Source organism: Acartia tonsa, chromosome 12, assembly GCF_053477335.1.
Source record: "Acartia tonsa isolate MP-2025a chromosome 12, ASM5347733v1, whole genome shotgun sequence".
In the NCBI taxonomy this organism is placed as follows: Eukaryota; Metazoa; Arthropoda; class Copepoda; order Calanoida; family Acartiidae; genus Acartia; species Acartia tonsa.
In genome coordinates this window covers 33,509,627-33,563,303 of record NC_137271.1, presented here as the reverse complement: position 1 = coordinate 33,563,303, position 53,677 = coordinate 33,509,627, and the positions used below count along the sequence as shown (strand labels likewise).

General features: G+C 31.8%; 2 protein-coding genes across 2 annotated transcripts; both read left to right on the top strand.

Moving 5' to 3' along the window:
- Positions 1–396: 396 nt before the first annotated feature.
- LOC145333750 (esterase/beta-lactamase LipL-like) lies at positions 397–13,952 on the top strand. Its single transcript, XM_080178974.1, has 23 exons — positions 397–463; positions 813–846; positions 1,456–1,539; positions 1,945–2,030; positions 2,505–2,526; positions 2,706–2,753; positions 3,100–3,171; positions 3,435–3,523; positions 4,036–4,088; positions 4,331–4,399; positions 5,607–5,668; positions 5,999–6,026; positions 6,172–6,247; positions 6,682–6,761; positions 7,409–7,488; positions 8,704–8,759; positions 9,263–9,336; positions 9,686–9,715; positions 11,794–11,856; positions 12,315–12,384; positions 12,787–12,844; positions 13,351–13,388; positions 13,544–13,952. The coding sequence occupies exons 1-23, from the start codon at positions 416–418 to the stop codon at positions 13,604–13,606; spliced, it is 1,383 nt and encodes a 460-aa protein (XP_080035100.1). The 5' UTR covers positions 397–415; the 3' UTR covers positions 13,607–13,952.
- Positions 13,953–17,143: 3,191 nt separating this feature from the next.
- On the top strand, positions 17,144–32,173 carry LOC145334792 (C-type mannose receptor 2-like). The gene is made up of 23 exons (XM_080180397.1): positions 17,144–17,189; positions 17,680–17,818; positions 19,066–19,155; positions 19,836–19,888; positions 20,117–20,168; positions 23,854–23,895; positions 24,009–24,047; positions 24,743–24,862; positions 25,293–25,388; positions 25,871–25,932; positions 26,066–26,147; positions 26,415–26,480; positions 26,691–26,810; positions 26,927–27,025; positions 27,514–27,578; positions 27,813–27,885; positions 28,254–28,535; positions 28,828–28,899; positions 29,143–29,262; positions 29,686–29,781; positions 30,207–30,271; positions 31,123–31,198; positions 31,914–32,173. Exons 2-23 carry the CDS (start codon positions 17,680–17,682, stop codon positions 31,985–31,987), a joined length of 1,983 nt encoding a protein of 660 aa, XP_080036523.1. The 5' UTR covers positions 17,144–17,189; the 3' UTR covers positions 31,988–32,173.
- The last annotated feature ends 21,504 nt before the right edge of the window (positions 32,174–53,677 follow it).

The window sequence follows — 53,677 nt, the reverse complement described above, 5'->3', positions numbered from 1 at the left end:
GATGATTTCTCATTCAATCACTTTAAAGACATTTATTCATGAACTCAACAAGCTTCTTCGACATTAACAAGCATACTAAGGCATATCTGTTAACGAGATTTTAAGTTACAAAGAGAGATGGACAGACATTGTTCAACTTTTAGTACATGTCAGGCATCTAAAGGGATATAACAATGCCCGATAAATAACGATACTCAAAATTTTCCCTTCTGTAGATACCAATTAGTGGTTAAAACGTTTTGCCATTCAACTTAGTAAACCAACCAATCAAAATAATAAAATAATATAATAAAATTCCCCAAAGTTATTTAGTCAACGAAAAAAAAACGTTATTATTAAACTTTAGGGGCTAGTAAACATTGTTTAACTTTGTGTTTTATGTGCCTGATAATTTTCAGATTAAAATAAACTTAAAATGGGGAACTATGTTTCTACCCTACAGACAAGATACTGTTCTGAACAGGAATAAAAAATATATAAATATCTTTTCCATCGCGGATTAAAACCGGTACTTAGCCATACTAAAAAATTATTTAGGCGACAAAATTGTAATTTTGAGTTGTTTAATTCGTCTCTCCTTATATTTGGACTGATTTAAAATCTATATAAAATATTATATCAACAAAAACAGGGTGTGAGCGTTGGCAAGTATATCATAATAGTCCCCAAAGTTTTATAAAACGCTCCTTTATTTTCAGCAACCAAACTTTCCCGCAAATAAATTAATCTACGCAAATGGTACTTTTGTTAATAATAGTTTTAAATCAACAGGATTATTCTATCTGATGAAAATATATTTTTATCTTTTGTAGAAGTCTTCAGAAGTTTTTGGTCATGTTCAATTAGGTAAACTTAGAGAAATTTTTCAAAAGATCTGATTAAAATTATCTTTTGAAAGTTTATTATATTTTTTCAATATGTGTGTGAATCGGTTGTAATTTTACGAAAATAAATTGATTTCAGAACAATACCGAATATTGTATTCTTATGTATAGGTTTCGTGATTTTTGAATATTGAATAATCTATAATACAAAGTAGAACGATGTCTGTCTGTCCGTCTGTCTGTCTGTCTGTCTGAAGCTTAAGATTTCAATAACCACTGAACCGATTGGGCTATACTCTTCAGAGAATATACCAACTGGATCTGAGATGGTTTTAAGCTATTTTCTTGGGATATGGGACACCCCTAACCCCCCCAAAAATTAAAAATCCCCCCCAAATTTTTTTTTTACTTTCTCTTTTTAAATCTAAATAACACAAAATTAGGTTGATTAAACCTCTTGGAGCAGAGGCTAGGGGCGAAGCCGCTAGTAATTCATAATATAACTCAATTTACGCGCGAAGTAAAGGACGTAAAGGAGTTTATTATGTAGGGGGTTGACATTCCTAGGAAAATCCTGTGTACGGCACTGATGCTAATTTTTTACGCATACAAAATTTGTGATTTTTTTTAGGTTTTGAGCCAGTAAAAAAGTTATTTGAGGAAAACGTACAAAATGGAAAGGAAGAAAATGCCCAGCTTTGTGTTTTCTATCAAGGTTAGGCAAATTATTCAATTACTAGTAGCTAGTCTCTAGAGGCCGCATTCAATATTAGTTTTAAAAAGAAAAAGAAATTTGAGTGGGATAATTGTTTTCTAGGGGCAATTTACCTTCCCAAATTTATTTTTAACCTTATCCAGGAATTACCCAGAATTGGAGAACCATATCGGTTCAGTAGTTAACGAGATCCTTCAGTACACAGACAAAGAGACATCCAGACAGAGATCCTATAATTTTATTATAGGAATATGACTACTTTACTATCTATAATACAAAGTAGAATACTGTCTGTCTATCTATCTGTCTAAATCTTCAGATCTCGGAAGCTGCTCTGTCGATTTGCAGGAAATGGCCATAACATATTTAATGTTCTTGATGTATAATGGTTTATTGTTATTTTAGGCAAAAAAGTTGTTGATCTATGGTGTAAAGCGGAAGGGTCTAATTTTGGTCCTGATTCTTTGACTAGTATCTTTAGTAGTTCTAAGGTAAAAATGTTCGATCCTTATATAAAAGTAACAGGATGTCTGGCTATTTGTGAGTAGCAAAGGATCTCGCTAATTGCTGAACCGATATGGTTTTCCTTTACATTGTAGCTTCTAATAGGAAGATTTATATCTATTATTTTCTTTTTGAGACGAACCTCAAACTGTCCCACTTTGAGAAAGACGATTCCAGTGACGTCATATACGTTTTAGGAAAGAAAAAGGGAAGGGGGGAAGAAAATCTCTTCAAAAGAGATGGGAGAAAAGGGAAGATATTTTCTTTCCCCCTTCCTTAAACGTATATGACGTCTCTGGAATCGTCTTTTTCAAAGTGGGACAGTTTGGGGTTCGTCCTTTTTGAAACTAAAATTAAACTTGGGGGTCGAATTCAGCCCTTCTAGAGGCCTCAAGACGGCATTAAACGTGTTTTTTTTTAAATTACATTTGCTTTTATTATGTTTATTTTTATCATTATAGAGTGTTACAGCCATAGTCGTTGGTAAGTTTTTTTTCAATAGTTATTAAACTTGATGTAGGTATCAAAATTTATTTTTTGCCAACAGCATAAAACCTACTTCACATAAAATAGCAAATTGTACAGATTCTTTCTAATGAAAAAATTTAAAAAAAACATCAAAACATCCTTTCATTTTGTATATTTTTTACTTTTTCTCCAAGCCTGGTTGGTTGACAATAACTACCTCAGTTATGACCAGAAAATATCAGGTAAAAGAACATTTTTAGTAGCAAAGCATCTCTATAATTTAAAATGTCTGCCTGTCCGTCTGTCTGTTACAAACAGCATGGGGAAAATGTGATTTCTCGGCTCCTATCTAAGATAGACAACTGAAACTTCTTGTCAACATTCCCATTATTATGGAGCATAATAATCTATAAAACATTCATGGTTTTAAAATGTTAGGTACCAGTGTAATTTACTGTCTAATGTCCCCACCCTTAGCTTTAAGTGAATAAAGCATTTCTAAAGCTTTTTACACTGTAAGACCTTAACATTATTTTCACATAAATTGATTATGTTATTGTTGACTAAATAACATGCATTTTTATATAGAAATTTGGCCTGAGTTCACAGGACAAGGGAAAGAAACTGCCACAGTAGCGCAGCTTATGCGTCATGAATTAGGTAAAATAATTAGATATACAGAAAGATGAATAGATAGATATATATATTTGACAGAATACATGGGTTATGAATATGAAAGACAGTTATATAGAAATATAGATAGAAAATCAAGGAAAATTAACAATCAAATTGGCAAATCTTTAGTGTCTTTCTAGACCCGGACCAATTCTATCTATAAATCTATATCTAGGTATGCCAGGTCTCAGGGTCTCAGTGTATCTCTGGAACCGACCAATTAACTATATATATATATTTATATCTAGGTATGCCAGGTTTCAGTGTCTCCCTAGAACCGGACGAATTAACTCCAGAAAATATAAAGAAAAATTGCATAGGACAAATTATTGAAAAGGTAGGTATTTGCTTGTTGTTCAATCTTGATAGTTTTTGCAAATGTAGTGGGTTTGAGTCTAGGCATAATTATTAATGAGTAAATTCTTCATTGAGGTTGCGAGATTAATTTTTTTTTAAAGTTATTTTTCTCTCATAATTTGATTTATAATGATTTGAAATAAAAACCAAAAATTCATGAAATGCTTGATCATGATTCCATGAATAATCGAGTTTACTTTAGCCTAAGCTTCCTAAGAATGAATTGTTGGGTCATGATTTCTTGATTGTAAATGAAATTTCAACTTTTGCCCCATCTGAAGGTTCCTAGTTGATCAGAAAACCCTTTTTTTATTTTTGAAAAGATTTAAAACAAAAGGGGGCCAGTTTATCTGTGAACTTTTGGTCCGATTATGTTTATCAACTGTTTTTTTAGTATTATCTACTTGCTTGTAACTTTGAGGGAAAGCAACAATAAGCTTTTCCGTGAATTTTTAAATTAACCTACTTTTTGTAAAATATTTTTTCATTTAGGAAATGTTACATTATGACCCAGGATCGAAAAGGGATTATCACTTTTTTACCAGGTATGTTACAATACAAAACATTTTTGTATCTACAAACTTATTAAACATAGAGCATATGTTCAGTTGTCGTAAAAAATAACATTTTCCTAGAATTTGTAATCAGGAAGACTTTGAACTTGAAATATTGTATTGATATTTGTTGTGTTACCGACAGACTGACGGAATGAGTGTATCATATTCAAGAGTCTAGGTACGAAGAAGCTATAAGAATTTAAAGAAATTGTATAAATCTTTTTTATTAGAGGTTGGATTATAAATGAGATAGTAAGGCGCGCAGACCCCAGAGGTAGAACTGTCGGACAAATTCTCAGGTAGACACATAGATAGATAGATATCCTTTTATATAAAATAAAATTATGGGATGGTTTTAGGCCAATTCATATCTAGATTGAAACCTTGTGATCGTTTTAGGATATTTCTATGACCCCTTCTTAACCCTTAACGGTCGGGGGGGGGGGGCGTTGAACGCCCCCCCATCCGGTTTTTTCTATCTCATTTTCTGTGTGTGAAAGATAAAGAGCCCAAACTGCTTGACTTTTTAAGTATGGGTATGAGACATAACAGAGAGTTGAAATTTTTTGAATATCTCCATCCTGGCGGGCACAGGATGTCAGCAAACCTGGCAGGGTCATCCAGGTAAAGAGCAAAAATATTTTTTTGACTAAAACAAAGCATTTTATCTTACCAAAATACTAAAATATCCTCTAGTAGTACATCCTCATATTAAATACAGGTGTTCAAGTCAATTTTAGGTTCCAGGTATGATCCTGCAGGTCCTGATCCTCCAGGTCTCCAGAAATCTTTAAAAGGCTCCTGTGGCCGCAATTTTTGGCTTAGAGACTTCAAATTTCAAACTTAAGCTTTTCTTATATGTCTACATAACGTATTAAAATTTCATAAAGATCCGCCGCCGTTTTCCCGCCGACCGCCGACTTCGGCGGCTGGCAGCTGCAAAGTACAGCTGCGGCCGCTGAAATTTATATTTTGATATTTAAAATATAAAATTTACATAAAGATAAACATTTTCTGGAAAAAAATTTTTATTCTAGCTTCAAAAATAAAAAAATTACAGCCGTTTGAAATTTTTAAGTAAAAAAGGACCTAAAAACAAAGGTTGTTAAATAAAAGGGTGAAGGAAGCGAAAATTGACCTTGACTTACTTAAGGTCGGAAATTCATCATAACACAGGGGACTTGCACAAAAAATTTTAGCCCTCTAGCTCTAATAGGAACTGAGATAATAGGGGGGGGGGGGCGTTGAACGGCCCCCCCCCCCCCGACTGATTAGGGTGCGGCAAGGGGCCCGACTGTAAGGGGTTAATTACCCCTATGAATACAGAGCCCTTAGATACTAGGGTCGCAATTGCGAGTATAGATAGAAAGAAAAATGGGTAGATATATGTAGATAATTAGATAGAAATAGATAAACAATTGAAACATAGACAGACAGAAAAACATTGATTTCTTGAGCTTCGCTTCAATGTGGTTGCCATCCTTGTTAAAATACATATATATTTAGGGAAGAAATTTGTGAGCCGTTAGCTGCTGATGTATATATTGGTGTAAAGGATCTACCTAAAGGTTAATTATAGCGTAGTTACTATAAAACTAGGGTATGTCCGTCTCATAATAGCTGCTGGTGAACATTTGGGTGTTAAATATCTACTTAAAGGTTAATTATAGCGTAGCTACTCTATACTTAGGGTATATCCGCCCTATAATAGTTGTTGATGTAAATATTGGTGCGAAAGATCTTCCTAAAGGTTATTTATACTCAGATAACTTAGATTTGATAAAAGTAGCCGAAGTTTTAAGTCACCGAACGATAGAAGTATTAGAAAACATATTTAAACTTTTTTCAATATACAATTAGTCATATTCAAAAATTAACTTTATTATTTTGTTTTTTAGAAAGATTTGCAGATCTGACTATCAGAGGGTGAGCATAAAGTTTTTTTTTCTAAATAATATAATAAATTCTTAACTTAATATAACAGTTGAAGAATAGAATTATAATTAAATTTATTCACAATAATAAATGATCTAAAAAATCATTATATTGACATGAAAAGTAATATTTTTAGAGTATTCGATGTGCTACAAAAAAGCATTTTTCCTAAAACCGAAGACGATCTACCAATTTCAACATTTCTAAAAACAGTAAGATATTTACATTTTTAATTAGATATATAATTTTTTAAACTATTTCTAATGAAAAGCATAGTCTCTAAAAATCACTTGTGTCTGTCTGTTAATCTGTCTACTAAAGGTCGTTTGTATTTTTCTTTTTTTATAATTTTCAGACCCTCACTCTCAAAGTATTTTTTGGAAGCATCACTCATTTTTGCCTTGATGTAACATTGGGCCTTTAATTTTGCGGACCACCAACATGTTTTATACTTGAGTTCTCTCAATCATTGCCATAAAAACGTTTTTTGGGCCTATGTTGATTTATACGTACAAAGTAACCAAATTTTTCATCAATAATTCAAATCTATAAATGATAATTTTGTATAACATAAAAGGGTCACATTAATCACTTACAGTCATATAACTTAAAATAAATTTAAAACTTTACAATGTATTTTTTGCAGGTAGCTGGAATACTTATGGTTGGATTTAGATCTAACAAACCCTCCCAACCTGCCCCATTCAAGGGGATACCAATGTTCAGGTAATAAATAACAAGTAAGATCTCGTAAATGGCTGGACTGTACAGTCCACAATTTCCAGGCAAGTTTTGTATTGGGGATGGGTAAGTTTTAGTTTCAACAAAGATATGAACTACTCTACTGTAAGTAAAGATAATTATATTTTAATGATTTTTATAAAGTTTTCCCTGTTCAAGGAGTACCTAGTCCTCCATATATAATTTCTACCAACTGTAACTTACAGCTGAATAATCAGAAATAAAAACTTGTAAAGGTTTTGTGATTTCAGCCATTTTAGGGCAAAGCTTGGTAGTAATGACGACTTTTTTTATTACAAGTTATATTACTTCGCCCCTAGAGGCTTTTAGTCGCAGAGAACCCCTCTTTACCTTCAAACTTTCCCAAAACTGAAAAGTAGATCCATATCGGTTCAGCGGTTACAGAGATCCCTTGGTACAGACAGTATGCCACACACAGACACAGATCCTGTTACTTTTATATATCTAGTTGCTTCTTGATATTATGACGATTATGACGTCAAAAAATTAACCAATGAGAGGCCAATATACACTGTAATTAACCAATGGTAAAATTTATAGTGGCCTCTTATTGACGTCTTAATCTGAGTCAGCCACTTTTACTAGCTTCCGATATTATCCCCGTTTTTCAGAATAGATAAGCTGGTAGATCTGTTTAACACTCGAAGAGATATTGAGGTTCCTAGCGCTGGCTCTAATTCTTCTGCTAGGGGTAAGTGTTTGTCTGTCCGTCTGTCTGTATGTTTGTCTGTTTGTGCAAGTCTGTCTGTTGGCCATGTTGACCATCTGTCTGTCTATATCTGTCCGTCTGTCTGTCTATCTTTTTGTGTATATCAATTTAACATATTATTTGCTTGTTTATATACCATCTATGCTTCTTGGTTTGTCTGTCTATCATTTTGTGTATGTCGATTAAGAGATATAAGTTTTCCGGAATTTTAATGTAGGGAGGAGATTTGAAATCTGCATCAAATTTTAAGGATTTTTTTTTATAAAATTCGTTTTTTGTATAATTCTTTATCTAAAAGCGGAAATACATATTAAGTTAATTTATTTTGACCAATAGGATAGGTGGATTTTAAACTACCTGCGCTCTAATTGGTTGAATGATGTACGACATCCAATCAGAGCGCTGATTTTTTAAATCCACCAATCACGGATGCTAAAATTAATTAACTTAATTTGTATTTCCGCTTTTAGATCAAGAATTATTCAAAAAACGAATTTTATAAAAAATCCTTAAAATTTGATGCAGATTTCAAATCTCCTCCCTACATTAAAATTCCGGAAAACTTATATCTCTTAATGTCGATTTAGCATATTGTTTGCTTGCCTGTAAGCCTTCAATGCTTCAAATGACGTTAGGTGATTTGTGTATAGGGTGGTCTGTCTATCTTTAGGTCTGCCTCACTATGCCAATGTCTTTTTGAAATCTACCTGTCTGTCAGTCATTCTGATATTCTTTTTGTCTGTCTATTCTTCTGTCTATGTGTTTGTCCATTTTGCTTGTCAATACTTCTATGTCTGTTCGTCTGTCTGTCTGTATATCTTTTTAACGATTAGTATGTCTTAATATGTCTGTCTAAAATCTATCTGTAGTGTTTATTATTTGTATATCATTATCTATACTTCTGTCTATCTGTTTATCCTTTTCGTATGACGTATATTTTACTTCCTAACAGTTATCCTGCCCGTCTGTCTCATTTTCAACAGGTGTTTACCTCTCTTTCTGTTCATCTGTTTATATTTGTTGTTTGTCTGTTTGGTTGTAATTAACTATATTCATATTTCGATCTGTCTTTATGTCTGTATAACTTTTAATCTTTGTATTGGGTTAGAGGCATGTATAAAACCGTACAGACTAGTATTACACACAAACAGACAAATAGCAGAATGGTAACTAAAGTTTTTAATGTTATATATCTAGGTCTAGCTAAGTTAGGTGCTCTCATGGCTGGAAAAGGTACTCTAGACAGAAAGAAGGTATTCTTACTATCCTATAAAAGTAACAGAATGACTTTGTCTTTTTGCTTGTAAGACATTTATTTATGTTCACTAAGATCTCGTACACATTTGGACCGATTGTTTCACAATTTTCAGAAAAGTAACTAGTAATTTAAACAATAATTAAAATTTAACAAGAATGGAAACATTAAGTATTGCTGCCTGACAAACAAGTTATAATAGATCAGTCTTTGGCTTCAAATCAGAATCCTCATTAGTAGCTAAGAAAATAACATAATAACATAAACAACTAATTGCCATGAACTTCGTAAAATTCTTAGTTATTTATCTTTTATAGAAGCTGAGAAATGTATTTTTTCTTTAACTTAATTGACTTTTGGATTATTTCTAATTTTTCTCAAAAGCTTCTTTAAATGATATTGAAAGTTTACCAGATATGCAATAAAAATTTAAAAAAAATTAGTACATTACATTTTGTACCTGCGCTATTTATGGATTTAATAATCCTTGATATTATTAAGATTATTAGTGAGAATTCCTGGAACGAAATGCATAAAGATCCGACAGAAAGTATGTTATTCAGCTTTAACACTTCGTAAGTAAGACTTTTTCAGAAGTGAAGCTTTTCTATTATTTGGGTATGAACGACCGTCCGTACATAACAGTCAGCTCTTAAATCTAGTTAATCTAGGCATGTTACAATTGTCCTATCGATTTCAAACCTTGGATTGTCATTAAGTTTTGAAATTCTACTCTTTGTTTGTTCTACCGTTTGATATTAGAGATTTGTTTTATGGAAGTTGTCATCCGTGTTTGGGAATGATTAGCTACAATCTCTTGGACACTGCCAATCGGGATTTTACTCCCTTAAATCTTAGGACAACTAAGAACTATATTCAATAATTTTTGTTTGATCATAAAATATTTCAATCTTTTTTATTTAGGTTTAGTCAAGGTGGAGTTAACAATATAAGGTATATTGCTTTTTTGAAAACATATTTTTTAAATATATATAAATGTTGTGGAGGCGGGGGGGGGGGAAGTCGACCCTCCTCTTTTAATTTTAGTTTTAACAATTAAAAAAATATTGGTTTGGAGAAGTGTGTAATTTTTCTATAGGCGATTTTTGCTTGGGAGGGTTAAAGGTATCCTCCCTAGGGTTGGGCCGGATATTTTTTTGGCCGGATACCGATACCGGATATCCGGCGGATTTCAAATGCCGGATATCCGGTATCCGGCCGGATAACCGGCTAAATTACTGCATATTAAAGTATCAAAAAAGGATATTTTTGAAATTGCTTTTAATAGGTTATTTTAGGTTAGGCTAGGTTATATTTGGTTAGGTGATTGCCCCGCAGGGTTAGGCAATTGGCCCCGCAAGGTTAGAGCCCCCTGCAGGGGCTAGAAATAGGAGGAAAGCTACTGTAAAAAAACGAATAATCGCTCCTTAAGGGGCGTTGCCACGAAAGGACTATACCCGCAAAACAAATTTCTTAATAAACTGGTGTTTTATTATATAAAATTAAGGTTAAAACTTCAAAATTAAGTAACTATTAAATGATCTGTCTTTTTAGCAATTAATCTAATGAACTATTACTACCCTCAATCTGTAATATCAACCCCTAACGGTTGGAGGATGGGCGGGGAGGTGGTGTTAAATGCCCTCCCCCCTCTGTTTTTTTCTATCCCATTTTCTGTGTATAGAGGTAGAGGGCTATAACTGAGTGACTTTTGAAATATGGGATGATGTGAGTATTGGTGCAAAAAATTAGCCAATGAGAGGCCGTTATTGACCAATGGTAAAATTTAAAGTGGCCTCTCATTGGCTAATTTTTTTTGTTACGTCATATTTTTTGCACCAATACTCACAGCATCGAAATATGGGTATGACACATAACTGAGAGTTGAAATTTTTTAATACTCCCTTCTTGGAGGGCACAGGATGCCAGCAAACCTGGTAAGGTCATTCAGGTAAAAAGTAAAATTATTTCTTTTACTTAAACAAAGCATTTCATGTTATCTAATACTAAAATATCCTCATCCTCATATGAAATACTAGCGGCTTCGCCCCTAGCCTCTAGGGGCTTTGTCCCAAGAGGTGAAAAAATTAAGGTGAAATTCGTTAAAGGACCAAGGAAATCTTAAGCAAAAAAAAAAAAAAAATGGGGGGGAATTTTTTTGTTTTTGGGGGGTTGGGGGTGTCCCACCCCCCAAGAAAATAGCTTAAAACCACCACAGGACCAATAGGTATATACCCTGAAGAGTAGAATCCTATCGGTTCAGTGGTTACCGAGATCTTAAGGGACAGACAGACAGACAGACGGACAGACGGACAGACAGACATCGTTCTACTTTCCTCATATGAAATATAGGTGTTCAAGTCGATTTCAGGTTCTAGTTATAATCCTGCAAGCCCTTAACCTCCAGGTCTCCATAAATCTTTAAACGGTTCCCGTGACCGCAAATTTTTACTTGAAGATTTCAAATTTTAAACTTAGGTTTTTTTATATGTATATCTTCATGAAATATTACAATTTCATAAAATCCGTTGCTGTTTACCTGCCAACCATCGGTTTGCGGCTGGCAGCTGCCAAGTACTGCTGCCACTGCCAATATTTATGTTTTGAGATTTCTAATATAAAATTTACATAAAGATAAACATACTCAGAAAAAATTGTTCTTCTAGCTTCAATAACAAGAAAATTACAGCCATTTAAGATTAAAAAAAACAGAGTTTTTTGTTGTAAAATATAAAAGAGTATGTTGCCGGATATCCGGCCGGATAGTTTTAATATCCGGTATCCGGCCGGATATTGAAAATAGCCGGATAACCGGCCGGATATTCGGCCCAACCCTAATCCTCCCACAAAAAAATTCTTTACCAACCCTAGACTGTTAAGAAGCTTCAGTGTAAAGAAGAACCACATCGGTTTAGCAGTTAATCAGAACCTATATAGATATACATCTTTTTACTTCTACAAACTTTAATTATTGAAATGAACCATCTAACTCTATAATCAGTGATCTAAAAAAATAAAAAGAATAATTCAAGGGCTCCTTCTGATGATTCAACAGTGACTGATGAAAATACACTTAAAATGAGGGAGCTATTCAAGTAAGTCGTTGGACTTAAATCAATTTAGTTAGATATTAGTTATTTTTTGCAGCTGACTTAATTTTTAAAAAAGATAGTGAAGTTTTCAGGTTTGTAAAAATGATGACATTACCCCAAAATATTATGATAGATTATTTTTTGTTGGCTATACTTTATTCGTGAATTTCGAAGGTTGTTTGTTTAGGGCAATTTAATGAGCCTATTATCACTGACTGTTTTAGATATTTAGAAATTATTAGCAATATAATTTTACTGAAGTGAAAAATTTGTCATTACTTTACTTATTAGTGTATTCTGGTAAACATAACACCATCTTCAATCTGATGTAGTTTTCAGAGTTACAAAAATGACTTACTTCATGTTAACCTTAAGCATTTTTATCAATGCTTAATATAGATTTTCTATATTTAATAAGAATATATTACGAATGAAAAATAGTTTATCAATGTTATTTATAGAAATTTGGATGGTTTTGTTGGTTGGATGGGGCTTGGAGGGTCTATATTCCAATGGCATCCAGAACTAGAGGTAAGAACTTTATACCTATGTTCAGACAAGCACTAAGAACCCTTAATAGTCCTTATTTAAACTAACGGAATTTATATGTCTGTCTGTAGATTATGATCTCACCAACTGCTGGGCCTACATGGTTCTCCTTAACAGTAAAGTTACTTAAAGGTCCAAGGGTACACAAATCCCAACCCAAAAGAGATCACCCTGGAAAAAATAACGTCATAAAAATACTTTCTTAAATTCTTGATTTCAAAGTAAAATGGAAAGTTTAGAGTCTACTTATCCCATTAAGTGCATGCTTTTAGAGGAATCCTGGAGCGTAGACATGACACTAGTAAAAATATAGTGTAATTAACTATTTATTTTTTAAAAAAAAAATTTTATTGGACAAAATTGTTTTTCTTCGTATATATTTAGATTGGATTTGCATATGTGCCTACTCTAGTAGACTGGACAGATTTTGCCAATACTAAAGGTATTATTTTTCATAGTTCTTTTTAAAAACTTGCTTACTTTTTCTGTATACTGTGTGTCTTGTTATAGGGGCCAGATATAACTATAGGCTAGCTTCGCTTCCTCGACCTTTATATTCCTTGTTAACCATGAATAATATGCTAATGTTGATTGTGTAGAAAACAGATCTATAGTATAGATGTATATACAGACAACTACCTCCCTTCCTTTTCCAAAGACCTTTTATTTCTGCTTCTAAATTATTTTCTGCTACTAGGCTGTGTTAATATAAACAACACCCAATTTTCAATGACCCAATAGCACAAGGTGGTTACGATGGGGAGATACAGTTATTTAACCCTTTCTCCCTCTAGTGTTTTACTTTAATGTGTAGAAATGTAATATAGGATTTCTTTCGAAAATACAAAATGAACGGAATCTGCCAAGTTATCCTGTTTAACTTGTGTGATCACGTTTCTACATCACTTAATACGTCATGACTTAATTTTTTTGTTTTTTTATGTACAGGTTTGAAACTACAAGAGAAGACTGTTCAGTGCGTTAAGGTATAGTTATTTCTCGCATCGTATTATATACAGCTTTCCGCGGATATAGAATGTACAATTATAAGATTAAAACCAGTTTTTTTTAGCCACGAGGTACCCCCCCCCCTTGGACGTCTATGTCTCTATGTATATACTTATCCTTGTTAACATTACAGAAATTGAAGCGAGGATCAGTTCTGTGGATGAATGACCAAGATCAACCCTGCACTGACTTATAATCTTATACAAGGGCTCGGCAGCCGCGCCTCTGACGCTTGTTATCAGTTGAAAAATCAATCTTTTACAATTTAAAAAATCAAATCTAAACCTTAGCTATATATGGCAATCCTCTTTTTTTAAAATTTGCAAAGCATCTAAACTGGTTGAAATTTGAGGCTTTGGCGCGGCAGGCGAGCCCTGTCTTTTGTAGATCTAGATCAAAATGTATCAATTGTTTAAATGAAAAGATAAAATAAACTCTAATACAGTAAAAATATAAAAATCTGTTTAAGTAAAACAAATTTTTATCAGTATATAAAAATGTATTATTCATTAAAAAATATATTTATAAAGAAGAAAATAAATAATTTATAAAGAAAAAATTATGATGATAGCTTGTCTGTAACTAGCATCCATTGAATCTAAAACAAAAAATAACGTTAATAAGGACAATTATATCCATAAGTAGCGCAAAATTGAAATTCACAATTTAGACAAAGAAAGAAACGAGAATTCTATTTAAATTTTTACCCTTCAACTCCTCCCCTCCCCTAAAAAGAAAGATTGTACGTTTCGTCTTTAGACGCCACCATCTTACAAAAAAGTTTAAACAACTCATTAATTTCTAACGCCAATTTAAGATATAATTGTCCTTGTAAAACTTACATTTTGTATCGAAAACTTATAAGCTCGTTGTTTGTGCATCTATTTATAATTATTGCCAAATTTTAAATATGTATAAAATTGATAAAATTCACATGAAGCGCAGCTCAGAATAAATGGACGAACTGACAACCTGATGTGGATTTTGACAAGAAGTTTCAGCCGTCTTTCTTGAATAGGAGCTGAGAAAATCACCCTAAGCGTGTCTAACGTAGGGACAAATAGACATTTTGAATTATAGCTTCGCTACTAAAAATGAGACATTTTAACAAAATCACAAAAAATACGTATCAAAGTATTATAATTTTTTTGAAGCATGGCCTACATACTGACAAGTAAGTTGTATGCTAGATGTTATTTTCAATCAAGGAGTATCTAAACAAAAAATACAGAGTATCTTAAATATCAGCTGAGAAAGTCAACTTTTCCCCATACTAAAAACAGCAGTCATTCCCGTGTAAAAGTGTAAAAAATTTTGTTGTTGGTTTTAAGTCAATTGTTTTAAAGTCCATAGATTCAACTAAATTGTATCTATTTTTGTGAATTTCATCTTTTTTCAACCACGAAATTTTTATCTTATGCGCCCTTAACATCTAGGGGTGGAAGGACAATAAAAAGCCTAAAACCATCAAATTGCTTCAATAAAAACTAATTTTTGTGCACTTTATTTGTCAAGTACCTTTTTTTGTGTGGCATTTTTACCTATATTGGCCATTTTAATTATATCATTAATGATAGAAATAAAATGTTTATGATACTGTGCTACTCATGAAGGCATGAACATACAAATAGGATGGAGAGTGTGGGTTTGGGGATTACCCTAATTTTAGCCCTCCCCCTGACAACCTTAATTTTAATTACTTATACAAATTTTGCTTGGATTTTGCTAGACGTAAAATTAAAATTTGCGCTGTCAACTTGAGTCACTAATATGAGTTTTAATTTGTAGGTCAATGTCATTTGAATATGTGCAAAATGTTTATCGAGATGACATGTCCGGCTTTAACCACGTAGCAACCAGTGGACCACATTCCACCCCTCCCTCCCACCTCTTCCTATACTTTCATACTTAATGAGTAGCGTGCAGAGGGTTTTGCCAGAGGGGTGCGCGAAGTGCAACTAAAAATTTGATACCCCTTCCTAAACTAAAATAGGGGTGAAGGGGGTTGGTTTACAGACAACAATAGGAATAATTTCTAGTGCTAGTGGGTTGGCTTCACCCATCCAGGGTTCCACTGACTGACTCAACCTCAAGGTTGGTAGGGGGATGGGATGTCTTGGGGTTGCAAACTTGGGGCTAGAAAGAAAACTCCAGACTTGACTAATTTTATTTTATCTAAAATTCAGGAATAAGACAATGGACGATAAATTAATGTACATCCTCAATAATAATAGAGAAAAAAATCATTCTGTAAATCAAATTTTTATATGAAATATATGTTAGAATTGTCCCCTTTGATTTCAAACTTTGCATGATGATTGCTTTGACAGTTATTCATGTTGTCATTCTTGTTAACATTAGAACGAAAACCCCAACCCTCAAAAAGGTGTTTTGACTAATTAATTTTAGTTAAATATTGGAATCATCACAAAAAAATGTAATGGCCATTATTGGATACGTCAGAAGGATATAGAGATCAAAAGAAAAAAATAGCCTGATTGTGAAAAACTTATTAAAAACTAAAACATCTTAACTCTTTCTTATACTTGGAAAATATGTTTTAGATAGTGATTCTGTCAAACTGACCAACATAAAGGATGGATAAAAAACCTTAGTTGTATAAAATCTGCACTACCTTAGTATTTATACTAATTAAAATAGATATAGTATGTCTAGATGATTAAACTGGCCACATAATCCGTCAAACTAAATAAGTAGATTTTAGCAGACAAGCACCTTTGTATATTTTTTGTCATATTTGATTTATTCTATTAATATGCAGGGAGTAAGGGAGGGGGCAATGGGCAATTAATTCAATTTAAGAGGGTTCGCTGAAAAGCAATGAAAACCAGATTTATCAAGAAAATTTTACCAAAATTGTAAAGGGATCATGGTAACCAAAATTAGTTCTAAGAAAAAAATCATTTACTTGAAAATTAAATTATCAACACATCACAATGTAGTAAACATTCTGTAATTAATCACTAGAAAAATCTTGTTTAGAACTACCTCAACCCTTCTGATATATTTATAACTGACCCTAAAATTCAAGCGGTTCTTAGATTATTTAATACATAAATATCACAGTAGAGTTTCTATACATGAAAAGACATTTTCTTGGGAAAAAATATTTGTAAAAACCAGTGATAAATAACAAACTTTTCTGTCTGCATATTCAAAACTAGCTCAGCTAGTTAGCGGGGCATTGATGCGCAAGTCCCCAAAATCAGTAAGAATCTGCTGTATTCGTGCACATTCCCTTTAAGCCAGTCCCCAAAGTCTGAGACTCCTTAAAACTTGAATATTCGATCCATTGTCCCCTCCCTTACTCCCTGATTAATATGAGTGACCAAATTTTTGAATGATATAAGTTTTAAAAAGCTAACTTTTGGATAGCGTACTAATTTTATAAGCTTTAAACAATACGATATAATTTACCCAAGAAAAGCTTTATCAATGCGACTATTTATTGGTAACAAATTTTGCGATTAAAATAATAATTGAACTGTCTTTTTGTATGAAAAGTTTTACACCTTCTAACCAATGCTAAGGCAGGTTTGTTCCTCCACTCTTTTCCTATTGGCTGATTTAGAGAGTATATATCTATTGTAAATAGTAACTCAAATAATAAGGACCCTAGCTAGATGCTGCCACTAATAATTAGGCACTCATCACTGAATTTCTAAGCTAAATTTTATATAAATTTGCAACCAGACAAATAATAATTTAGTTTTGTTAGGTCCCTCCTGCTAACAGGATCAGGGATAGGACACAGAGAGGTAATCATTAATTTTATTGTACTAAATAAATAAATTAATACTTGGAGGAATACCCTGGCTCTGAAAAGGGAAAACAGTAAAAGTGTCTAACTATGACGTCAGAAAAAATTAACAATTAACCAATGATAAGCCAGTATTCACTGTGGTAAAATATATAGCGGCCTCTCATTGGTTAATTGTTAATTTTTTCTGACGTCATAGTTAGACACTTTTACTGTTTTCCTGAAAAGGCTAAGGTAATCAATACAATCAAAACATCAATACTTTTGAAATGCTTTTTTTAGTATTTTATAGTATTTTTTTGTCTTAATATTTTTTTTAACTATGTATTGACTTACTAATTTATTTTAAAAATGCTTCTAGTATTATAAAAGTTTTGAAACAACAATTTCAGTATGTTTCATTCTTCCGCCCAAAAAACATTTTTAGTATATCCACGTATATTGTATATCCATCCATTCAGCAATAGAATAAGTGATTTTGATTCTAGATGGGGATATTTATACTGTTTGTCCTCATTCTTGGTTTTGCTGCCACCCAGGCTAAAATACTTGGGTCCAGACACTCCCATCACTCCCATGGTCAGTTTCAGGTTTACCGCCCATGGCCAGGTCAACTCAACCTGACAGGTAATACATATTTCCAGTATGGCTTCGAAACCGATTAATATCCGCTGGATTAGAACCGGTTCTCAGCCATACTGAAAAATCATACATAGCACCGGAAAGCTGTCAATAATACGATGCGATAAATAACTATTATTGTATTGGATTTCTATAGAATTGATTGATTTTCATAGTATAGTAGTGAATTTTTAATCTATATTTATTGCATGGTATTACAGATAGTTTTACGTCGGACAGGAAAATATAGGCAGTAATCCTATAATTTTTACCCTGTATTGACAATTTCTATTAAAAAATATTAACAGTATAGAACTGTTTACATTCATTTTATATGAATGCGATTCCAAGGAAAACTGGAATATTCTTTTATAGCGATTTTTATAATTAATATTCTTTACATAAGCAGCAATCACAGAGCGTTTAAGGGGAAGAAAATGCCAATATGAGCTGCATCCACAAATGGCAATATTCAACCTTAGCAAAGTCGCGGCTGTTGTACCCTGATTGTCTCTCATTTATTTGCCAAGTCGCGTATCCATTCTGTTAATAAGCACCCTGTCATAAAAAAAAATCTTCTTGTTAGGTTGCGTGATTTATTATCATAGGATATAATATAAATTTTAAGGTACTTTTGTCTGATGAGAAAGATATTTAGGAAATCTTTATATGTGACTTGGGGTGGTTTTTGGCTATTTTTATACCTCTTTAGATCTCACTCCTAGTCATAGGGCAACCCAACTAGTTTTGCTATAAAGTAAAGCACTCTGTTAAAAAAAATATTTCCTTCTTGTAAGGTTGCGTGATTTATTATCAAAAATAAATAATTATTATATATCATTATCACTTAGGATTAATTCCCAGCTTTTCTCACTATAAATAGTGTGTAAAATTATTTAAAAATAACAATTTTTTGGAAACAACTGGAGATTTCTTAGTGTAATATATTGAAACTTTAATCTTAAATATAAATAATTTTAGTTAAAGAAAATATCAATAACAATACAAGAAGAAAATTTTAAAAATTTTCTTACAATCCAGGGATTTAAAGGGATAAGACAATGGACGATGTATATCCCCAATGATGATTCACAAAATTACCCCTTCTGGAGATTTTGGTTAGTCGATGAAACGTTTGGACACTTAACCTAATGTACCAACCAACCAATAAAACTATGGAATTAGTACAATAAGCAACCTAATCTCCCCTCTTTTTCTGCACAGATCACTTAATCAAAGTTTATTAAAAATAGGTTGGCACTTTTTCTTGGCTCGTAATCCGCCACAAGACCTTGATGACTGTGCTCACTACTTTTATTCCTGCACAGACTGGGAAGAGCCAGGTAAGCTCTAAGCTTCTCTTCAATATTGCTAACAACTTTTTCCCTCCTCCCTTCCTTGCAAAGAATGTACTCAATAATTCTAAATGTCCGTCCGTCTGTCCATCCCTAAGATGTGAAGTGATGCAAACTTATTTTCTCGGCCACTTTTCAAGATACACAATTGAAACTTCTTGACAACATTTCTGGCATTATGGAGCATAATTAACTATAATCCATAGCGGTCGGACTGTTTTTTGGTAGCTTTTTAGCTGATTTAATATTTTTAAACATATCCTCCCATATCTTTTTGGCTCGATTTTAAAATTACTAAAAGATATTTAAGAGAGGTTTTGTGATTTTTTCTCTTGATTTCAACAAATGCTCTTTGAATCTACTTGTCCATATTCTTATCTATGATTTTTTGTGCCTTGCTAATTATGTGTGTTGTCATCCGCAGGGATGTGGCATAGAGAAAAAACAACCCACTTATTTAAATCTATTTTAAAATAAGAGGATGGGGTATCAGTGCTTAACCAGCAACTTTTGAGAAAGCGCCAAACTTCGCTTAATTTACAAATGACCTCAATATATTTAGATAGACATTTTTTAAATGTAATCAAAAGTGTATCCAGATTTGGTATGGATAATAAATCACATAACCTACAATCTATTTTTGTTTCATGTGAAATTATTCATTTTAGGATGGCCAGAAAATAATGCCACTTGCCTAAGACTCTGGGAATACTGTGAAAAGGAATAGTTTTAAAAATTGTTAATTCTTCATGATTTTTTATCCATAAATTTGTAAATGATAAAGGAGCATTATATTTTAAAAATCTAAATAGTTCAAGATAAATAAAAATAGTACACACTGTGAAACAAAACACATTATGCCGGAGTTATTTTAATTACTTCTTACTTTATTTTATTATAGCATAAATAAATTTTTTTGCACAATAATTTGATAAAACTATTACTAAAGTTTTTCAAAGCTGGGTTAGGAGAAAGAAAACCTTTCTTGGTGTTGAATGAAAGTAAGTCTTTTTTTATGTATATACATTTTTTTAAAGGAATATCAATAAAGGTTTTGCTTAAATTAATCCACTTATTATTGACAGAAATTAATCATTATCTAATTTTCTTCATTGCACATAGGGGCAACAAGGGGATTCAATTCACCACCCCCAAATCAAGTTTTAATCATTCTATGAGTATTATCATACCCAATGTACATCAGATTTCAAAGGAATCGTAAAAATACGCTTTTTAAGTAAGCTTTCTAAAGTCTGAAAGTCAAGATATGCAAAAATTTTCTTACAGAAAAAGGCATATATTTTGTGTTTCACCAACAATTTTAAAAGTATTATAAAATCTCTTAGAATTAACGTAATTAGACAAAATAACTTCAGGTAAATCATGCACTACATGTATTTTGACAATATAAAAGAAAAAAACACAGATTAAAGATATAAGTCCTAAATAATTCTAGTTGAAGTTAAGATTTTAGTTTATTTTTGTTTGTTTTATAATCAACATTTAAGTAGACAGTAAGAGCAAACATGTTTTCACTGGTTGCCACCGACTAAAAATACGATATTTGATTACCCAAAGACATATTATAATCGCCTGTACTGGTCTCATTTACCCCCCCGCGCCCCCGTAGGGGTTTTTAGCGCGTTTTCTGAGGTTGGGTGCACGAAAAGTTTGTTAGGAAAATCTTTTAAATGCGCTTTTAAAGTCAAAATGTGAGATGTAATACATATAAATAAAAGACGCAAAAACATAGTTATGAGAAATATTTATTTGATCAAACTTTGAATTAAAGTTGATAATGAATATTTCAAGTTCTATTGCACTAAATGATTGAGAGGGGAGGAAGGGGGGGCTAAACCTAAATCTAAACCTCTTTATGTTTGATGTTTTAATGTAACTGAATAATCGTTTCTATGGATTATTACAAATATCAGGGATCTAAAGGGATAAGACAAAGGTCAATAAATTGATGTACATACCCAATGGTAATACACAAAATTACCCCTTGTGTAGATTAAAGTTAGTAGTTAAAACGTTTGAACACACAACTGTAAAACTTTGGGGACTAGTTTTATAAACAGCCCAATGTCCCCTCTCTCACTGCGGAAAGGTAAAGATAATATTCAAATAACGAAGTGTTCTAATAATCATTCTAAATTGGAATTAGCAAGTAGTCTATCTGTCTGTCTATTGGTAATGCTTTGTTTTTAAATTATGTAGTTACATGGTCTTCTTGTTTAGCATCAGCAGTTTTATTTAGAAAGGGAGAGAACATTACACTAGTCCCCAAACTTAAAAGTTTTATAATAACGTTTTTATATTCGTTGGCATAACAACTTTAGGAAATTTGATTGATGTTTTATTGGTTGGTTCATTAAGATGAGTATCAAAACTTTTCAACCACTAATTGTTATCTACAGACAATCAATTTTGTAATATAATTTATTATTTTATGTATCAATATTGGGGATGTACATACATTAATCGGTTATTGTTTTGTTCCTTAGATCCCTGGGCGTTAATCTATAATAAAAAGTATCTTAATGTCTGTCCGTCCGTCCCTTAAGATCTCGGTAACCACTAAACCGATTATATTCTACTCTTCAGGGAATATATCTACTGGTCCTGTGGTGGTTTAAAGCTATTTTACAAAAAAAAATCCTCAAAATTTTTTCATATTTCTATAATTAGGATCGGTCCGTCCGTACGTCTGTTACAGTTAGCTCTTTTAGTTAATTTATACAGGCTAGAATTGTCCTATCGATTTCAAACTTTTCATGCCGTTTTCTACAACAGTTAGGTACGACTTAGAAATTACAGCAACTCTATAATCGTTACCAGAAAGTCCATACATCCATTTATAACAAGCTGATTTTTTAATTTTATGACAACAAATAATGGTTTTGGATGTTAAAAATATCCTATTCATCTGATTTTTGAATACTGATTCCTAGTACAATAAGGTATAGTGTTATAAGCGAAGCATCTCTATAAAAAGTCCTAAAAACGTCAGTATGTCCTTAAACAGTAACATGTATTTAATCAGTTTTAATTACAATTTTGTATAGACATGCATTAATATTTAGTTCTGACACTTTACAAGTGTTAGTGTTCGTTTGTCCTTCCATTTCAGAGCTTGGCTTCTATGGATGTTGTCATCCTTGTTTAATTACCTCTTGGAGCAAAGCCCATAGAGGCTAGGGGCGAAACTGCTAGTATACATATAAACAGTAAACAAGAATCATAATATCATTATAAATATAGATATTAGCTAATAAAAATTTATGTCAATCATGCTCACATTTATAATGGATTTATTATTAAGTGAAACTTGTAGCTTGCTAAAATAAGAATCCCCCCCATCCACCCCATTTACACTATCCTCTCCCCTTCTATTGAAATGAATTAAATGACCCCAAATTTGACACTTTGAAAACTTTGATAGATAGATAGATGGATAGGTAGATGAATAGATATATGGATAGGTAGATGGATGAGTAAATGGATAGATAGATGGATGAGTAAATGGATAGACAGATGGATAGACAGATTGATAGACAGATGGATAGACGGATGGATAGATGGATGGATAGATAGATGGATAGATAGATGGATGGATAGATGGATAGTTGATGGATAGATAGATAAATAGTTGATGGATAGATAGATGGATCGATAGATGGATAGACAGATGGATAGATATTTGGATAGATAGATGGATAGATAGATGGATAGATATATGGATAGATAGATGGATAGATAGATGGATAGATAGATGGATAGATAGATGGATAGATAGATGGATAGATAGATGGATAGATAGATGGATAGATAGATGGATAGATAGATGGATAGATAGATGGATAGATAGATGGATAGATAGATGGATAGATAAATGGATAGATAGATGGATAGATAGATGGATAGATAGATCGATAGATAGATGGATAGATAGATGGATAGATAGATGGATAGATAGATGGATAGATAGATGGATAGATAGATGGATAGATAGATGGATAGATAGATGGATAGATAGATGGAAAGATAGATAGATGGAAAGATAGATAGATAGAAAGATAGATAGATAGAAAGATAGATAGATGGATAGATAGATAGATGGATGGATTGATAGATGTATAGATAGATGGATAGATAGACGGATGGATAGATATATTAATAAATAGATGGATAGGGTAAGGGGGGGCTATTTTCCAGGAGGGGTTAATCTAGTGATTTTCTATCTACCTTTATTAAATGACCTTTATCTCCATGTTCCTTTCAAATGACAGAAAAAAACATAAAAGCAAATTTGTTCGTTGTTAAATTGCCTACAAAAAAGTATAAAATGAAATTTTTGTGGGATGAATTTTAAGGGTACTAAATAATTAAATCCCCTTTTTGTTTGATTTGCCCCAATGTGCATTGGCTTGGGGCATGTTTATTAGAAAAAAATGTTATATAGTTTTTATAAATCATGTCTCAATTTTTTTTCCTATACAAAATGCCTCAAGCCAATGAAGAAAATGAGATATTGATAGTCTTTTTCAGTTAACGGTAAGTGGGTTAAATTAAGAAATATTATTTTTATCAATCATTATTCAAACTACTTTATTCGTATAAAAGATTTCACAAAATCAAAGTAAACAAAACAAAAATGTATTTTAATGTAATATAAATATTCAGATTATACAGAATATATTCCATCCGCAGCAATAAATGAAAAAGGTAATCAGATATCTTTTATGAATTTTTATTATTTTTTATGCTAATATTAAATTTTTTTCTCAAGAAAATGATATTTATGAAAAAAAATGCATTAGTTATTAATTATATTTTAGTAAAATGTGATGATGGATGGATTCCAAATTCTGACACAGGTGAGAAAAAATAATTGTCATGGTATTCAAAAATTTTCAAACTTAATTATAAGGAGGGTCATTTTTTTGTTTAGTTCTGAAAAGTTGGGTGCATGCTTCCAGGTAAATGTGCTTATTAGGTCAAACTGCTCTTAATTTTAATCAAACGCATAGTTAGGATAGTTAAACGCATAATTAAGAACACTTTGACATGATAAGCACATTTGACTTTACGGAATTATACGGAAAAAAATGAACCTCCTAATTAAATCTTAGAAATAATGACATGTAATTAATCAAATATTGTCATTAATTCAAAGTAACATGCAATAGTTGGGTTTCACCACTAAAATACCTCACACAGACAAATTGGAATGAGACAATTTAGAGATTATTATTTGTAACATATGAATATTATGGATAAAAGTATTATTAAGCAATTTATATGTAGACTCGCGGCTTCGCCCCTAGCCTCTAGGGGCTTTGCCCCAAGAGGTGAAAAAATTGGGTGAAATACCAATGAAGGACCAAGGAAATCCCGTACAAAAAAAAAAAAAAAAAATGAGGAGGGGTATTTTTTGGACGGACGGACTGACAGACAGACAGACAGACAGACAGACAGACAGACGGACAGACAGACAGACATCGTTCTACTTTGTATTATAGATAAAGGGAAAAAATAATTTTAAAATTTCAACAACAATATTATTTTTCAGGATATTGTTATAAAATTTCTACAGGGAGATCTAATTGGCAGACTGCTAGAAGACTCTGTCAGAATGAAGATGCTGAGATTGTTTCAATACGCTCAAGCATAGAGAATGACTTTGTAAAAGGTATTTAAAGGGGTAGTTGCACAAAATGCACTTGAACTTGAATTTAGTGAACTGCATATTCTTTTCTGTTCATTAGTTTAAACTACATTTATAAGGCATATATTTAAAATAAGTACAATTTTCTACCATGTAGTTTAGAAAATATCAAGACTTGGAAATCACATTTTTTTATCTATGCAATTTATATAGCTGGCTTATTTTCACCAAAACAGCATGATGCCTAATTTAGTTATGTTTGATTGTTTGTTATTCATTGTAATACAAAATTATATATCTTTGAAGGTATACTTGTAACTTATGCTTGAAATCAGTTTTCTGAAATGCACTTCATGCAACTATCCCTTTAATAGTTTTTTTTACTCATCCAATAACTGATTTCAACAATTTCTGTTAAAAAGTATTTTCTATGATTAATTGATTTTCTTCTTAGGTCTAATGAGGAGCACTAATGAAAATCTTGGATTCTGGCTTGGGGGTAATGATCTACAATCAGAAGGAACATGGGTATGGGTAGATGAATCCCCAGGTAAATTGAATCTATTAATATTCTTTCCAGTATGGCTTTCAACAGGTCAAAATACCTGCAGAAAGCATTAAATATTTTTAGTATGGCTTCAAAAATATATTTGATGATTTAGAACCATTTCTGACTAATACTGAAAAATCATGTTTAATATCATATTAAGACAATGTTCTATCAATGATAAAATAAATAGTCCCTTTCGTGGCAACGCCCCTTAAGGCGTGATTCATTGTATTTTTAGAATAGCTTTTTATAGGTTATTTCAGGTTATATTGGGTTAGGTGATTGCCCTATAGGGTTAGGCAATTGGCCCCGAAGGGTTAGAGCCCCAAACAGGGGCTAGAAATAGGAGAAAAGCTACTGTAAAAATTCAAAGAATCGCCCCTTAAGGTGCGTTGCCACGAAATGGATTATACCCAAATCATGATATTAATATTGGCTCCTTGGGGCTAACAAAACTGATTAATTTGAATATAATTGTTTAGTGACTTTTACTGATTGGCAAAATGGACAGCCATACGCTTTTAATGACAGAAAAAACTGCATGGTAAATTTTGTTTTTACTTTAACATTTCAAATTCAATAATATTAGTAAATTTTCTGGATAAAACACTCATAAATACCAAACAAATTCTTTGTTATTTTAGATGGCAAAAAATGATTAGTATCCTTTTGTTCAGTTACTATGGCATTCAGACTATAAATGGCATAATGAAGCTTGTACTGATTGGAAAGATCTCCCCACTGTTTGTAAGAAAATAGGTATGTAATAGAAATCCAGCAATTTGCATTGATACTAGTTTTGCAGAGTGTTCTCTAACACTTTGACAATCTAATTTACCTTTGTAGGGGGACTGTCTAAAAAAATCAGCCATGTGACGTCATAAAAATGAGGGTTTATACATATATATCTTTTTTAGAGTTTCTCTTTCCCACTTCTCCTCTCATCTTCATCACTTTAATGACGTCACTTGCTGATTTTTGAGACACTTTGTCCCCCTTTTTACCTTAAATTCTTTTCAATTATAGGTCAAGTGATTTCATCTAAACCTTCAGAAAGTTGTGAATCTGGATGGACTGAAAACACTGAAACAGGTAAAAAGTGATTTAACAATTAGAATGGTCAAGAAAAAAATCTCTAGTTCTTATTCCATTACTCAACTAAACCTTTTGTTTGTCATTGTTTAGCAAGAAAATTTAATACGAATTAGTTGGAAGTTGGAATTACTAGCAGATTTTCAAGACAGAGAAATCAATGATCATTACAGTAAAAATGCCTAATAAACTCTTCAAAAATGTGTTTAGGAAATTGTTACAAAGTATTGATAAATGAAACTGAGTGGAATGATGCCAGGTTAAATTGTGAATCAGAGGGAGCTGAACTTTCCACCATACGCTTAAGTCAGGAATGGGACTTTGTTAAAGGTAGCATTTTAAAGTTTTGTCCTAATTATCAATTTGATTTATTATTATTCTTCACAAGAATGTGTAATGTTTCTAAAATATATATCCAATGAAAGATTTTGATATTTGATATTCAGAATACCTCACACAAAATAATTATTCAACTGGTGAGGTTTGGCTTGGTGGTTCTGATGCAAAAGAGGAGGGAAGTTGGCTGTGGATGGATGGAACTGCAGGTAACCCTAAGATATGTATAAACCCACAACTATGACTCAACACATGGTTAAAAATGGTTCCCACTGATGCTATGTCAGATGCACTACATAAATATAGTAGAGGGAATGCCTTGGCCAGAAACAGACACAACTCATTACCATGCAAAGTTATGACTTTTTAGACAAGTCTTGTGCAATGAAATAGCTGGTTGTCTGATTGGTGTTACCCAGGGGGATTGAGCTTGTTACACTGCACTGTAATTCATAAACGCAGAGTATGTTCAAAGGTGAAATGGACAGGACTTGTACCCAAAGTGTCATCAGGCCCTTTAACAACTCTTAAATATAATCTATGAACATCATAAATCAAATTATATCTCATCAATAATAGACTATTAATACTTAATCTGAATTAACAATATAAAAATAACTTTGGTAGTTTTAAAAGATAAATTTATAATATTATCAGTGAAACATCACTTGACAATATAAATTATTCTATTTTCTAGTAACAATCTTTGACTGGAATCAAGGAGATCCAATTCAACCAAATAACGATGGTGACTGTCTTAGGGTAATGATTAAATATAATGTGTATTGCGTACGTCCCCTTGGGACTGACAAAACTGGTTTTTATTCAGTTTTTTTAAATTTAATATTTGCAGAAAGCTGTTTATGATACAATGGGATAAGTAACTACAAGTAGTTACTGCTATAGATCAATTAAATTATGTTGATCCATATTTGTTTATCATTATAGAATATGGGTAGAAATTTATTTAAAATTTTAAATTAATTGTATTCTTAGGCTGGTCGTGAGCCTCCAACAATGTGGGATGGATCTTGTTTTGATTACTACCCAGCCCTTTGCCAGAAACCAGGTAACTGAGAGATAAACTAACTTTCTTCATTATATTCTTTAAAAAATCTACAGTGAATCTGTAAAATTAAAATCTTATAAAACGCTTTCCATAAAGCCAAAATTTCCAAAAGTCAATAAAAACTAAAACTGTTAAATTGTCTGTTTTAAATTACACTCAAATAGTAAGGTTTTTTTTCAGTTGCATTAGATTGAATTTCTTGGGTCAAAAATCACTGTGGAATTCACTGTTTTAATGTGTAAAACCAGTCATTTTTCAATATTTCATGATCAAAAAGAGAATAATTAATTAATGCATATAAAATCAAAGCAAGCCTAAAATATACAGTAAAATTATATCAAAAACTTAACTTGTAAATATAAATTCAGGCAAATCAAATCAACCTACAACAACTACTACACCAACTACCACAGTAACAACCACACCCACCCCATTAACAACTACTACCACCCCATTAACAACTACTACCACCCCATTAACTACTACTACCACCCCATTAACAACCACTACCACCCCATTAACAACTACTACTACCCTATTAACAACAACTACCACCCCATTACCAACTACTACAACCTCATTAACAACTACTACAACTCAATTAACAACTACTGCTAATTCTACTTCCACCTCTTCATCTACACCAACAAGTAAGAAGCTATTTTTAATTATAAAAATCAATATTTTGTAAAAACCCAAATTATTACAACAATAAATTTTAAGGGCAATCAAATTTATCTTGCAAATGCAAAGTGTGACATTTGATTATCAAAGTTACCATTTACAACAATTTAGAATAATGATAACACATAAATAGACATTGCAGTATTTTTGATTAAGTAATACTGTAAAAAAAAGTTGCATATATCACAAGAGTATAGGACTTTTATTTTGTTAGTGTTCACCTAAAAAACTTTGATAACTTTAATATACTAATTTTAGATTTAGATGCTCTTCGTGGAAATAACTTTTTTGATAGTTGTGCAAATGGATGGACAGAAGATCCAGTAACAGGTTACTTGATTATAATTCTTATTGTATTTTTTCTAGTATGTCATTTTTTGCTTAAATGCAAATTCTACAGTAAGGTCATTTTGTACCAGGCTAATTTTCGGACAATTATATTATGAAGAAACAAAATAAGATATGATGCCTGTAGATTTAATTAAGTTTTAAATTAGAATTCATATAAAACTTTATATTAACATGTACCAAGAAGTGTAGTAAGACATCCTGTTACTTTATATTTATTTTCAGGTTCTTGTTACAAGGTATTGACTATAAAAATAGACTGGTTTGGAGCTAGAAAAAATTGTGAAAGTTTAGGAGCTGAACTTGCATCCATTCGCTCAAGACAGGAATGGAATTTTGTTAAAGGTTAGTAAATATCTTTTTATTTAGTGGCTATGCACCATTTTTTTTAGTTGGGGTGGTTAATATATTTTTTCTGGAGGGGAATCAACCACCCCCCAATTTTTATTTTAGTTTGGGAGGGTGCAATTTTTTCTAGTGGAGAATCTTGGGAGGGTGGTGGTACTCTTTCCCAAAATGGTTATAAACCTTCCCAGTACCTATGAGAAGCTACCCTGTAAAGGAAAACTATATCAGTTTAGGGGTTAGGGAGATCCTTCAGTACAGACATACAAAGATCCTGTTACTTTATTATGAGGATTTTTTGAAAATTGTAAAACAAATGATGTGTATTTCTTAAATCTTGGATAATGATTCTTTTTTTAGAAGGAATCTTTTTCAAAACAGGACAATTTAAGCAATTGTCTTCTATAATAACATTTTGTTTAGGTTATTTGAGTAAAACAGGTGTGAATGATGATGTTTGGTTGGGAGGTAATGATATCTCTAAAGAAGGTGTCTGGAAGTGGACAGATGGATCTTTAGGTAAGATTTAAATACTTTTTGATCATGATTAAATTTTTTTGCCAATCATATACAAATTTTTGTTCCTGTGAAAATAAAAGGATTAGCTTAAAACTTTAGAATATAGTTTCTTTGGTAGATTCTAAATTTAATAACTTTTGAATTTTGAAAACTAATCTATAATACAAAGTAGCTTGATGTCTGTCCGTCTGTCTGTCCGATCAGATTCTACTGTTCAGGGAATATACCTTTTGGTCCTGTGGTGGTTTTAGGCTCTTTTCTTTGGAATTGGGAATAGAAGATGTAATTATACCTCTTGGGGCAAACCCACTAGAGGCTAGGGGAGAAGCCGCTATCAATAAATATTGTAAAATTCATGAGAACAGATGAATTTTGAAAGACCTGCATATAATAAAATATAATATTGGCATGTTCTAACCTTCTAGTTACATTTTCTGATTGGGAAGCCAAACAACCAGACAATTATTTGGGTGGACAAAACTGTAATTTGGTAAGATATTTTTTAATTATAATATAATTAAATATAACAAAATTATTTCCTATAAATGCTCAACCAAATTTAATGAATTCTTTGACCAAAACAAATTTAATTACAATTAAAAACAAGATTGACAACATCCATAAGTAGCAAAGCTTAGAAATGATGAAGGAATATTGGTGAAAAAAAATTAATATAGAGCAGTGTCATACAATAAACATTATACTTGATAAAATAAGGAAAACATGAAATCTTTAAAAATCATGCAACCTTCAAAATCATGAGAACCTAAAAATCTAGGAATGGATCTAGCACCGCAGTTAATAGACAAATCTTAATAAAACTTTATGGAAATATGTAGAATATAAGTATATTCAATACCTGATAATTTCAGCCGTCAATCCTGAATAGGAATAGAGAAAATCACAAAAACCTAAAAATCTAGGAATCGATCTAGCACCCGATTTTATAAACAAATCCTAATAAAACTTGGTGAAGATATGTAGAATATAAAATCCATTAATCCCTGAAAATTTCAGCTTTCTATCTTGAAAGTGTGTTGAGAAAATCACGAAAACGTAAAAATCTTGGAATCTATCTAGCACCCCAAATAACAGACAGATAGACAAAACAATGTATTTATTAGATGGGAATGTATAATGGGAATCTTAACTAAAAAATTTAGCTGTTTATCTTGAATAGGAGCTGAAAAAATCACATTTACCCTATAGCGTTACGGACGGACTGACGGCATAAATTTAAATACAAATAATGTAGTGTTCATGTCTTAAATTATAACAACAATAAGATAAGGACTTAAAATTCCTTTAAATAAAACTTTGTAAACTTGTAATTTTTTTTAGATGTGGTATAGAAATGGGTGGAGATGGGATGATGAAATGTGCATTTATTACACCAATGCTTTGTGTAAGATACCAGGTAATATTTTTAAAAGCTAAGCTTTTCTATAATTAGGGTCGGTCCGTGAGTCCGTCCGCAACAGTTAGCTCTTTTCGTTAATTTTAACAGGTTAGAATTGTTCTATCGATTTCAAACTTTGCATATTGATTCCTATTACAGTTAGGTACAACTTAGAAAGCGTAGCAACTCTATAATTTTACCAGAAATTGTGTGTATGTCCATTTAAAACATTTTACTTTAATGACAACAAATTTTTGTATGTTAAAATTATCTGATTCAACTGATTTTTTAAATACCAAATATTAAGTATTTCCTTAAACTGTATCATGTATTTAATCAATTTTGTTTAGCATCAATTGTTTATCTAGTTCTGACACTCTACAAGTATTAATGTTCGTTTGTTCTTCCATTTCAGAGCTTTGCTTTTAGGGATGTTGTCATTCTTGTTATTTCAGTGATTACACATTAAAATTGAATTTAATCGAATATTCCACATAAGTTTAACATTTCTTATCAAAATTAAATGCAGACCAAAAACTTTTAGTTTTATTTTCAAAAGAAAATAATTAAACAAATTTTGATTTGAATGAATTTTAAAAAATTAAAAGTTAAAAAGATTTGGGTAATTGATTATGGAAAATTAAAAAATAAACTCTAAAGACTTATATAATGATCAATAAATCATACTTGAGCTAAATACATATCCAATTTTCATATTTAATATTTTGTTTAGGTTTGACTGGACAAAGGGTGAATGTATTGTCAGGACAGAAAATCCTTGGGTACCCACAAAACCTAACTGGCTAACTTTACAAGGATAGGACAATGTGTTATAAGTTAGTCTTCCCCCCATCTGTGTTGGTTATTTATTTAAACATGAGATTGTTGGTTTTTTTTCTTTTCTTATAGTATTTTTATAAAATTTTTGTTTTGTTAAAATTGTTTGTTTTTTATTACAAAATCATTTGCTTGTAAATAAAATTGTTTTCTTTTTTCATGATTTTATTTTTTCTAATGTTGTTACTCTTCAAATCTTAATTTAATAGTCTGTAGAGATATTTCTTTCTATCTTTTAAAGGAAGCCCACAAAAAATACACCGCTCTAACTGCTGAAAGACTGCCACAAGTAGACCCAATATCCAAAATTTGAAGCCTCCAGCTTCAATAACGAAAAAAGTTATAGGCATTTGAAAATGACATTTTAAGTATAGAAAAATTTCGAATGTTTTTCACAAGATAGAAATTCAGAAAATAAATTACGTCGTCGCCTAGAAGCAAAATTAAAAGCTTATTTTCAGCAGAAAGTTAGGTAACTTAGTAAGTAAAGGCCGTCTGACCACACTGGAAATTTCATACTTAGTTAAGCTCTATAGCGGTGGGAATGTTGACAAAAAGTTTCGACCCTCTATCTTAAATAGTAGCCGTGAAAACCACATTTTCCCATAGAGTTACGTGCAGACTGACGGCTGGATATACTGACCGACAGACAAAGTGAATTATAGATTAGCTTCGCAACTAAAATATACAAAGGTATATAAGAATTGTTTTTTCCTAAGTAAGAATTGTCCTAGTTTTTTTGTGTAACCTTGTACTACATGTAATTTGCAAAACATAATATTGTTATTATTGTAAATATGAAACAAGTATGCATGCAAGTATATATATCAAGGATAAAAGGAATTTAAATTTTAAAAAAAATCAAAAATAAATTTCAGACCAATATTGAAGATTAAAAAGTTGATATCTCAAGGAGTATGAGGGGGGGGGGTGAGAGGGGTTAAAAGTTTCATCCTCTGTGAGATGTTGAAATATACACTCCCATCTTTATGGGGGGGTAAGATTTCCTGACAATACCTTCACTAAATATTAATCTTGCTAAAAATTCCTATTCCCTTTTTCGAATACTCATTATAATATCCATAAAAAAATATTTAGCTTGGTAATTTATTATTTGATCATTCTGATTTATCGATATAATAATAAATGCCCCAAATACAAGCAATTATTATATGTTTATTTTTTTGTCTAATATGATTTTGGTTTAGAAGAATTTACTCATTATCATTTAAGCATTGAACATATGAAATTTCTTCAATTTTACTGTATTATAGTTTATTGTTCTTGGTTGCTAATGCTGCCCTATTTATGATCAAAATTGTTTGTGTTTTGATCTCTTTTTTTTCTCTATGCATTTTTTCATTCTTGTTCCCTTGCAATAAAAAGTGTTAGCTTAGAAGTGGTCGGTTGAGTTTCAGTACCAACCCCCCTACCCCTTAATTTTTTTAAAAATTGAAAAACTGTGCTTTACACATGCGGAGGGCCCTAACCCTGCGTGACCTATACCTGCTAGGTTACCCTAAACTAATCTAACTTAAAGTAATAAACAACAAATCAAAAACTGCCCCCTCACCCTCATTTTCAATCATTTAAAAACTAGTAAAATGGGAGGGGGGGTATCCAAGCTCAAGAGGGTACTTTATACGATAGCACCAAATAAAACTTTTGGTTTGTGGGTCAATGCAATGGAAGATAAATAAAGTTAAAAACAAGGATGACAACATTCATAATAGCGCAAGTGCAACAAATCAGACGGGCAAACAAAAATCCTAAAATTAATTGAATACATGATGCTAATTACGGACATACTTAAATTTTAAGACTTTCTTTTAGAGATGCTTTGCTTATAACATAGTACCTAAAAGTCGGATAAATAATTATTCCAAAAATAAGATAATACATCTTATAAAAATTGCTGTCAGAAAAGTAGAAACACATGTCAAATAAAAATGAACGTTTTTAAAATAGTTAATAGTTATTTCTCGCATCTTATTATAAACGGCTTTCCGCGGATATAAAATGTAAATTATAAGATTAAAACCAGTTTTTTAGCCCCGAGATGCCAAAGGCACGGGCTAAAAAGACTGTGTTTAATCTTATGATTGTACATTTTTATATTCGTAGAAAACTGGTTATAATAAGATGCGAGAAATAACTATTAACTATTTTAAAAACGTTTTTTTCGCATGGATAAGAATCGGTTCCTATCCACCGGATTCAAATGAATACGAGAAAGAGTTTTTATGTTTCCTTAATTGTACTTACATATAGACTGACGGACAAATATTACGTGCTTATTGGTCTGGGAATTTTTTTCTCACAAAATTTCATAGATATATCTCATATACCAGCCTCGAAAAATTAATTTCCTACATAGCCTCGCAAAAAGGCTGAGAGAGTGAGTTATAGAGCAGCTTTGCTAGAAAAAAATTCTCTATCTTAAACTTAAAAACTTTAATATTGGCACTCTACTAACAATAACACACAACTCAACTTAGAAACAAATAAAACAAGGATGAAAACATTCATAAACGCTTAGCTCACTTTTAAACAAACTCACGTTAACAAATATAGATACACTTACATTTAAAATGTAACAATAGAGTAGCTATGCGTAAAATATGCTTTCTAATCAATTTCTAATATTCATCAATTTTAATCTTTATTAATAAATCAACCTGTCTAATGTGGATATGCCTAAATTAATATTTAGCTTATAAGTTAGTGGTGGAAGAACGAAACGAACAGCCAAACTAAAAGTAGAAAAGCAATTGCTTTCAATAATTTATAATCGAATGTATAATCAGAAAATATTACTCATCTTAAAAAATCACGAAACCTGTATTTTGTTAATCTATGATTAAGTAAACTAAACCGAAAGACAGGGCAGTTTAGCTCCAAATTAGACAATTAGGTCTATAATTAGAGAGGAACAGAGTCAATAAGGTGACAAAATAAAAAAGGACAGTAAACTAAAAACAGTTTAAATTGCATTATCAAATGTCCTTGAACAAAAATCTTTTCTTTCTGTGTGTTAGTATATCACCTTTCTCACTCATCTTAATACTAGCAGTTGCGCCCATATATATCCAAGGGTGGGGTAAAGGGGTGTTAAACTATGAATTTCACCTAATTTTACCCTATCAAAATAAAAAAAGATACATTAGATAACCTTTGAGACACTTCATTATACGCCCTCAAAATAATAAAAAACGTCCCTGGTTGCTCCCCTAGTATTTACGGGGCTTTAAATTCACAATTGGAGGAAGTGGTAGAAAAAGAACATTAAACCATTCTGATACTTGAATCTTAAAATAAAAAAACCTGCAACTGCCCCTTGGCCCTATGTAAAGCTCCTTAAAGAGGAGAACTCGATCAGTTTAGTAGGTATTAAAATCTTTTGCTTTACACATACAAACTACGGCTAAACGGACGGAAGGATGTCCCAAACTTAAAGTAAAGTTTTGCTTATGAAGGATAGCATATTATGCCTTTAGGTGGGCTAAAAGGATAAATAATATAACTAGAGTTTCTACGATAGAGTAGAAGGGTTAAAAGGTTCCAATGTGACCTAAACTAGTCTATCTAAATATTTAGTTGTTTTCAATAGCGGTTTTGCCCTTAGCATCAAAGGGCTGTCTATTCGAAATTAAAGTACAGGGCCTAAAAAATGGCATAAGACAAACCTGGACTTATGTAAAGCTTTCCTAATATTGAGACTTTAATCGATTCAGTAGTGATCATTTTATTCTGATATAGTAAAATAGCACAAAAACGCAAAAAAGTAATGCCATTTCAGTTATCTTTACTTACAAACAATAAACATATCTAAATAATCCCTAACGGTCTATGAAACTCTGTTAGAAAAGGTTTTCAGTCAAATTATGAAAAATTATGAAATTAGGCACAAGTGACACGGGTATGGTAAAGTTTTCTGAAATAAAATTTGTGGTTTCTCTAAAAACATATGTATACCACAGACGAACCTTAAAATAACCCATTTTTAAATTAAGGGGAGGGGGTTTCCTGCTATTCAAAAATGGGTTTGAGTTAATGAAACAAGATAAAAAAAGGTAAGAAGTTAACGAGATCTTTTAGTACAGACTTATTAAAAACCTCTTTAATAAAGTAAGATTAATAACTCTCATGATAACTTATTCCCTGTTAGAATTAGACATCACTTATTGACTTGTGTGATAAATTCAAATTAGATTCGCTTTCATATTCTAATATTTGCCCTGCAGTAATTTACCTGCTTACAGTTAGATACAAGAAAGCATTATTGTGTTTTGGAATAGCTCTCCTGCCGACTGTAAAAATGTAATTCTTTGTAAAGATAAAAGGTTGAAATCTCAGCTACAACTTCGTTATAACAAAAAACTATTCATTTTGCTATTTCGATATACTGTAGTTTATTCATTTACCTAATTTTATGATTATTATTTTAAATTCATTCATTAAAGGATATTGTGTTTGTTTCCCTGTTCAGTTTGTCATTTAAAACATCCCAAACAGTAAAACCAAGTAATGTTCTAAAAAAATACAAGTTATTGTTTCACAATATCGAATACTAGCGGCTACGCCCCTAGAGGCCTCTAGAGAAACTTGAGGGAAATAAAGAGTGAATTTAACGTTCCTTTTTATTATCTTTTTTTGTGAGGGGTCAGTTTATGAAGCGATTTATCTTTGAAGGGTGACCCCCTCCCCCCCCCCAAAAAATAGTTATGAATTATGAGAAGTGTTATTATAAAGAAAAAACATATCGGTTCAGCGGTTAGCAAGATCCTTCGCTACTACTGTAGGGTACAGAGACAATGGTACTTTTAAATCTAAGATACATGAGCTTTCATTACTATGGCATACATAGAAATTTTTAGGTCAACATAATGTTTCTAGGCTTAACAAGGCATTACTCTGTCAGAAAACTGTATTGCACTGCAATAAAAGTTCAGAACTATCCAAGAAAAAATCGCGCAACCTAGGTTTAAAAAAAGATATTACGTCTAGCTATTTTCCGTAACTGTAGTTAACAATCAGTTGTCCGATCCGATCCTCGTTTCTATGCTATAAATATCGTGACTTTGTTGCTCTTTCAATCCGTTTGATTTTGTCAGACAAACCATATTCATAAAGTTGCTGCGATTGTGATATTGTACAAACTCTTTCTGTATTTTGTAGTTTTGTAGGTAGGACAGACAAATCTTATTCATAAAGTTGCTGCTCTCCTAATTTGCAACATTACGAAAACTCTTAGCATTTTGTGGATTTTAAAGGTGAGACTGACAAACCTTATTCATAAAGTTGCTGCGCTTATATTGTGATATTGTACAAACACTTTCTATATTATATGGATTTAATGTGTAAGTCTTGACAAACTTTCTTCATAAAGTTGCTGTGCAGATAATTTTGCGACATTATGAAAACTGTTGGTATTTTGTGGTTTTAATATGTTGGACTTGGTCTGACTAAGCTGTGCAAATCCGTTTTCAATGCACAAATAAGGTTGGCAGCCGCCCATTTGTAGCCGCTTGGCTACTTAAATGTTTTGATTTGTCAAACTTAGACAAATTGTTAGAACGTACCCCGCAGGGGCTAGATATATTATTTATAAAAACTAAGAAATATGGGGCTGAATTGGCAGCTCGGTAGTTAATTTTTTAGTCACACGATTCAATGGCGGTTTGGTAGTATTTTCTTGGCGGCTGTCTGGCAGCTGCCGAGCCCTACAACACATAAACTGCAATGGAAGGATTTATTAAACAAAACAGTTTTAAAATCTCGACAAACTTTAATTGCATCGACAAACTTTATAACAATAGGTCCCGATTAACACATTATCGACCTGCCGTCGACAATTTGACAACATTCAATTACTGCAATTATCTTTCTTATACCTTAGTTTCAAGTTTCAAATACATTAGTTTTGCTGTTTCAATAAAACACCAATCCAAAGATTTGAAAGCTTAGCCTAGTTTCAAAATTTTACTTTCAGAATCAAATATTTTTTTTGTGAGGTTGGGATCTTCTTTACAGGGAAGGTTGTTAGACTGATTTTATCTATGGATTTCGGTCAACCATTTAAAACGATTTGTTTGCAGAAATTATATCCCCCCTCCTTCCCAAAAAGTAATAATTTAACAAATTTAATTTAAAAGTTCAAGTAATACAACCTTATTCTTGATAACAAAAAGGCCTAAAGGCAAGGGGCGAAGCTGTTTGATCCATATCAGTATTGAACCAGTAGTTATTGAGTTGACACAATTTTTGTTTACTATTTCTTTTTTAAACACACACGATTAAATCCAATTGTAGCGAAACTGTCGATAATTAAAAGATAACATTAGTAAAAACATTGAGGAACAGAGAAAATGAAAGGAAATGGAAAAGAAGTTAAAGAAAGAGTGGTATAGTATAAAGACATCAAAAAATGGATAAAAGAATTTAAATATAAAAAAGTATTCATATTACATGCATAAAGAAATGATTTTAAATGGCAATCAATAATAGGGTGGGCTTTCACTTCCGCACATGTATCACAATATTTAGGTATAGTCCCTTTCGTGGCAACGCCCCTTAAGAGGCGTTTAATCGTATTTTTAAAAAGGCTTTTAATAGGTTATTTTAGGTTAGGTTGTATTGGGTGATTGCCCCGCGTGGTTAGGCAATTGGTCCCGCATGGTTAGTGCCCCCCGCAGGGGCTATAAATAGGAAAAAAGCTACTGTGAAAATTACGAAGAATCGCCCCTTCAGAAGCGTTGCCACGAAAGGGACTATACCCCAATATTTAACCCTCAGACTCGCATATTATTAAAACAGCAAAAGTAGCCTCTTCGGCTTGACTCTAATCATATTATTAATTTACAACAGCGACTTTACAAATTATTTATCCCTTAACGGTCTGAGGGGGGGGGGGGCGTTGAACGCCCCCGCGTCCGGTTTTATCTATCTCATTTTCTGTGTGTGAAAGATAAAGAGCCCAAACTGCTTGACTTTTTAAGTATGGGTATGACACATAACTGAGAGTTGGAATTTTTTAAATATCTCCATCCTGGCGGGCACAGGATGCCAGCAAACCTGGGAGGGTCATTCAGGTAAAGAGGAAAAATATTTTATTTTACTAAAACAAGTATTTTATCTTACCAAAATACTAAAATATCCTCTAGTAGTACATCATCATATGAAATAAAGGTGTTTAAGTCAATTTCAGGTTCTAGGTATGATTCTGCAGGCTCTGATTCTCCAGGTCTTCAGAAATCTTTAAAAGGCTCCTATGGCCGCAATTTTTGACTTAGAGACGTCAAGTTTTAAACTTAAGCTTTTCTTACATGTCTACATAACGTATTACAATTTCATAAAGATCCGCCGCCGTTTTTCTGCCGACCGCCGACTGTGGCGGATGGCAGCTGCCAAGTACAGCTGCGGCCGCTGCAATTTATATTTGATATTTCTAATATAAAATTTACATAAAGATAAACATTTTCTGTAAAAAAATTGTTCTTCTAGCTTCAAAAATAAGAAAATTACAAACGTTTGAAATTTTTAAGTAAAAAATGACTTAAAAACAAAGGTTGTTAAATAAAAGGTTGAAGGAAGCGAAAATTGACTTTGACTTATAAAAGGTCGGAAATTCATTATCAAACAGGGGACTTGCACAAAAAATTTAGCACTCTAGCTCTAATAGGAAAAGAGATTAAGGTGCGGCAAGGGGCCCGACTGTTAAGGGTTAATACTGGATAATATGCATAAGTTTGTAGCATATATCTTGGGAAGGAAAACTATTTTTTACTTACAATTCAATTATTCAAAATTTCCCTTTCCCCCTAAATTAGATACGAGAGTTTTTGATAGATTTTAAACAACAATTCAATATAAATCTGTTTTAAAATTGCTTCATAAGGTTGATTCTAAATATAGAATATAATTTATTTGATGCAATCATAGAAATGATTCGCGCATTTATCTTCGTTACAGGGTTTGCCCTGGTATCTAAAGGGATAAGACAATGGCCGATGAATTGATGTACAATACATCCCTAATGATTATACAGAAATCATCCCTTCTGTAGATTACAATTACTGGTTGAGACGTTTGAACACGCAACTAAATGAAACAACCAATCAAAATTCATTAAAAGTCCCCAAAGTTGTTTAACCAACGAATAAGAAATCTGAAGACTAGTGTAATAAACATTAGAGTACAACACTAGAGGGAGAAAGGGTTAAAAAAATGTATCTCCCCATCGCAACCGCCTTGTGCAACCTTTCTATTGGGTCATTGGAAATCAACCAATGGTGTCGCTTATATTAACACAGCCAAAATGCAGAAAATAATTCAGAAGCAGACGAAAGTCTTTGAAAAAGGAAGGGAGGTAGTTGTCTGTATATACAACTATACTAGAGATCTGTTTAATAAACAGCCCATTGTCCCCTCCCTCCCTTTTTTGCCACTTTAAAAATCAAGCTTAAAAATAGAATTATAGATGCTATGGAGGATCAACCCTTAATGTAGAAAAATTTTGCTGTCAGAAAAACATTTTGTCTACCCATAAACGTGTTCCTTTTATCACCAGCCATAAAATAAAATTTCATGGCAAATTATTCAGGCCCATTTAGAATGATGACTTTATTTGAACAATGAATATTTTATTCTTTTTAAGCGACTGTGCCACTAGTGGTAAGGAAGAGGGGTGGAGTGGTGGTTGTGGTATGTCTATCCTCATATTTTCAAATTTTGCTTTAAAAAGTCAAAAAATTGGGGGAGAATGAAATGGCGATTTCTCTTTGAGAGTTGGGGGAAGGGGGGGGGGGTTCGGGGGCACCTAATACTGTTATTAATCTTTCCTGGACCTATATGAAGCTTCAATGTAAAAAAGACTATATCGATTAAGCGGTTACAAAAAAAAGGCTTACTTCTTTTTATAAAAAATGAAGCGTTAGGTTCACAATCATAGGGTAGCTCCGCTACCAATAAAGTAATACAATGCAATGGATGTAGAATATACGTGGATATGATGACAAGGGAACAATCATTTATTGGTCAGTTCGTTCATTCAACAGGAGGGTAATGGGAGGGGATAAAGGGGGTGGATGTGGTAAATCGTAATTTTAGCAAACTACAAATTTCACTTAATAGGAGTACATGATAATCCAGTGTAAGATCCAAGTAATAATAAATCCATTAGTTATATACATGTATTTATATTTACTGCAAATTTATTCATTAAAAATCAATTCTAATTTCAAATAACGGAATGAACTGACCAGTGCATTTATAACAACAGGTGCTTTCCCTCAAAGCGACCAAAGACACTTGACGCCCCCCTCATTTTAAAAAAAGATTGTGGTGTTAGTTTTTTTCTTCATCCCTTCTTGTACAGGGCTTAGATCTGCGGTGCCCTAACTATGCGGGGCCGGACTTTATGACATAACTACCTCCCACCTTTAGTTTTCATTTTATTGTAAAATAAGGTAACGGGTTTCTTTCCTCGACTAGGAACTTCGAGGAAAACTTCCATGAGGGAAAAGATAAACACCCTAGCAACTTGTTGAAAAGGAAAGATACATTAGTTTTCATTGACAAAAACCTAACTTTATGTCTAAGCTTTTTTAAGGCTGCGATTTTATCTAAAATATCATTCTAGTTGCCATTTAATTTATATGTATTCCTCAGAAATAAAGAAAAAATAAATTAAATTTTAAAATAAATATAAATTTCATTGACTGTTTTCTAATTTATGGATTATAGATTATTTGTTAAAACTTTTTGCTTTTTCGTTGTAATTTATTGTAATTTCTCAAATAAGATAAATATTAGCTTTGTAATATTTTCCAGGGGTCTAAAGAGATAAGACAATGGCCGATAAATTGATATATATCCCCAATGAAGATACACAAAATTACTCTTTCTGCAGATTAGTGCAAACTCAACTTAATGAACTAACCAATTAAAATTCAATAAAAGTCTCCAAAGTCATTAAGCCAACGAGTAAGAAAATTTTATTATCAAACAACTTTAGGGACTAAATAAACTGCCCAATATCCCCTCCCTTCGTGATTGTTTGCGCTTCATAATTGTTAAGCAGTTTTTCTGTTAATATACAATATATTATACATATCCGTTTATCTCAATTATTTTTGTAATTAAGACATACCAATCTCATATAGATATGATAGTTGTAACTATGTAGGAGTTTATTTATACCCGTCAAAATGTGTTTTTTTTTTCCCTGTTAGCGCAGTAACTTTATTATAACTTGGGTCTATCCGTAAGTAGTAGGATGTCTCTTTGTCTGTGCCAAAAAATCTTGCTAACCACTCTACCTACATATACGGGTCTCTTTTACTGTGAAGCTTCTTTTAGGTCCTGATAAGCTTTTATTTAATTTGGAAGACTAAGGGGCCTCCATCTTCCAAGAGAAGTTACCCCTGCAAAAAATACCCCTTACAAAAAAAATTTCTTTTTAAACATTTTATTGCTATTTAATTGGACTTTATTTTTGAAATTTTTCTTTTTTGTTTGATTATATAAATTTTCTTGTGTGCTAATTGAGTGTAAGAAAATTCTGCTGAAATGAAGGCACTCAATCCCATAATTGTGTAAATATTGCAGTAGGAGGAGGTTTTATAAACAGGTATTTAAAAAGGGGGAAATGTCCCCACATTGATTTAAATTGAAGGTAAAATATATTTAACTTATTAGCTTTGACTCTAATTTACATTTTGTTTAATTAATGTTAGTTTGGGATAGGTGAGGTTTAAGATAGCCCTCCGCAGGGTTAAGGCCCCGCATGAGCTTTCAACATGTGCTAGATTTATATTTTTTAGTCTTTGGGTAATTTTTTAACTTTTATGAGGCAATTTTGTTCAACTTATTGTTAAGGAAATGAATACAGAGATTTTTAGAGTGGTAAAATAATCGTAAGATAATTTTAAAAGAAATTTCTCTTTTCTAAACATAGGTTACGCCCTTGCTCCTGCATGTTGACCTTGCTATAAACTACTACCCTCATATTAATACACAGTGCAACCCATGCACGTTTCTTGTGGACACAGACAAACTTTAGCAAAAATAATTTATAATTGAATATAAGAATAGTTATTTCTTTCATCGTATTATAAACGGCTTTCCGCGGATATAGAATATACAATTTTAAGATTAAAACTAGTTTTTTTAGCCCCGAGGTGCCGAAGGCACGGGCTAAAAATACTGGTTTTAATCTTATGATTGTACATTTTTATATTCGTAGAAAGCTGGATATAATACGATGCTAGACATAGTTTTTTTCGTATATATGAGAACCGGTTCCTATCCACCGGATTCAAATGAATACGAGAAAATAAGTTTAGGTACGTCCAAGCAAAAAATATGTTTTTTGGGGGAAGGGGGGGGGTGGGTTGGGAAGGTGTATATTTTTTTGGTTGTTTGTCATAATTGGGTGTGTGTATCAATCTATGGTATGGTGTCTTATCCCTTAATATTCCTTAACTTTAATTTAAATGTGCAATCTTTTAAGTTTTGTAAATGAATGTCTTGCAATAGTTTTGCTATGATATTTAGATTTTCAATGAAGCAGCAACTATTTAAAGTAGTGTTCATCCAATCAACAACAAATCATTCTTTTAAAAAATCGCTAATATGTAGATCAACATAAAAAGATGTTTGAATCTTTTTGCCTTCATATTCTAAAAGGCAAAAATAGGAGCCCAAAAATAGGTTAAAACCATTACATGGATTAATTCAGAAATAGAATAACTTGATACTATTCAAGGAGGCATGTGAAGCTTCCCTTAAAAGTAAAATTCAATGTATTGGTTGGCGAGATCTTAATGGGAAAGACAAAACTCCTAGGCTAGTCTCGGAAATTTAAAAGATTTTGGCCAAAAATTGTTTAAGATTATAACTGACTAATGGTCAATACTTCACCTAAGGGTCATCCGTTAAGACCCATGTTATAGAGTAGATCTACTTCTACATATTGGTCAAAACCCGCGACAGTGGCCCAACACGTATCGCATCCGCTCGTCGTCAGGGAGGTGATAGGTTCGAATCTCGCATAATTAGTAATTAGAGAAGAAGAAATGCCTTTGCCCAAAACAGGCGCAGCACATTATCAGGCACAGTTAGGACTTCCAGACAAAGGTCGTGCAATCAAAGAATTGGTTGTCTGATGGGCCTTACATAGCCTAATACCCAAGTTGCATGGAAAGAAAAGGAAAGATTTGGCTCTATGGGTTGTTTGACCTGGCGTTAGTGTGATGGAAAGCAGCCTCGCCCATATGAGGTAAGAAATTCTTACTAAAAATTGGCCAAAATATTATATTAGTGTAACTAAGATGAAAAATATTTGCTATTGTGTATAAACACACGAAATTAAAGTATTTGAAAGGAAAATGAACTCATAATTATCAATCACATACGGAGATTGGATATTTAAACTTTAAATTCCCAACAAGTTATAATGGATGTAGTATACGTGGATATTATGACAGTATCATTCACATAGACATTTTAAGACATTATACCTAATGATACTAGGAATCAATATTACAAAATTAAGTGAATTAGATAGCATATTATATTAAAGTGTACAAGTCTGTAACAGACGGACGTTCGGACAAACGGACCAACCATGGACGTAAGATAGTATTACCTTATTTATCCCCTCTTGCTAGTTCTAAATTTGTTAAGACTCAGGGACTATTAAAGATTTTGCTTTTAAATTTGTATAAATCACGCAACCTCTTCTCTTCATGAATGATTTTAAGTTTTTGTACATTTTTAGTTATTTAAAAATGTATTATTTATCCGCCGTAAAATTGACTGAAATCTAGGTTGCTTGATTTATATAAACTATGTTTTGCGAGACTGACCCAAATTGCTATGCGATACTATATAACTACTTTTTTTTATGAATTTTTTATTTAATAGCTTTCTCGAATGGTTGCATATCTAAGCAACTTTAATAGGTATTTATCTATTTATAATGCCATATAACTACTTGTTTATAAAATATCTCCCCCTGTCTAAATTATTCTCTAATAGATTTCTCGTATGGTTGCATATCTAAGCAACTCTGATGGCTATTAATCAAAGCTCTCAGCAGGGTTAAAACATGACCAATATACCAACCAATATTTTGTACATCAATTTCTTCAATATGTTGGTCCATTAAATTTGAAAACGGCTTGCAGCTATGACAGAATTATGAAACCAATTAAAGGGTTGTTTGTCTGTTGGCTGTTATTTCACCTAATACCCCAGAATTTTTTTAGATAGATAAGGGGTTAATATAAAAAGTAAGGCTGTTTAAATGACACCTACTGCTGCTATGCATTCTGATAAAATGAATATCAAGAGTAGAAAGCCTTCTTGGGCCCTTAAACAGGCACAACACAAAAGCTTTAACTAATACTATACATATAATTAGCGGTTGGTTGTCTTTTGGATGTTAACAAACAAAGTACATTAAAATAAGGGATGGAATGATAATTACGTTTTAAAAAATATGTATCCATTCCTTATACCTATATTCACAAATTAGATGAATAGGGGAGAAATAAATTATGAATTATCACCCATTGTCCCTTCCCTGTATTCTCTTAGTAATTACTAATTTTACCTGTAAATATAGATAAAGTACAAAACATAAATGCAAGGATTTGGTCATTGCTTAAAACTCTATCATAGTTATTCAGGGACAAGGGATACAGATTCCTGAAATATTTATTTTGTAGCCTAAAACCTGCCTAAGATTATCAAAAGACTGTAAAACTATTTTTCTAGCGGTCACTGAGATCTTACATAACACATGCTCATCCCTACATCCCTGGCATACGATCAGTATGCACTATACCCGAAAGTGGGCTTTCACTTCCGCTTATTACATGTGCAATAGCATGTAAAGTAGAGGGAATGTTTCATGATGAGATTGAAGCAAACTGGCAGTTTTGTGCCAGAGATCTAGAGGGATAAGACAATGGCCGATATATTTATGTACATCCCGAATGATAATATACATATATGCCTTTTGTAGATTTTTATTAGGGGCACTATATTATTGTACCAACCAATCAAAATTTAATTAAAGTTCCCAAAGTTTTTATACTAACGAATAAGAAAACGTTATTATAAAACTTTTGGGACTAGTGTGATAAACAGCCCAATGTCCCCTCCATCCCTGACTTTGTGCTGTTGTAATAAATTGCGATTCGATGATGTTAAACATGTGCGGAAGTAATGGTATACCCACTATACCAAATAGTTTCATTAGTTGCCCAGTTAATAACTAATATAAGCAGGGATCTCCAGGGATAAGACAATGCATGATCAAACAATGTAAATCCCAAATTACTCCTTCTGTAGAATAAAACTATTGGCAGAAAAGTTTGGCCACTGCTAATTTGTATAACCCAATTTGATCAAAAAATTTCAAGCTATTGAATTTTAAAGTGTTATATATAAAAGAAAGAAAAAATCTTTTTTTTAATGAATTTTGACAGATAAATAAATACTCTTTTTATTATTTTATTAACGGCTATGTCTCTGGGGGCATATCGTGGTACCATCAAAATAGTACAAACGGACGAACGGACAATCATCTTTTTACTTTTCTTTAGATACTATGAGTCCTTCCCTTAGCCCAGGGATAAGGGATAGGAAACCTGGCCATAAATTAGGTCTCGGCCTGGTTTTGAAAGGGATCATGCAACTTTTACCATTTGCCTAATTTAATGACCTTACTGGCGGACGGCTCATATTGGCTAACGCTCTAAACCAATAGTGTTCTGTGATTTGAGCTTGTTTTGATGGCGGAAATTTTAGAAGCAGACAATTCTAGAAAAAATAATGATTTCGTCTGCTACGAAAAAATAAATATAAATGGTGTTAGATCACATTAGTTTAATTATTAAATCTGCTTAGAGTTAAACATTAAAAAAGGGCCATATAGAAAAAACAAAAATAACGGGATTATTTTTTGTAAAGAAGGTAGCTATGAATTTTCATTTGGTAGTTTATAAATTAGATGTTGTATTTTGAATTTTAAAAATTTAGTACGGAATTGATACAACACCTTAACCCTAATTTTTGTACAATACAACACAGTACAGATATATCATTACATTATAGTATCCAAAGTACTTGATAGAATGTTACCCAAGTGCATATTTATTTATTTATTTTGAATTTTAATTAGCAATGAAATTTTCAAATAAAATTTTTACTCATTAATAAAAATGCAAATAATACAAACTAAAATCTGTCTGAGGGAAACCCAACGATAGCTCTCTGACAGTTCAAATTACCAAAGTAAGAATAAAAAATATTGGGAGAGAAAAAACTTCATTTTAACAAAAGCCATTAATATATAGGTTTATAAAAAGTTATGTTTTTTACTTTAAACTAGCTACCTGAATTTGATTCTATACTTTATCTACACACACACACACAGTTTTTTCATTAGCGTGTAGGACGAACCACTGCGTCATCCCAAAACTGGTTTTTTAGGCCTAGGCTTGAAATAGGCCTGAAATAATATTTTCCTACGTTTCCCATCCCTTATCCCTGCCTTAGCCAGGAAAAAAGCCCAAAACCATCCTTGAAGCTGTGTGTTGTCTATGATAAAATTTAGATTCCAATCGATTCAGTGGTTAGCGAGATCTTGACGTAAAAATCAGTAATTGGTTAATATGCTGGGATATTTGAGGAAGAAAATCAAATATGTACATTGTACAGCATGACCCTCAAAAAAGTATTTTTAAGCATCTGCAGCCCTTATTTCTCAATGAATTATTAAAAAATGCATATGTCCTTGTTCTCTATAGTATTCCACGTAAGTAGATATAAAAATATTTTTTTACCTCCATTAACACCGGAGATTTTTAGTGCTAAAGTTTTGAAAAAGTGACTGAGGAAAAAGTAACTTTTAACATGAAACGACTTTTTTAGCAAAATTAAGCTAGAAATCCTTTTATTTTTGTTACTAGCAGAAACTTTATACAAAAATGAAATAAAAAATTTAGTTTTTGAGTAAAAAGCATTTTTTACACATATTTTTTGAGTCTTTTTAGTTTAATGATATTTTGAAAAACTTACTTATTAGGCAAAATTGTTTAAGATTAAAAAACCAAATAAATCTCTATGAATATAGCAGGAAAATTGTTTTTGTTTCACAATCCTAACTTTAATAACAAAAAAGGTATAAAGAAAATAAAAATAAACATAATGATTTTTTAGTCTAAAAAGCTTAATTTACCCCCTATTAAATAATTGAGATGTCAGAAAAGTAGGCGGAGCAACTGTCATAATTAATCCTTTTCTATAAATAAGGGTTAATAAATAACCTAAAATTTGCAAATAATCAATTCATTCAGTAGTATTTTTTGCCATTAAAAATTTATATTTTTTGGTGGAATAAAAAAGAAATATTTAGTTAACTTGTTTTTCTTTGTGTCTCATTATTCAGTTGCCAGAAAAACATAATATAACCATCCAAAAAATAAGAGAAACAAAAAAAAATTCTTTTTCTCAGTCACTTTTTCAAAACTTTAGCTCTAAAAATCTCCGGTGTTAATGGAGGTAAAAAAATTTTTTTTATATCTACTTACGTGGAATACTATGGAGAACAAGGACATATGCATTTTTTAATAATTCATTGAGAAATAAGGGCTGCAGATGCTTAAAAATACTTTTTTGAGGGTCATGCTGTACATATCATGAATTAATATACATAAACAAATTTTGTACAAATTGAATATTAAAATTTCTCCCATCAACTGACCACTCTGTTCATAGGACAGAGAAAATATTAAGAAAAAACAGACAAAAGATCTACCAAACCACTGGACCGATATAGTTCTCTTTTTAGAGCAAAGCTTTTTTGAGTATTTTTAGTAATGTTTTTAGCATTGATTATTACTTAGTTCTTCTAAGAGGAATATACTCTTTAAAAACTTTACAATTTGAAAAAAATATATTTACTGCTGTTTTTATATCAACATAAAACATATGATGCATTTAATTCTTATTAGAGAATAATATGTCAGTCAGGTTCACTTTCTGTTGAAGTCATAATTTCGACATAAATCAATCAAATTGTATATCAGCACAAAGCTTCAAAGGCAAAAAAGAAAACATTTCTTTAGTTTAAAGAATAAAAGTCCCCTATCTGTGCAAATGGTCAACACAAATTAATAATTTTCATTCAAAATTTGAAAATTTGATTATTATGTAAAATCTCATCTCAATCATTCAATCTGTTGGCTGTTAGTTGCGCTGCTACTCTATAACTTTGGTGCTCCGTACGTATTTCTGTAACGTTCATTCATTTAAAAGACCGTTAAAAGGTTATTTTTAATTTGCTTCTTTAGTATTGATGGTGCTATGCTTGTAAAAAAAATATCATATTTGAGGATTTATTGACATTATATTTGTCAAATTGTTAGCTGGTAATTAATAAAATGTTGTTTCATTGTTATTTTTTTTGCGCTACTTATGGACATATTTGTTTTTGTTTCTTTATGTATTTAATTTGTACGCATAAATTATCTTTAGCAATTAATACATTGTATAGACCGCTGTTATTGAATACGTAAGTTTAAAATAATACATTTATTTACATATCTGTAGACAATTTATCAAAAAGGACAAAATTTTCTTTAAAAAAAAAAAATCCTCATCTTGTTCTATAAAGCAAAGAGATGCTTATTTTTCCCCTTTTTCTTCCCATTTTGATATCGTCTGTAGAATATCTTAATGAAATAATAGTTATTTCTCGCATCGTATTATAAACGGCTTTCCGCGGATATGTGTAGAATGTACATTTTTATATTCGTAGAAAGCTGGATATAATACGATGTTAGACATAGTTTTTTCGTATGGATGAGAACCGGTTCAACCGGATTCTAATGAATATGAGAAAGATTTTTAGAGTTTTTTCCCAAGTTTTTACCTTATATGGACATTTGTATCCTTGTAAAGGTTGTTCTAAAAAATGTTCAAATTAGTAAACCAAATGTTTTTTTAGTTGCGCAGCTACTCTTTAATATTGACATGTTTGTCTGACGGTCTACTACTAAAAGCGTGTCGGGAAAATGTTACTCTTTTTCCTCCTTGTTTATAACAAGTTTTTAAATAACTTAGTAATGAATTGGGCATTACCATCTGTCGTTTTTCCTAAATAGTGTTGCTATCCATTTCAAAACTCAAGTATGATAATATTAATTCTTATTTTAGAATGAGATGCTTTTGTAGGAATTTTTATTCCGGAAAATCATTTCTAACAAGTCCTAGCTGCCCATTTTTAACTTGTTTAGGGACCCGGTGTTAATATTAAGGTCACGCGTCAGACTTTGAAGTTGTGGACAATTTTTTCAAAATCTCTAGTTTAACACTATTTGGTCCAGCCACAATTTCCCAAGAGTATAAGTTTTTGGGTCTTGTATTATTTTTTTATTGGTGTTTACAAAGTATCAGTGTTCAACATATTCCCACAATAATTTTAATCTAAATAAAGGGCAACTTTGTGTATTATAATCAGGTGTTTATAATTAATCGCCCCAAGTTCTCATGATATTTGTTCTTGTCCTCTAAAACGCCTAAAAAGGCAATTAGAAAATTTCCTTAAGTCAAATATTTATAAATTTAGGACACTTTTGAATAAATTATCTTTCTATGTAGCTGGGACCCTAGACTTGAGAAAATAATATTACTTTGACTTTTAGATGAAATGGTATCTTCTGTTGCTGTGTAATACACGTGGCATTTTTACTAAAAGTAGGAGGTATGCCATGTCCCATACAAAGGCGCAACTAACTACCAGGCACAATGAGGACTTCAAGACATAGGTCTTACAATTGTTCGAAAGACAAGGAGGGCAATTTTAAATTAACTTTGCTTTGAAGAAAGGGTCTTGATGTATACATAAATTTGTAAGTTTGATATAAAATTTGAATTGTATCTTTTCTCAAGTTTTATAATTTGGTTAGCCTTATAAATTTTACATTAAAAGGCATGGCTAGTCATACGTATTCTAACAAACAAAGAATTTACATCTTCATAGAAACTCTATTGTAGATGTTAAAACCAGCTAAAAATAAAAAGGAAAAATAAGGTATAACATAAAATGTATGTGAATAATAATTCTTATTTACGTATCCATGGTCAATTTTCCATAAAATCAGCTGAAATATGTGTTGTTGGCGATTTCTCTTAGAAGGGTGATGGTAGCCTTTCCCAAAATAGTTATCAACCTTCTCAGGACCTATGAGAAGCTACCCTGTAAAGGAGAAGTTAGCGAGATTGTTCATTACAAACAAACAGACAAACATCACTTTATTATAAGGATGTACAATAGGGTGGGTTCATATCGGAATTAGACAAAGATGGGATATGCAACAGATAAAATTAACCTTAAAAACATTTCTGACCGAAAAAGAATTTTAAAAAATTGAGTTTTAGAACGCAACCACTAAAAAATATATTTCATTAGTTATTAATATGCAAAGACGACATTCATAAATATTTTTGAATCAGAACTATGGCTTCATGGTGCTCCCTGGAAAGGCCTTGAGGAGCTTAATCGGGAACTTTTGTCCGTTTCAAAATATCTCGTTCCTAGCCTTAGAAATCACTAAAAAAACACAATTTTTTAAGGTTTATTGAGAATTGTCTAATTTGTAGAGGTTTTTTAGATTTTTTCAGGCTAGGAACTAGATTTTTTGAAACGGTCAAAAGTTCCTGATTCTACTCCTCAATGCTATTCCTAGGAGCACCATGAAGCCATAGTTCTGATTCAAAAAAAAATTGACTCCCATTTACAAATAGCTATACAATTGAATGTCTGGTCGTCATCGGTTTTAAGACTTAGGATAAATTTTAAATCATCCAGAGGTGTATTATACTCATACAAATCATTTGCAGATCCCCGCTTTGGCCTCAGAAAAAACATGTCCAAAATTGACCCACCCTAATGTACAATACATTTTTAGACCTTAAATCCAATTTGATTTAAAATTGAGCTACGGAATTCAACTATATCTGCTGTTTGAGATATCTAAAAGAGATTTTCTTACAATACCTGCCAGCCTTTTGCATTTCCTACCCTGTCTGTGTATTATGAATATTTAATACGTAGAGGAGAACAAAAAAGAATATGTATTTATATGTACATTATTTCAATTTTATAAAAAAGTACATTCTTATTCAAAATTTCGCAGCCATAAAAAAAGGATTTTGAAGATAGTTAAAGTATTGGTTGGTTAGGCTTGGTTAAAGCTAATAGCAACCCTCTCCCAAATTAAATAAATATCCATAATCTAAATAAAGTTTTTTTTTAAAAACATAACATTGAGGATATCTTAATTGACAAACTTTAAGCAGTTTTAGGGTGGGGACATTAGTTTGTAATTACAATGGTATCCAAAGATCTATAATCTATAACTACTAAAATTATTAGGTACTTTTACTAAATCTTAAATCGAATTCATATCGTTATCAATATTCAATTATCCTTTAGGATCCCTAACTTTTCTTTTAAAATACTTTTAAGAAAACAATATTTATCTAGGAAGAGCTTTGCTCCATTAAAAGAATGGTTAGGGTGGTATGGGTATGGTATGGGCAAAACTATGGCATAGGGGGATATTCTTATTTCTTCAGATGCGTACCAACTTTATAAGTTTGTAAAATCTGTCGATAAAGCTGGTAGTGCGAATGGGGCGTTTGTCCAAAATTATGATATGGAGACCGCTCTTCTATGAGTACTACTAAAAACCTATTTTTACTGCAATACACATAGACATTCTCATCGTCGGTTCGTCTATTTAGAATGCTTATCCCTCTATTCCCACAAGTATAATACGAATTTGGTTGAGCTGGTGGTAGCTCAACAAAAGACCCACGCGAAGTATTATATTGCTTTAATCTAAGAATAAATGGTTGGTTTTGATATTTGATCGGAATTATATAAGTATATTAAGTATTAAGGAAGGAAAATGTTTTTATAAAGTGTATTTACATTACAAGTGAATAAGTTAAGTATTAAAATATTTACAGGATAAGTGTTAAACTCATAAGTAGTGTAGGACAGAAAAGTGCCCTAAGTCCCAAGCATTGAATTGTGCTAAGTGTTAGAATTCTAACATAAGGCCTAAGCTCAATTCATGCTAAGTACTGAGGGTCCTAAATTTAAACTACAATGCATGCCAAACAACTAAGTCATTACCTTTTAAAGCCAGAAGAACTTGATGGTAGGAGAGTCAATAAATAAATAACTTATTTTAAGAGGTGCATGCTATAACATCAACTTATAATAAGGATCTAAGTGTTTGTCTGTTTAATAAAATGTCTGTATGTTAACTTGTGACGTAAATCAGGAATGGTTGTAGGCATACATACTAGTACTAAATGGTTACATGATTACTTTAACAATAAACATAATGTCTTTAATAAACATATAATATTAATGAATCACATACAATTTACCATGATTAGGCTAACATTACCCATATATGGTATTATATTGGTAAAGATAGGCCTATGAATGCATAAAAGGATACAAATAATGCTTGGGGCCTAGCTAAAGTAATTGTGTCTCGTGCCTGAGTTTTACTTGATAATTACTGGGGCACGTCAATCAAATATTTAGATTCTACTCTTATATAG

What these genes read in the sequence shown, in the direction of transcription:
- LOC145333750 (XM_080178974.1), top strand. Translation starts at nt 416, where the DNA reads ATGGGGAACTATGTTTCTACCCTACAGACAAGATACTGTTCTGAACAG. An exon ending in AAGGGGATACCAATGTTCAG is followed by an intron (nt 6,762 to 7,408) that starts GTAATAAATAAC and finishes CCCGTTTTTCAG; the next exon opens with AATAGATAAGCTGGTAGATC. An exon ending in AGATTTTGCCAATACTAAAG is followed by an intron (nt 12,845 to 13,350) that starts GTATTATTTTTC and finishes TTTTATGTACAG; the next exon opens with GTTTGAAACTACAAGAGAAG.
- LOC145334792 (XM_080180397.1), top strand. Translation starts at nt 17,680, where the DNA reads ATGGGGATATTTATACTGTTTGTCCTCATTCTTGGTTTTGCTGCCACC. An exon ending in CACTGTTTGTAAGAAAATAG is followed by an intron (nt 26,148 to 26,414) that starts GTATGTAATAGA and finishes TTTCAATTATAG; the next exon opens with GTCAAGTGATTTCATCTAAA. An exon ending in GTGGACAAAACTGTAATTTG is followed by an intron (nt 30,272 to 31,122) that starts GTAAGATATTTT and finishes AATTTTTTTTAG; the next exon opens with ATGTGGTATAGAAATGGGTG.